Source organism: Salarias fasciatus, chromosome 1 (genome assembly GCF_902148845.1).
Source record: "Salarias fasciatus chromosome 1, fSalaFa1.1, whole genome shotgun sequence".
NCBI lineage: Eukaryota > Metazoa > Chordata > Actinopteri > Blenniiformes > Blenniidae > Salarias > Salarias fasciatus.
In genome coordinates this window covers 41021420-41082910 of record NC_043745.1, presented here as the reverse complement: position 1 = coordinate 41082910, position 61491 = coordinate 41021420, and the positions used below count along the sequence as shown (strand labels likewise).

The 61491-nt window shown below is 50.0% G+C and overlaps 1 protein-coding gene across 1 annotated transcript; it reads right to left on the bottom strand.

Annotated features, from left to right (window-relative positions):
• Nucleotides 1-921: 921 nt before the first annotated feature.
• On the bottom strand, nucleotides 922-18858 carry LOC115389388 (FH1/FH2 domain-containing protein 1-like). Its single transcript, XM_030092852.1, has 5 exons — nucleotides 18603-18858; nucleotides 13038-13144; nucleotides 11926-11990; nucleotides 1289-1355; nucleotides 922-1024 (listed from the first exon to the last, which is right to left on the bottom strand). Exons 1-5 carry the CDS (start codon nucleotides 18765-18767, stop codon nucleotides 979-981), a joined length of 450 nt encoding a protein of 149 aa, XP_029948712.1. The 5' UTR covers nucleotides 18768-18858; the 3' UTR covers nucleotides 922-978.
• Between the last annotated feature and the right edge of the window lie 42633 nt (nucleotides 18859-61491).

Genomic DNA, 61491 nt, shown 5'->3' with positions numbered 1-61491 from the left:
GGGGGGGTCCTGGGGGGTCTGGGGGGGGTCTGGACCTCTCAGGATGTAGTTCTGTAGTCTGGGGTTCTGGGGGTCTCTACGGGGGGTCTGGGGGGTCTCACCTCTCAGGATGTAGTTCTAGTAGTCTGGGGGTTCTGGGGGGTCTCTCGGGGGGGTCCTGGGGGGTCTCACCTCTCAGATGTTCTGGTAGTCTGGGGGTTCTGGGGGGTCTCTCAGGGGGGGTCTGGGGGGTCTCACCTCTCAGGATGTAGTTCTGGTAGTCTGGGGGTTTCTGGGGGGTCTCTCGGGGGGTCTGGGGGGTCTCACCTCTCAGGCTGTAGTTCTGGTAGTCTGGGGGTTCTGGGGGGTCTCTCGGGGGGGTCTGGGGGGGTCTCACCTCTCAGGATGTAGTTCTGGTAGTCTGGGGGGGTCTGGGGGGTCTCTCAGGGGGTCTGGGGGGTCTCACCTCTCAGGATGTAGTTCTGGTAGTCTGGGGGGTCTGGGGGTCTCTCAGGGGGGGTCTGGGGGTCTCACCTCTCAGGATGTAGTTCTGGTAGTTGGGGGGGTCTGGGGGGTCTCTCAGGGGGGGCCTGGGGGTCTCACCTCTCAGGATGTAGTTCTGGTAGTCTGGGGGGGTCTCTCAGGGGGGGTCTGGGGGTCTCACCTCTCAGGATGTAGTTCTGGTAGTCCGGGGGGTCTGGGGGTTCTCTCAGGGGGGTCTGGGGGTCTCACCTCTCAGGATGTAGTTCTGGTAGTCTGGGGGGGTCTGGGGGGTCTCTCAGGGGGGGTCTGGGGGTCTCACCTCTCAGATGTAGTTCTGGTAGTCTGGGGGGGTCTGGGGGTCTCTCAGGGGGGTCTTGGGGTCTCACCTCTCAGGATGTAGTTCTGGTAGTCTGGGGGGGTCTGGGGGGTCTCTCAGGGGGGGTCTGGGGGTCTCACCTCTCAGGATGTAGTTCTGGTAGTTGTGGTCTGCTTCGGCTCCGACTTTAATGAAACACGTCAAACCTTCAGATGCCACGAACTCCGGGACCAGGTCTTTATCATCCTGCAGAGACAAAGAGACTGAGGTCCTGGTCCAGAGACGCCAGCCCGTCCACAGCTGTCCTCTGGTTCCAGGTTTCTGAGGTCCTGGTCCAGGGACGCCAGCTGACTGAATATTCTATTTAATGCAGGTGTGGAGAAAGTATAGGTCTCCTTTGAGTCTCCCTGGACTGGTCCCGGTCTCCCGGACTGGTCCAGGTCTCCCTGGACTGGTCCCGGTCTCCCTGGACTGGTCCGGTCTCCCGGGACTGGTCCTGGTCACACACACCTGGAACAGCTGTTGAGGGAGAACAGGCAGCGTCTCAGCTCCGGACCCTGAGAGGTGTAGAGCCGCTCTGAAAGACAAGGACAAGACAGAGGACACGGTGAGACAGGAGACACAGTGAGACAGCGGACACAGTGAGGACAGAGGGACACAGTGAGACAGAGGACACAGTGAGACAGAGGACACTTCAACCTTCTAAATCAACAGAAGAGACCCAAACTGAGGACATGTGTTCAATGATGGACAAACTCTCCAGAAGTCCCGGATGTCCACGTCCACCAGCAGAGGACAGCAGAGCGTCCAGCTGCACCAGGAAGGACAACCAGCTGGACAGCAGGACCGTGTCCTCCTCGCCGTCCTCCGGGTCCAGTCCACAGGACAGTCAACAGTCAGGGACAAGACGGGACACGAGTCCAGCGGAGGGACAAGACGGGACACAAGGTCCAGCGGAGGGACAAGACAGGACACGAGGTCCAGCGGAGGGACAAGACGGGACACGAGTTCCACCGGAGGGACAATGACCAGCAGTCCACAAGGGTTCTGACCGTCCATGAGGACAATGAGCACTGTGGATGGCCACTGGTATGGCAGTGTCCCCAGGAGGGAACAGAGGTCCATGAGGACCCGGGTCATCTCCGGACCAGAACCAGCACCCTGACGGAGCCCGTCCACAGAGGACTGTCTCAGCTCGGACACGAAGAGAGACACCACTCAGAACATCTGGACACAGGGACGGAGACAGAGGCTGGACAGGAAGTGACACGCCACAGGAAACAGGAAGTGAGGACCAGGACTGGTCCTACCGGGACCCAGAACCCCCCCCCCCCCATCAGATAAAGACTTCCTGGTATTTCCTGTCGGAAGACTGGGAGGCGTTCAGGGACAGTCGGGACGTTCCAGAACCGCATCTGAGTGTGGTTTACATCCCCACACAAACAGGAAGCGCACACACACACACACACACACACACACACACACACACAGTCTCGTATTTCTATCCTTGTGGGGACCTTCCATTGACTCCCATTCATGTCTAGCCCCTAACCCTGACCCTTACCCTAACCCTAACCCACACCACAACAAAGCCTAACCCTAAAGAAATGTTTTTGCACACACACACACACACACACACACACACCACTGAGAGACACACACACACCAGTGAAATACACACACACAAACACACACCACTAAGATACACACACACGCACAAACACACACCACTAAGATGCACACACACACAAACACACACCACTGAGATACACACACACACACACACACACCACTCACACCACTGAGACACACACACACACACACACACACACACACACACCACTGAGAGACACACACACACCAGTGAAATACACACACACAAAACACACACCACTGAGATACACACACACACAACACACGCACACCACTGAGACAGACACACACAACTGAGATACACACACAACTGAGATAGACACACACACACACAACTGAGATACACACACACAGACACCACTGAGATACACACACACACACAACAAACACACACCACTGTGTGTGTATTTCTGTTATATATGCTTCCTTTAGGGAACATAATTAGAAGTCACGATATCAATTTTCATTGCTATGCAGATGACACACAACTGTATTTATCTATGAAACCTGATCAAACTAATCAAATAGACAGACTCAGTGACTGTATCAGAGAAATTAAATCCTGGATGACTACGAACTATCTCCGTCTGAATCCTGGAAAAACAGAGGTCATTATACTAGGCCCCCATAAACTGAGAGAGTGTCTATCTGAACAGATTATCACCTTAGATAACGTCAGTGTATCCTCCTCCTCTACTGTCAGGAACCTCGGGGTCTTATTTGATCAGGATATCTCATTTAAAGCACACATCAACCTGGCTTGTAAAACAGCATATTTCCACTTGCGCAACATAGCTAAAATAAGAAACATTCTACCTAGAAGTGATGCAGAAAAACTCATCCATGCATTTGTTTCTATTAGACTGGACTACTGCAACTCCCTTCTCGCAGCCTGCCCAAAAAGTGTATTAAAAAACTTTCAGTTGGTTCAAAATGCAGCCGCCAGATTATTAACTGGAACTAGAAGACGTGAACACATTACTCCCGTTCTAAAATCTCTTCACTGGCTTCCAGTCGAGTTTAGAGTTAGATTTAAAATCCTTCTCCTCACTTACAAAATCCTAAATGGGATGGCTCCGACCTATCTCCAAGATGCTTTAACGCCTTATCAACCAATCAGAGCACTTCGCTCTCAAAATGCAGGGTTACTGGTGACTCCTAGAGTCTCTAAATGGACACTAGGTGGAAGAGCCTTTAGCTATCAGGCACCGTTTTTATGGAACCAGCTTCCAAGTGGTGTCAAAGAGGCAGACACAGTCTCCACATTTAAGGTGAGGCTCAAGACGTTTCTCTTCGATGCAGCCTATGATCAGGTCAGCTAGGGATTCTAAACTAAACTAAACTAAACTAAAACAAACCAAACTAAAGTAAACCAAACTAAACTAAACTAAACTAAAACAAACCAAACTAAAGTAAACCAAACTACAGTAAACCAAACTAAACCAAACCAAACTAAACCAAACCAAACTAAACTAAACTAAACTAAACTAAATTAAATTAAACTAAACCAAACTAAATTAAACTAAACTAAACTATACTAACTAAATACTAGTTTAAACAGTTAAGTATCCACAAAGCTGCCCCAGGAGCTAGAATGCTGTGGGAAGTACGGTGCACTGAGCCCTGTCCTCTAATGTCTGAATGTTCTTCCCTTTAGTCCCTTCATTGCTTTTCCCCTGCTGTCCCCCCCTTCGAGGGGGAGTCTTCTCCAGTTTCAGTTGCTGACTCCACTATTACGAGGGCCTACGAACAAGCTCCGTCCGGACCGGGAGGACACCCCTGTCGGTCCTGCCCGCGGACTGGCTTCGGTTCTACTGCTGGGATCCGTGGTTCTTGTGCTGGACCGTCCAACGAACTGTCCTCAACATTGTCCTAGGCTTTACTTCTTATTGTCTCATGCTAGCTGTTGCCAAAGCTGTCCGTCCCTGGGAGAGGGATCCCTCCATACTGTGGTTCTCCCCAAGATCTCTTCTTTTCCCACTGGGTTTCTGGAGTTTGTTCTTGCCGGATGTGAGGGTCTAAGGCGGTGGTTGCTTCGTTCTGTCTCGTTACTGTAAATATTGACATATTACCATTATGCTTATTCACTGTTTTTACTTTTACCGACCAATGTAACATCTTGAAGCCCTCTGAGGCAACTGTTGTTGTGATACTGGGCTATACAAAAATAAATTGATTGATTGATTGATTGAGATACACACACATCTGAGATATACACAACACACAACTGAGAGACACACACGACTGAGATACAAAAAACTGAGATACACACACAACACACACAAACATCTTGAGATACACACACAACACACACCCAACACACGACTGAGATACACACACACACACACACACACACGACGGTCAGAACTGAGACCAGAAGAACCCTAGTCCATGAGGAGTGAGAGGGCTGAGAGGACGAGAAGAGTGAGAAGAGTGAGAGGGTATCAATAGAAACCGGCCTACAGAGTTTTGTTCTCCAGTGGCAGAACCGCAGAACCAGGATCCTGGAGAAACAACATCTGAGGTCTCTGTAGAACACCACAGTGCTCGAACCACCAAGACCCTGCAGAACCCTCCAGCTCCCAGGACTCTGGTAGACCCTGCAGAACCCTCCAGCTCCCAGGACTCTGGTAGATCCTGCAGAACCCTCCAGCTCCCAGGACTCTGGTAGATCCTGCAGAACCCTCCAGCTCCAGGACTCTGGTAGGTCCTGCAGAACCCTCCAGCTCCCAGGACTCTGGTAGGTCCTGCAGAACCCTCCAGCTCCCAGGACTCTGGTAGGTCCTGCAGAACCCTCCAGCTCCCAGGACTCTGGTAGGTCCTGCAGAACCCTCCAGCTCCAGGACTCTGGTAGGTCCTGCAGAACCCTCCAGCTCCCAGGACTCTGGTAGGTCCTGCAGAACCCTCCAGCTCCCAGGACTCTGGTAGGTCCTGCAGAACCCTCCAGCTCCCAGGACTCTGGTAGACCCTGCAGAACCCTCCAGCTCCCAGGACTCTGGTAGGTCCTGCAGAACCCTCCAGCTCCCAGGACTCTGGTAGGTCCTGCAGAACCCTCCAGCTCCCAGGACTCTGGTAGGTCCTGCAGAACCCTCCAGCTCCCAGGACTCTGGTAGGTCCTGCAGAACCCTCCAGCTCCCAGGACTCTGGTAGGTCCTGCAGAACCCTCCAGCTCCCAGGACTCTGGTAGGTCCTGCAGAACCCTCCAGCTCCCAGGACTCTGGTAGGTCCTGCAGAACCCTCCAGCTCCCAGGACTCTGGTAGGTCCTGCAGAACCCTCCAGCTCCCAGGACTCTGGTAGGTCCTGCAGAACCCTCCAGCTCCCAGGACTCTGGTAGGTCCTGCAGAACCCTCCAGCTCCCAGGACTCTGGTAGGTCCTGCAGAACCCTCCAGCTCCCAGGACTCTGGTAGGTCCTGCAGAACCCTCCAGCTCCCAGGACTCTGGTAGGTCCTGCAGAACCCTCCAGCTCCCAGGACTCTGGTAGGTCCTGCAGAACCCTCCAGCTCCCAGGACTCTGGTAGGTCCTGCAGAACCCTCCAGCTCCCAGGACTCTGGTAGGTCCTGCAGAACCCTCCAGCTCCCAGGACTCTGGTAGGTCCTGCAGAACCCTCCAGCTCCCAGGACTCTGGTAGGTCCTGCAGAACCCTCCAGCTCCCAGGACTCTGGTAGGTCCTGCAGAACCCTCCAGCTCCCAGGACTCTGGTAGATCCTGCAGAACCCTCCAGCTCCCAGGACTCTGGTAGATCCTGCAGAACCCTCCAGCTCCCAGGACTCTGGTAGATCCTGCAGAACCCTCCAGCTCCCAGGACTCTGGTAGATCCTGCAGAACCCTCCAGCTCCCAGGACTCTGGTAGATCCTGCAGAACCCTCCAGCTCCCAGGACTCTGGTAGATCCTGCAGAACCCTCCAGCTCCCAGGACTCTGGTAGATCCTGCAGAACCTCCAGCTCCCAGGACTCTGGTAGATCCTGCAGAACCCTCCAGCTCCCAGGACTCTGGTAGATCCTGCAGAACCCTCCAGCTCCCAGGACTCTGGTAGATCCTGCAGAACCCTCCAGCTCCCAGGACTCTGGTAGATCCTGCAGAACCCTCCAGCTCCCAGGACTCTGGTAGATCCTGCAGAACCCTCCAGCTCCCAGGACTCTGGTAGATCCTGCAGAACCCTCCAGCTCCCAGGACTCTGGTAGATCCTGCAGAACCCTCCAGCTCCCAGGACTCTGGTAGATCCTGCAGAACCCTCCAGCTCCCAGGACTCTGGTAGATCCTGCAGAACCCTCCAGCTCCCAGGACTCTGGTAGATCCTGCAGAACCCTCCAGCTCCCAGGACTCTGGTAGATCCTGCAGAACCCTCCAGCTCCCAGGACTCTGGTAGATCCTGCAGAACCCTCCAGCTCCCAGGACTCTGGTAGATCCTGCAGAACCCTCCAGCTCCCAGGACTCTGGTAGATCCTGCAGAACCCTCCAGCTCCCAGGACTCTGGTAGATCCTGCAGAACCCTCCAGCTCCCAGGACTCTGGTAGATCCTGCAGAACCCTCCAGCTCCCAGGACTCTGGTAGATCCTGCAGAACCCTCCAGCTCCCAGGACTCTGGTAGATCCTGCAGAACCCTCCAGCTCCCAGGACTCTGGTAGATCCTGCAGAACCCTCCAGCTCCCAGGACTCTGGTAGATCCTGCAGAACCCTCCAGCTCCAGGACTCTGGTAGGTCCTGCAGAACCCTCCAGCTCCCAGGACTCTGGTAGGTCCTGCAGAACCCTCCAGCTCCCAGGACTCTGGTAGGCTCCTGCAGAACCCTCCAGCTCCCAGGACTCTGGTAGATCCTGCAGAACCCTCCAGCTCCCAGGACTCTGGTAGGTCCTGCAGAACCCTCCAGCTCCCAGGACTCTGGTAGGTCCTGCAGAACCCTCCAGCTCCCAGGACTCTGGTAGATCCTGCAGAACCCTCCAGCTCCCAGGACTCTGGTAGGTCCTGCAGAACCCTCCAGCTCCCAGGACTCTGGTAGGTCCTGCAGAACCCTCCAGCTCCCAGGACTCTGGTAGATCCTGCAGAACCCTCCAGCTCCCAGGACTCTGGTAGACCCTGCAGAACCCTCCAGCTCCCAGGACTCTGGTAGATCCTGCAGAACCCTCCAGCTCCCAGGACTCTGGTAGATCCTGCAGAACCCTCCAGCTCCCAGGACTCTGGTAGGTCCTGCAGAACCCTCCAGCTCCACAAATTAGCATTTTGTGTGCACAATTTATTATTTCCCGGCCACGTATGAGCCCGTGGAAGCTTGTTCAGTGGCGTTTACGTCGCTTCTCGTTGTGGAGCTGGCTGGCAGCCAGACCGAGGACGGCCAGCTGTGGCCGCCGAGCGCCGATCGCTCTTGGCGCTTTCTGCTCGGCTTGAATCGGCGGCGCCGTGAACAGCAGTGACTGTGAAACGCAGACTGTAACGCACTGTATCGAAAACGTGTTTGAAACTCAGATCACTACTGAATAAAATATACCGCCGTATGTATTGATATCCAAATTTTGTCCGGCCCTCGGTTCCTCCGTAGAGAACGTTCTTACGCTCAGCTTCCAGAACGTTTGTGTCCAGACTGTCTCCTTTCCTCCAAACTGGTTTGGTTCTGGTTCTAGAGCCTCAGGGGTGCCACCATAACAACGGGTTCCTTTTCCAGAGGAACAGGAGCCAGTCCAGAACCACGTGGGACGTCCCCGGTTACTGCAGCTATCGCCATGGCGACGGCAGCCCGCACCACCACGATGACACAGGAGCTGTTGGTTCCGTCTCTTCTCGGCTGCCGGTTCCGGAGACGAATCCAGTTTGGAAGTCCGGTCAGTGTCGGGTTAGCATTAGCATTAGCATTAGCCTGGCTGTTTACATGTGGGCCAGCTGGTCAGCATGGAAACCACCAATGAGCTGCGGATGGTATTCTCGTCTTTATAGACGCTCCTGGCGTCTTTATAGACGGTGTGGCAGAGGACGGAGGCTGGAGGACGGCTGGAGGCTGCAGGACGGCGTGTGGACGGCTGGAGGACGCTGCTGGAGGACAGCTGGAGGACGCTGCTGGAGGCTGCAGGACGGCGTGTGGATGGCTGGAGGCTGCAGGACGGCGTGTGGACGGCTGGAGGACGCTGCTGGAGGCTGCAGGACGGCGTGTGGACGGCTGGAGGCTGCAGGACGGCGTGTGGATGGCTGGAGGACACTGGTAGTCTCGGGACGATTGGCATGGACACCGTCTCTGCCAGGTCCGTCTCAAATAGTGAAACCCAGCGACTGTCTCTCTGCTGTCAGGTTTAACTCCCCGTGAAGGTCCAGTGAGGGGACAGGGGACGGCTGCTGGACAGGAGGACGGCGTCCAGCAGGACTGTGGCTCAGGTCACAGGCCTGCCGGTCCGTCCTCCAGGACTGAGCTCAGACCCTCTAAACATGGGTTCCGCCGGCTCTGCTGGTCCTGCCGGTCCTGGTCCCGGTTCTGGTCCCGGTTCTGGTCCCAGATCTTTCTGGAGATTTAGTTTGTCTGTTTGTGGCTCCGTCCCCGCCCTGCTGCTGTCCTCTCGCGTTGGACGCCTTCAGAGACGACTGGGTCCACGTCAACCCGGGCCCGAGGCTTCAGTTCCTGGTGGGACCGGTTCCTGGTGGGACTGGTTCCAGTGACGGACGGGTTGTCCTCTCCGGTCAGAGCTACACCCGGACGCCGTGGCGTTCGTCCACCGTTGTCCCTCCGGCTCGTCTGTAGCGGTGTTGTTTGGGCGGAGCTCCGCTCTGGACCGGCGTGGTTCTGCCTCTGGCCAGCAGGGGGCCTCGGCGCTCAGCACATCTGGAGTCTTACTGAGGACTGGATCCCAGACTGGAGACGCCCCCCTTCAGTCTGCAAGGAAAGTGAATCTCCCAGGGTTCAGAGGACAAAGAGCAGAACCGCGTCCCCCTGCAGACTCGTTCCAGACCAGAACCGCGTCCCCCAGCAGACCCGGTCCCACCCTGGCCTTGTGTCCAATCCGGACCGGCAGAGCAGAGACAAAACCCCGGAGCAGAGTCCCTGCAGGACTGAAGAGTTTCTGAGACTCGGGCAGCTCCTCTGCCCTCTGTGGACAAAAGACCCAGAGGACCAGATGGACAGCGTCCCCGGGACGAGTCCCCTCACGCACTCAGAAAGTCCCGCACTCTGCACCGAGCCCAGAACGCAGAACGTTCCTCCAAGGAGAGGTGAGGGTCCAGCCTGCCCGAGACACCCTGGTCCAGAACCCTGGTCCAGAACCCTGGTCCAGCAGCCTGGAGTATCTGACCTGCACCGGAGACCCGGAGCAGGTGAGATCCCGGTCCTGCTGGGAAGACACTGGACAAAGTGAGGGACCAGTACCAGGGAGACCACAGAGACCCTGATGTCCAACGTCTGGATCTGGGGTGGGTCCTCGGACACGTCTGTCTGGACCGAGTTCACTGCCTGATGGACGGACGTCCACGTGGACCCCGTCCTGATGAAATCCACGAGAAAGAGACACTGAGACAAAAAACACCCACCGAACACACACTGTCCAAGACCAGGACCCTGGGACACCTGGACCTACAGTCTCTGACAGAACCGCAGGTGGTGGGACAGTAGCTTCCTGGACACCATGGACAGAGACGTCTGGACAGACGACACAAACAGCTGGGCAGCACCGCCGTCCCGCAGACCCGGACACCATCTCCCAAACAGCCGGGACGACGCCTGTCCCTCCGTCCAACTCTGGACAGCAGCGCAGTCAGGAAAGCGTCTGCTCCCGAGGATTCTGGGACGGATTAAGACATCAGCTGGAGCAGATCCTGTCCCCGTCCAGTGGACACCGGGACGGATAAAACGAGGGGTTCCGTTTCCAAGTGTCCCACGGAGAGAAGATGTCCCCACAAGAGACGTCTCCTCAAGACTTCAGAGCCTCTCAGACCCACTGGGCTTCGAGGGGAAAGCTCTGGTAAGAGGACCGACGGACGGTCCTGTCCCCTCACACCAAGACATGGACAGAATGTCTTCTCACAGGACAAAGCCGACATCACCAGAAGGGACGTGTCTGTCCCTCTGACCTCGTCTCAACGCAGAACTCTGCATCTTCTCTGATGTCTCACCTCCAGCCATGTCCCCCACAACGAAGACCAGTGTCCTCACGGACGCACGGCCGTGTGATTAGCTGCCGTGTCCAATGAGACCGTTACGGGAGGACGCCTCACCGGGGGACGAGAGGCTTCCTGTAATCCTGCCAAGAACCCATCCGTCACGACTCCCACAGCGAGACGTAACGAGGACGTCGTCCACCGAGGCCGTGGCTTCACAGGAGCCGTCCGGTCTGGAGGTGTGGACAGCAGGACACGCACGGCGGGTGTCCAGAGTCCTCTACACCTGTGTTCCCTAAAGATGGCGCCGCCTCCACCTGAAGACTCCCCTCAGTCCACCTGGTACCCCTGTCGGACTGGACGCCTGTGGACCGCGGGACACTGTCCCTCGCTGCACTGGAGGACGGCACGTTGAGCGTTGGACTCCATGTCTTCATGGTCTTCACAGCTGGTGGTCCATCCGACCAGCTGCTCTCTGACCAGGTCCAGGCTTCACTGGACCGAGTCCAGCACCGGGAGTCCAGAGTGGACGGCTACCTGGACGAGCGGGCCCGCCGGGTTGGACTCTGGAGGACAAGGACCGACGACCAGCCCAGCGTCCAGGAGGGACACGTGGTCCTGCCGGGACACCGCCGGGCCCATTGGACTCGTCGTGAAGACATTGTCCAGCGAAGACAACAAAGTCCGCCAGGCTGAACTCAGACCGGTGAGACAGGGACACTGAAGACTGACATCGGGCCCCGCTCTGGACCTCCCATTCTGGTTCCCGCTCTGGGCCCCGCTCTGGGCCCCCCTGCTCTGGGCCCCCCTGCTCTGGACCCCCCATTCTGGTTCCTGCTCTGGGCCTCACTCTGGGCCCCCCTGCTCTGGGCCCCCCCCTGCTCTGGGCCCCCCTGCTCTGGGCCCCCCCCTGCTCTGGGCCCCCCTGCTCTGGAGCTCGGCTCTGGGCCCCCCCCTGCTCTGGGCCCCCCTGCTCTGGGGCTCGGCTCTGGGCCCCCCCCTGCTCTGGGCCCCCCTGCTCTGGGGCTCGGCTCTGGGCCCCCCTGCTCTGGAGCTCGGCTCTGGGCCCCCCCCTGCTCTGGGCCCCCCTGCTCTGGGCCCCCCCCTGCTCTGGGCCCCCCTGCTCTGGAGCTCGGCTCTGGGCCCCCCCCTGCTCTGGGCCCCCCTGCTCTGGGGCTCAGCTCTGGGCCCCCCCCTGCTCTGGGGCCCTTGGCACTGGACTAGAGCTTGAACCACTTTGGCGGAAAAGGGCTGAGAGGAACCTGGAGTCACTTTAGACCAGAACCAGAACGTTAAACCTTCGGTCTTCAGAACCTCCTGTAAAGTCTGTTAGACTCGGAGAGCTGGTCCTCCAGACCGGTTCTGGTCCTCCAAACCGGTTCTGGACTATCTGGGAGAGAGGAGGATCAGGATCAGGAGCTTACCCAGGATGGCCTGGACCCGGACACCCAGCTGGGTCCTCAGGATCAGGATCGGCTTCCGTCCTTTACTGAAGAGACACGAGGACAAGAAGACTGACACACAACCAGATACACTCTGTGTGTGTGTGTGTGTGTGTGTGTGTGTGTGTGTGTGTGTGTGAGTGAGTGTGTGTGTGTCATACACCTTTCCCACTGGCCAAAAAACCCATTTAAACCCGCTAACACCCGGCTCCTCGTGGCAGTGTGAAGGGTTTAATCAGAGCTCAGACCCGGGTCTTTCAACCCTGACCGGGGTCTACCGGGTCGCTGCTCCCGGGACTTACAGGATGACGCCGACGCAGCGCGGCTACGCTAGGGCGGCGGCGCTAGGGCGGCGGCGCTAGGGCGGCTGCGCTAGGGCGGCTGCGCTAGGGCGGCTGCGCTAGGGCGGCTGCGTTAGGGCGGCTGCGTTAGGGCGGCGGCGCTAGGGCGGCGGCGCTAGGGCGGCTGCGCTAGGGCGGCTGCGTTAGGGCGGCTGCGCTAGGGCGGCTGCGCTAGGGCGGCTGCGTTAGGGCGGCTGCGCTAGGGCGGCTGCCCAAGGCGGCTGCGTTAGGGCGGCTGCGTTAGGGCGGCTGCGTTAGGGCGGCTGCGTTAGCGCGGCGGCGTTAGCGCGGCGGCGTTAGCGCGGCTGCGCTAGGGCGGCTGCGCTAGGGCGGCTGCGCTAGGGCGGCTGCGCTAGGGCGGCTGCGTTAGCGTGGCTACGTTAGCGCGCTAGTTGAGATTTCCTTCCAGACGACCAGCACTGGCAGGACAGGAGACCAGAGAGCTTCTCCTGGTCCAGGAAGAGGAGACTCGTCCTCAGCTAACGGGGACGGTGTTCCGCTGCTTTGTTTACTTCCGTTGTGCTCCGTCGTGCTGATGATGTCATCAACGTGGGACACCATCAGCGCGGGAAAACGCAGCGACGCGGCTCACCAGCAGGGGGCGAGACCTGGGTCTGCAGGCGGGGGGGGGGGGGGGGGGCTGAAGTGGACCTGCTAGCTGCAGCGGGAAAGGGGTATCAGTGTTTGGGTGTGTGTGTGCGTGTGCGTGTGCGTGTGTGTGTGCGTGTGCGAGTGTGCGTGTGTGTGTGTTACCTGATGTCCTGGTAAAAAGCCTCCAGCTCGTCTCTCTGTTCTGACAGTGAAGATTCTATGTCCAGGTAGTTTCCCTGAGGAGAGACCTGGAGGGTGCAGTCCTCCAGCTGCAACACAACGACAACACAACATGACACAACATGACACAACATGACACAACATGACACACAACCAGTCCTCCAGCTGCAACACAACGACAACACAACATGACACAACATGACACAACATGACACAACATGACACAACATGACACACAACCAGTCCTCCAGCTGCAACACAATGACTCACAGTGACACACAGTGACACACAGTGACACACAGTGACACACAGCGACACACAACTCAACTCCACTGTATTGCTACAGCACTTTAAAACAGCCGCACAGTCAGAACAGTCAGAACAGTCGGGGGACACAACGGGAAAAGCTCCGTCCCCTCTGAGCCTCTGTCTGGACCCGGGTACCTCCAGGACCAGCTGACCTCTGACCTGAGTGGTGGAGCAGCTCAGAGGGGGCGGGGTCAGAGAGGGGGCGGGGTCAGACCATTCAGGGATTTAAAAACACATAAAAGAGCCTTCGAATGGACTCTAAAGGTCAGAGGTCACCAGTGCAGGAGGCCAGGACGGACTGATGTGTCCCTCTCATGTCCTCCAGTCAGCAGCATGTTGGACCACCTGGAGACAAGCGAGTGAGGACCGGTCCACTGCAGTAATCCAGCCCAGATGTAATAGAGTACTGGAGTACGGTCTCAGAGAACAGGTCTCACTCTGGACCACATCCTGAGGGGACGGACTGACTGTCGGACTAACGTCCTCCAGGCTGTAACGTCCTCCAGGCTGTAACGTCCTCCAGTAGAGGAGTTAATGAGAAGACGTCTTTCTTTTTTAATGGGACGTAGATCTGGCGGTCGTCCACATAACAGTGAAAGGACTTGATGGACATGTCTTCTCAGGGTGGACATGTCTTCTCAGGGTGGACATGTCTTCTCAGGGTGGACCCAGTGGGGATCAGTAGAGAGAAGAGCAGCGGCCCCAAGACTGAGCCCTGAGGAACCCCAGAAGACAGAGGACCAGAGGACGATTCAAACACAGAGCTCTGTCCTCAGGCCGGACCTGAACCACTGCAGACCAAGACCTCCGGACCAGACCAGGACCTCCGGACCAGACCAGGACCTCCGGACCAGACCAAGACCTCCGGACCAGACCAGGACCTCCGGACCAGACCAGGACCTCCGGTCCAGACCAGGACCTCCGGTCCAGACCAGGACCTCCGGACCAGACCAGGACCTCCGGACCAGACCAGGAGCTGCAGTCTGGATATTAACATGTTGTGGTCCACGGTGTCACCTGCAGCACACACACCACACACTGACACACACACACACACACACTGACACACACACACAGACACACACTGCAGGAGTTGTCGTCCCTCCTGTTGTTGAAACACAACCAGTCAAACCTGAAGGTGACGTTCTGCTGCTCTGCAGAGAGAGTTCTACAGAGAACCCTGCAGAACCAGGCCCTGCAGAACCAGGCCCTGCAGAACCAGGCCCTGCAGAACCAGGCCCTGCAGAACCAGGCCCTGCAGAACCAGGCCCTGCAGAACCAGGCCCTGCAGAACCAGGCCCTGCAGAACCAGGCCCCTGCAGAACCAGGCCCCTGCAGAACCAGGCCCTGCAGAACCAGGCCCTGCAGAACCAGGCCCTGCAGAACCAGGCCCCTACAGAACCAGGCCCTGCAGAACCAGGCCCTGCAGAACCAGGCCCTGCAGAACCAGGCCTACCTACCTTTTCCAGTATAAACAGCTTTAACTTTACACTTAAATACAGTTATGTTGTTGTTATAGATTCAAACAAAGCTGCTTCAACCAGGAAGGAAAACCAAAGAGCTCAGAATTACTGCAATGAACAGAAAAGAGAGGGAGAAACTACAAACACAAACATCCCTGGGACAGGCCGAAATCACTGCCAGACACTCACCTTTTCAATAGTAACAGCTTTAACTTTTAAACTACAACACAGTTTTTATTTTAAAAATGAAAGTGCTCAGAATTACTCAGGTTAAGTACAGATTACTTAGGTTGTAGTGATTATGGTGACACTGCAGCGAATCACTGTACTGTTTTTTTTTTTTTCGTTAAATTGCAGACGCTCCCTGAACCCCGCAGCGCCGCCGTCAGTACTGCTTCTGCTGCTTGACAGACACTGTTGATGAAAAGGAGCTTGCAGCCTGTGGTCCAGCTCACAGCGGCGGGACGGAGGCTCCTCTGCGTCTCTGACGTTTTAAAGACTATTGAGACTGAAAGTCCACATCTGTCAACATGCTGCTGACGTCACTGGACTGTTCAGTGGACGATGTATTTGGCGGCCACAGATGAGCCGGTGGAAGCTTGTTCAGTGGCGTTTACATCACCACTTCTCACTTTGGAGCTCAAACTCGCCGCGGTGGAGCTAGCTTGTAGCTTGTAGCCTGAGCTGAGGACGGCCAGCTGCGGCGTGCCGAGCGCTGATCTCTCCCTCGCGGCGCTTCGGCGGCGCCGTGAGCAGCAGTGACTGAAACCGCGCCGTGATGCCCGATACGATGACGAGTTTAAACTCAGATCGCCGTGACTGAATAAAAATATACCGCGTGTATCGATATCGACATTTTGTCCAGCGCGACACAAACATGCTGTGAAACGTAAGCCGTTCAGATTAAAGGTCAAAGGTCAGAGGTCTTCTGGTGTAGAACGCCCTCAGCTGGTTCGGTTCTGCAGACAGGAAGTAAAGGGAACTCCAGAGGTTTGGAACTGCTCCCCTAAGAGGAGCTCCTGACCTCTGACCTCTAATGTCTGATGAGGGGTGGGGTCAGCGGGTCAGCGGGTCAGCAGGTCAGGGTCGTTTCCAGGTCTGTGACCTTGATGACCTTCCTGTGGCCCCTGCAGGAACCCGCCAGAACCAGGATCACCTGGAGCTGGACTGTGGACTCCAGGGTTCTAGGTACAAACGTTCCTCAGACGATAAAACCAGTTCCAGACCAGGACTGAGTTCCCCCTGAGATCCAGCAGAACCAGGACTGAGTTCTCCCTGAGATCCAGCAGAACCAGGACTGAGTTCCCCCTGAGATCCAGCAGAACCAGGACTGAGTTCTCCCTGAGATCCAGCAGAACCAGGACTGAGTTCCCCCTGAGATCCAGCAGAACCAGGACTGAGTTCCCCCTGAGATCCAGCAGAACCAGGACTGAGTTCCCCCTGAGATCCAGCAGAACCAGGACTGAGTTCCCCCTGAGATCCAGCAGAACCAGGACTGAGTTCTCCCTGAGATCCAGCAGAACCAGGACTGAGTTCCCCCTGAGATCCAGCAGAACCAGGACTGAGTTCTCCCTGAGATCCAGCAGAACCAGGACTGAGTTCCCCCTGAGATCCAGCAGAACCAGGACTGAGTTCTCCCTGAGATCCAGCAGAACCAGGACTGAGTTCTCCCTGAGATCCAGCAGAACCAGGACTGAGTTCCCCCTGAGATCCAGCAGAACCAGGACTGAGTTCTCCCTGAGATCCAGCAGAACCAGGACTGAGTTCCCCCTGAGATCCAGCAGAACCAGGACTGAGTTCCCCCTGAGATCCAGCAGAACCAGGACTGAGTTCTCCCTGACAAACCAGCTGATGGTGAAGAGAACCCACCGGACCCCGGTCCTGGTCTCTGGAGCTGGACCCAGGGACGAACCTGGGCTGATCTGTGATCCAGAACATGTTCCATGGTTACCATGGTTACAGAACCAGAGGTCAGAGAAAACCAGGTTCAGGGTCTGACCTACAGTCCATCCAGACCCGGATCCAGTCCTGCACCTCCTGCCGGAGTCTGGACTCAGCAGGAGTCTTTCTCCTCTACGGTCCAACCTGCAGAACCACATTCCTCTGAAGGAGCTCAGAACCTCCCCGAGGAGGAGGAGGAGGAAGAGGAGGAGGAGGAAGAAGAGGAAGAGGAGGAGGAGGAGGAAGAAGAGGAAGAGGAGGAGGAGGAGGAAGAAGAGGAAGAGGAGGAGGAGGAGGAGGAGGAGGAGGAGGAGGAAGAGGAAGAGGAGCAGCTTGTAGCTGCAGCATGACAGAAGGAAACTCTGAAGGAGTGGATATGAACCGACAGCGTTATCTCTTGTAGCAGGCCCCGCCCACTTCCTCCGTCTGCAGGAGGGGGAGGAGCTTGTGTCCTGTGGCATGCTGGGAACAGTCAGAGGGACAGCCAGGACCCAGCAGAACAGCGAGGGTTCGAACCCTGCACCCTGAGGCGGAGCTGCGTTCACTTCCTGTTGGAGAGCAGGACTCCCAGCGTCACGTGACTCAACAGGAAGCAGCCAGTCAGCCCGTCGTCACGGCAACAGCTTAAAAAGTGGAAAAGCAGAGTCAGTGACTCCAGAGGGAAGAGAGGAGAGAAGGGGGCGGAGCCTGTGTGTGTGTGTGTGTGTGTGTATCAGTGTGTGTCAGTGTGTGTGTCAGTGTGTGTGTCAGTGTGTGTGTCAGTGTGTGTGTATCAGTGTGTGTGTCAGTGTGTGTCAGTGTGTATCAGTGTGTGTATGTGTGTATCAGTGTGTGTATGTGTGTATCTGTGTGTGTGTCAGTGTGTGTCAGTGTGTGTGTCAGTGTGTGTCAGTGTGTGTGTCAGTGTGTGTGTGTCAGTGTGTGTCAGTGTGTGTGTGTGTGTGTGTGTGTGTGTCAGTGTGTGTATGTGTGTATCAGTGTGTGTGTCAGTATGTGTGTGTCAGTGTGTATTATTGTGTATCAGTGTGTGTCTAAAGGTCAGCTCCACTTTTAGCTCCAGTATTTTAATGTTGTGAAGAATCTTTCCTCCTTCCAGCTTCTAGACCTCCGAGTCCTGCAGTCAGTCCCCCGGTCGGTCCCCTGTCCCCTCCTGTCCCTCCTGTCCCCTCGGCTCTGGGGACAGGGTGAGACGCTCCCTGCAGATTCCAGCAGCCAGGTGTGACCTGCGGACGCAGCTCCAGCCTCCGTCAGGAAATGTGTCACTTTAACGAGGAGGAGCGCGGTCGGGACGGCCCACTCAGCCGGTTACACGCGACACTGCCCGAGTGACACGCGCATTGCTGCGCGTTTCACAGGTACGATCAGCACAGGTGTGCCCGCTCTCCCTTTTAACCCTTTCATTTCTCATCCACGCGCTCCACACCGCGACGGCGCGTCCAATCAGCTGTTTTCTGAACGGAGTCTGGTGCGTCATGACGCGGGTGAGAACAATGGTCCCCGCCGGACGCGCACGAGCCGAGAACACTCCGAAACCAGCTCAGCCCCACTAGTTACAGCTGGTTACAGCTAGTTACATCTGGTTACAGCTAGTTACAGCTGGTTACAGCTAGTTACAGCTGGTTACAAAGAGTTCTAGAGACGAGGAGACAGTCCTCCGTTTAGTCCCACTCGGTGTAAAGTTTCCGGGAAGAAGGAAGAAGCCAGCCGGGATCGGGAGCTGGTTTGGTTAGCGCCTGGTTAGGAAGCTGGTTAGCTCCTGGTTAGCTCCTGGTTAGGAAGCTGGTTAGCGCCTCGTTGGCGCCTGGATTGGTTAGTAGCCGCCGGGCTGACCCACCTTCAGCGGAGCCCCCAGCAGGGAGCGGATCCGGCCGAGCTGCTCGCTCAGCGGGACGCTCTCCTCCAGGATGACCGTCGGTGGTCTGCGCGGCTCGGGGAAGTTGGTGCAGATGAACGGGTCCGAGTCCTCCAGGAACTGGACCCGGCACGTGACGGAGGCCATGGCCGGCGGGGCGCGCGGAGAGCCGGCGGAGCGCGTGCGTCCTGCGTCTTGGAGGAGCCCTGGAAGACTGAGGCGCGGAGAACCGGAGAAGAACCGGAGGAACGGAAACGCGGACCCGGGGCCCGCCTCCTGCCTTTCACAATAAACTCAGCTGGGAACGGGACCGGGACCGGGACCGGGACCGGGTTCCTGCAGACCCACAGGTCGGCTCTTTATTTATTGATTCATTTATTTATTGAAACACATTGACAGATTACATCACAGCAGATCCAAGAATCCAAAATAAGACGTGGAAGTCCCGGAGAGACAGAAGACAAGAAGAGGAACCCGGAGCCCATCCTGGGTGACCTTTGAACCCTGCAGTCCCTCAGACCGGATTCACTGGGCCAGAGGAACCGGGACGAGAACCGGGACAAGAACCGGATCAAAACAGGTCCACCAGAGGTCTGAGGCTGAAGCAGAGCTGGAGAAAGTACTAAAGAATTGTAATTGAGTAAAAGTATCTTTATTTTGATTTAATCCTACTCAGAGTAAAAGTAAAAGTCTGAAAATTTACTTGAGTAAAAGTACAAAAGATCATAATTTGAAATGTAATTTGAGTAAAATTTACTTTCAATTATTTGATGCAATAAAAGGATGAGTCCTGAATCAACTCCAGTTCAGTAACTTTACTCTGTTCCTTACATGAGCTAAGTAACTTTACTCTGTTCCTTACATGAGCTCAGTAACTTTACTCTGTTACTCAACATGAGCTCAGTAACTTTACTCTGTTACTCAACGTGAGCTCAGTAACTTTACTCTGTTACTCAACGTGAGATCAGTAATTTTACTCTATTACTCAACATGAGCTCAGTAACTTTACTCTGTTACTCAGCTGAGTTCAGTAACTTTACTCTATTACTCAACATGAGATCAGTAACTTTACTCTGTTACTCAACGTGAGATCAGTAATTTTACTCTATTACTCAACGTGAGCTCAGTAACTTTACTCTATTACTCAACGTGAGCTGAGTAACTTTACTCTGTTACTCAACGTGAGCTCTGTAACTTTACTCTATTACTCAACATGAGCTCAGTAACTTTACTCTATTACTCAACATGAGCTCAGTAACTTTACTCTATTACTCAACATGAGCTCAGTAACTTTACTCTGTTACTCAGCTGAGCTCAGTAACTTTACTCTGTTACTCAGTTGAGCTCAGTAACTTTACTCTGTTACTCAGCTGAGCTCAGTAACTTTACTCTGTTACTCAGTTGAGCTCAGTAACTTTACCTCTGTTACTCAACGTGACCTCAGTAACTTTACTCTATTACTCATAATGAGCTCAGTAACTTTACTCTGTTACTCAACATGAGATCAGTAACTTTACTCTGTTACTCAACGTGAGCTCAGTAATTTTACTCTATTACTCACCATGAGCTCAGTAACTTTATTACTCAACATGAGCTCAGTAACTTTACTCTGTTACTCAACGTGAGCTCAGTAACTTTACTCTGTTACTCAACATGAGCTCAGTAACTTTACTCTGTCACTCAACGTGAGCTCAGTAACTTTACTCTGTTACTCAACATGAGCTCAGTAACTTTACTCTGTTACTCAACGTGAGCTCAGTAACTTTACTCTATTACTGAACATGAGCTCAGTAACTTTACTCTGTTACTCAGCTGAGCTCAGTAACTTTACTCTGTTACTCAGTTGAGCTCAGAAACTTTACTCTGTTACTCAGTTGAGCTCAGTAACTTTACTCTGTTACTCAGCTGAGCTCAGTAACTTTACTCTGTTACTCAGCTGAGCTCAGTAACTTTACTCTGTTACTCAGTTGAGCTCAGTAACTTTACTCTGTTACTCAGCTGAGCTCAGTAACTTTACTCTATTACTCAACATGAGTTCAGTAACTTTACTCTGTTACTCAACGTGAGCTCAGTAACTTTACTCTGTTACTCAACATGAGCTCAGTACTTTGCTCTGTTACTCAACGTGAGCTCAATAACTTTACTCTATTACTCAACATGAGCTCAGTAACTTTACTCTGTTACTCAGCTGAGCTCAGTAACTTTACTCTGTTACTCAATGTGAGCTCAGTAACTTTACTCTATTACTCAGTTGAGCTCAGTAACTTTACTCTGTTACTCAATGTGAGCTCAGTAACTTTACTCTATTACTCAGTTGAGCTCAGTAACTTTACTCTGTTACTCAGCTGAGCTCAGTAACTTTACTCTGTTACTCAACGTGAGCTCAGTAACTTTACTCTGTTACTCAACGTGAGATCAGTAATTTTACTCTATTACTCAACATGAGCTCAGTAACTTTACTCTATTACTCAACATGAGCTCAGTAACTTTACTCTGTTACTCAGCTGAGTTCAGTAACTTTACTCTATTACTCAACATGAGATCAGTAACTTTACTCTGTTACTCAACGTGAGATCAGTAATTTTACTCTATTACTCAACGTGAGCTCAGTAACTTTACTCTATTACTCAACGTGAGCTGAGTAACTTTACTCTGTTACTCAACGTGAGCTCTGTAACTTTACTCTATTACTCAACATGAGCTCAGTAACTTTACTCTATTACTCAACATGAGCTCAGTAACTTTACTCTATTACTCAACATGAGCTCAGTAACTTTACTCTGTTACTCAGCTGAGCTCAGTAACTTTACTCTGTTACTCAGTTGAGCTCAGTAACTTTACTCTGTTACTCAGTTGAGCTCAGTAACTTTACTCTGTTACTCAGCTGAGCTCAGTAACTTTACTCTGTTACTCAGTTGAGCTCAGTAACTTTACTCTGTTACTCAACGTGACCTCAGTAACTTTACTCTATTACTCATAATGAGCTCAGTAACTTTACTCTGTTACTCAACATGAGATCAGTAACTTTACTCTGTTACTCAACATGAGCTCAGTAATTTTACTCTGTTACTCAACGTGAGCTCAGTAATTTTACTCTATTACTCACCATGAGCTCAGTAACTTTATTACTCAACATGAGCTCAGTAACTTTACTCTGTTACTCAACGTGAGCTCAGTAACTTTACTCTGTTACTCAACATGAGCTCAGTAACTTTACTCTGTCACTCAACGTGAGCTCAGTAACTTTACTCTGTTACTCAACATGAGCTCAGTAACTTTACTCTGTTACTCAACGTGAGCTCAGTAACTTTACTCTATTACTGAACATGAGCTCAGTAACTTTACTCTGTTACTCAGCTGAGCTCAGTAACTTTACTCTGTTACTCAGTTGAGCTCAGAAACTTTACTCTGTTACTCAGTTGAGCTCAGTAACTTTACTCTGTTACTCAGCTGAGCTCAGTAACTTTACTCTGTTACTCAGCTGAGCTCAGTAACTTTACTCTGTTACTCAGTTGAGCTCAGTAACTTTACTCTGTTACTCAGCTGAGCTCAGTAACTTTACTCTATTACTCAACATGAGTTCAGTAACTTTACTCTGTTACTCAACGTGAGCTCAGTAACTTTACTCTGTTACTCAACATGAGCTCAGTAACTTTGCTCTGTTACTCAACGTGAGCTCAATAACTTTACTCTATTACTCAACATGAGCTCAGTAACTTTACTCTGTTACTCAGCTGAGCTCAGTAACTTTACTCTGTTACTCAATGTGAGCTCAGTAACTTTACTCTATTACTCAGTTGAGCTCAGTAACTTTACTCTGTTACTCAATGTGAGCTCAGTAACTTTACTCTATTACTCAGTTGAGCTCAGTAACTTTACTCTGTTACTCAGCTGAGCTCAGTAACTTTACTCTGTTACTCAGTTGAGCTCAGTAACTTTACTCTGTTACTCAACGTGAGCTCAGTAACTTTACTCTGTTACTCAACGTGAGCTCAGTAATTTTACTCTCTTACTCATAATGAGCTCAGTAACTTTACTCTGTTACTCAACATGAGCTCAGTAACTTTACTCTATTACTCAACATGAGCTCAGTAACTTTACTCTATTACTCAACATGAGCTCAGTAACTTTACTCTATTACTCAACATGAGCTCAGTAACTTTACTCTGTTACTCAGCTGAGCTCAGTAACTTTACTCTGTTACTCAGTTGAGCTCAGTAACTTTACTCTGTTACTCAGCTGAGCTCAGTAACTTTACTCTGTTACTCAGTTGAGCTCAGTAACTTTACTCTGTTACTCAACGTGACCTCAGTAACTTTACTCTATTACTCATAATGAGCTCAGTAACTTTACTCTGTTACTCAACATGAGATCAGTAACTTTACTCTGTTACTCAACGTGAGCTCAGTAATTTTACTCTATTACTCACCATGAGCTCAGTAACTTTATTACTCAACATGAGCTCAGTAACTTTACTCTGTTACTCAACGTGAGCTCAGTAACTTTACTCTGTTACTCAACATGAGCTCAGTAACTTTACTCTGTCACTCAACGTGAGCTCAGTAACTTTACTCTGTTACTCAACATGAGCTCAGTAACTTTACTCTGTTACTCAACGTGAGCTCAGTAACTTTACTCTATTACTGAACATGAGCTCAGTAACTTTACTCTGTTACTCAGCTGAGCTCAGTAACTTTACTCTGTTACTCAGTTGAGCTCAGAAACTTTACTCTGTTACTCAGTTGAGCTCAGTAACTTTACTCTGTTACTCAGCTGAGCTCAGTAACTTTACTCTGTTACTCAGCTGAGCTCAGTAACTTTACTCTGTTACTCAGTTGAGCTCAGTAACTTTACTCTGTTACTCAGCTGAGCTCAGTAACTTTACTCTATTACTCAACATGAGTTCAGTAACTTTACTCTGTTACTCAACGTGAGCTCAGTAACTTTACTCTGTTACTCAACATGAGCTCAGTAACTTTGCTCTGTTACTCAACGTGAGCTCAATAACTTTACTCTATTACTCAACATGAGCTCAGTAACTTTACTCTGTTACTCAGCTGAGCTCAGTAACTTTACTCTGTTACTCAATGTGAGCTCAGTAACTTTACTCTATTACTCAGTTGAGCTCAGTAACTTTACTCTGTTACTCAATGTGAGCTCAGTAACTTTACTCTATTACTCAGTTGAGCTCAGTAACTTTACTCTGTTACTCAGCTGAGCTCAGTAACTTTACTCTGTTACTCAACGTGAGCTCAGTAACTTTACTCTGTTACTCAACGTGAGATCAGTAATTTTACTCTATTACTCAACATGAGCTCAGTAACTTTACTCTATTACTCAACATGAGCTCAGTAACTTTACTCTGTTACTCAGCTGAGTTCAGTAACTTTACTCTATTACTCAACATGAGATCAGTAACTTTACTCTGTTACTCAACGTGAGATCAGTAATTTTACTCTATTACTCAACGTGAGCTCAGTAACTTTACTCTATTACTCAACGTGAGCTGAGTAACTTTACTCTGTTACTCAACGTGAGCTCTGTAACTTTACTCTATTACTCAACATGAGCTCAGTAACTTTACTCTATTACTCAACATGAGCTCAGTAACTTTACTCTATTACTCAACATGAGCTCAGTAACTTTACTCTGTTACTCAGCTGAGCTCAGTAACTTTACTCTGTTACTCAGTTGAGCTCAGTAACTTTACTCTGTTACTCAGTTGAGCTCAGTAACTTTACTCTGTTACTCAGCTGAGCTCAGTAACTTTACTCTGTTACTCAGTTGAGCTCAGTAACTTTACTCTGTTACTCAACGTGACCTCAGTAACTTTACTCTATTACTCATAATGAGCTCAGTAACTTTACTCTGTTACTCAACATGAGATCAGTAACTTTACTCTGTTACTCAACATGAGCTCAGTAATTTTACTCTGTTACTCAACGTGAGCTCAGTAATTTTACTCTATTACTCACCATGAGCTCAGTAACTTTATTACTCAACATGAGCTCAGTAACTTTACTCTGTTACTCAACGTGAGCTCAGTAACTTTACTCTGTTACTCAACATGAGCTCAGTAACTTTACTCTGTCACTCAACGTGAGCTCAGTAACTTTACTCTGTTACTCAACATGAGCTCAGTAACTTTACTCTGTTACTCAACGTGAGCTCAGTAACTTTACTCTATTACTGAACATGAGCTCAGTAACTTTACTCTGTTACTCAGCTGAGCTCAGTAACTTTACTCTGTTACTCAGTTGAGCTCAGAAACTTTACTCTGTTACTCAGTTGAGCTCAGTAACTTTACTCTGTTACTCAGCTGAGCTCAGTAACTTTACTCTGTTACTCAGCTGAGCTCAGTAACTTTACTCTGTTACTCAGTTGAGCTCAGTAACTTTACTCTGTTACTCAGCTGAGCTCAGTAACTTTACTCTATTACTCAACATGAGTTCAGTAACTTTACTCTGTTACTCAACGTGAGCTCAGTAACTTTACTCTGTTACTCAACATGAGCTCAGTAACTTTGCTCTGTTACTCAACGTGAGCTCAATAACTTTACTCTATTACTCAACATGAGCTCAGTAACTTTACTCTGTTACTCAGCTGAGCTCAGTAACTTTACTCTGTTACTCAATGTGAGCTCAGTAACTTTACTCTATTACTCAGTTGAGCTCAGTAACTTACTCTGTTACTCAATGTGAGCTCAGTAACTTTACTCTATTACTCAGTTGAGCTCAGTAACTTTACTCTGTTACTCAGCTGAGCTCAGTAACTTTACTCTGTTACTCAGTTGAGCTCAGTAACTTTACTCTGTTACTCAACGTGAGCTCAGTAACTTTACTCTGTTACTCAACGTGAGCTCAGTAATTTTACTCTCTTACTCATAATGAGCTCAGTAACTTTACTCTGTTACTCAACATGAGCTCAGTAACTTTACTCTGTTACTCAACGTGAGCTCAGTAACTTTACTCTGTTACTCAATGTGAGCTCAGTAACTTTGCTCTATTACTCAACATGAGCTGAGTAACTTTACTCTGTTACTTAACGTGAGCTCAGTAACTTTACTCTGTTACTCAACGTGAGCTCAGTAACTTTACTCTATTACTCAACATGAGCTCAGTAACTTTACTCTGGTACTCAGCTGAGCTCAGTAACTTTACTCTGTTACTCAACGTGAGCTCAGTAACTTTACTCTGTTACTCAACGTGAGCTCAGTAACTTTACTCTGATACTCAACATGAGCTGAGTAACTTTACTCTATTACTCAACATGAGCTCAGTAACTTTACTCTATTACTCAACGTGAGCTCAGTAACTTTACTCTGTTACTCAACATGAGCTCAGTAATTTTACTCTGTTACTCAACATGAGCTGAGTAACTTTACTCTGTTACTCAGCTGAGCTCAGTAACTTTACTCTGTTACTCAGCTGAGCTCAGTAACTTTACTCTGGTACTCAACATGAGCTGAGTAACTTTACTCTATTACTCAACATGAGCTCAGTAACTTTACTCTATTACTCAACGTGAGCTCAGTAACTTTACTCTGTTACTCAACGTGAGCTCAGTAACTTTACTCTATTACTCAACATGAGCTCAGTAATTTTACTCTGTTACTCAACGTGAGCTCAGTAACTTTACTCTGTTACTCAACGTGAGCTCAGTAATTTTACTCTATTACTCAACATGAGCTCAGTAACTTTACTCTATTACTCAACATGAGCTCAGTAACTTTACTCTGTTACTCAGCTGAGCTCAGTAACTTTACTCTGTTACTCAGTTGAGCTCAGAAACTTTACTCTGTTACTCAGCTGAGCTCAGTAACTTTACTCTGTTACTCAGTTGAGCTCAGTAACTTTACTCTGTTACTCAGCTGAGCTCAGTAACTTTACTCTATTACTCAACATGAGTTCAGTAACTTTACTCTGTTACTCAACGTGAGCTCAGTAACTTTACTCTGTTACTCAACATGAGCTCAGTAACTTTGCTCTGTTACTCAATGTGAGCTCAATAACTTTACTCTATTACTCAACATGAGCTCAGTAACTTTACTCTGTTACTCAGCTGAGCTCAGTAACTTTACTCTGTTACTCAATGTGAGCTCAGTAACTTTACTCTATTACTCAACATGAGCTGAGTAACTTTACTCTGTTACTCAGCTGAGCTCAGTAACTTTACTCTGTTACTCAGTTGAGCTCAGTAACTTTACTCTGTTACTCAACGTGAGCTCAGTAACTTTACTCTGTTACTCAACGTGAGCTCAGTAACTTTACTCTGTTACTCAACGTGAGCTCAGTAACTTTACTCTGTTATTCAACGTGAGCTCAGTAACTTTACTCTGATACTCAACATGAGCTGAGTAACTTTCCTCTATTACTCAACATGAGCTCAGTAACTTTACTCTATTACTCAACGTGAGCTCAGTAACTTTACTCTGTTACTCAACGTGAGCTCAGTAACTTTACTCTGATACTCAACATGAGCTGAGTAACTTTCCTCTATTACTCAACATGAGCTCAGTAACTTTACTCTGTTACTCAACGTGAGCTCAGTAACTTTACTCTATTACTCAACATGAGTTCAGTAACTTTACTCTGTTACTCAACGTGAGCTCAGTAACTTTACTCTGTTACTCAACATGAGCTCAGTAACTTTGCTCTGTTACTCAATGTGAGCTCAATAACTTTACTCTATTACTCAACATGAGCTCAGTAACTTTACTCTGTTACTCAGCTGAGCTCAGTAACTTTACTCTGTTACTCAATGTGAGCTCAGTAACTTTACTCTATTACTCAACATGAGCTGAGTAACTTTACTCTGTTACTCAGCTGAGCTCAGTAACTTTACTCTGTTACTCAGTTGAGCTCAGTAACTTTACTCTGTTACTCAACGTGAGCTCAGTAACTTTACTCTGTTACTCAACGTGAGCTCAGTAACTTTACTCTGTTACTCAACGTGAGCTCAGTAACTTTACTCTGATACTCAACGTGAGCTGAGTAACTTTACTCTGTTACTCAACGTGAGCTCAGTAACTTTACTCTGTTACTCAGCTGAGCTCAGTAACTTTACTCTGTTACTCAGCTGAGCTCAGTAACTTTACTCTGGTACTCAGCTGAGCTTAGTAACTTTACTCTGGTACTCAACATGAGCTCAGTAACTTTACTCTGTTCCTCAGCTGAGCTCAGTAACTTTACTCTGTTACTCAACATGAGCTCAGTAACTTTACTCTGTTACTCAGCTGAGCTCAGTAACTTTACTCTGGTACTCAACATGAGCTCAGTAACTTTACTCTGTTCCTCAGCTGAGCTCAGTAACTTTACTCTGTTACTCAACATGAGCTCAGTAACTTTACTCTGTTACTCAGCTGAGCTCAGTAACTTTACTCTGGTACTCAACATGAGCTCAGTAACTTTACTCTGTTACTCAGCTGAGCTCAGTAACTTTACTCTGTTACTCAGCTGAGCTCAGTAACTTTACTCTGTTACTCAGCTGAGCTCAGTAACTTTACTCTGGTGCTCAGCTAAGCTCAGTAACTTTACTCTGTTACTCATAATTAGCTCAGTAAATTTATTCTGGTACTGAGCTGAGCTCAGTAACTTTAGTTACTTCAGTAACTAAGCCCGTCCTCTGGTCTGGGTGCAGCAGACACAGTCCTGTTCAGAGACGGACAGCAGAGGACATGACGGACTGGACAGGGTCTCTGTCTCCTACAGCCTGAACCTGGACCAGGTCCCAGTCCTCTGGAAGACCTGCTGTGTCCCGGGTCCTGAAACAGACCTGGTCCCCGTCCTCTGTCCTCATGAAGACCATGGGGGCTCCTCCTGGTCCTCCTGGTCCTCCTGGACCTCTTCACCATGTCCACCTGGGACAGCTGTCCCTCCAAGTCCTCCGAGGACTCCGCCATCGTGGGCTGAGGGGACCAGCTGGAGACCCGGTCGGTCTTCGGGGACGTTGTGGACCGCTGCGAGGACCAGCAGCTGGAAGACGAAGGAGACGGAGATGGACTTCAAGAGGAGGACACTTCCACACCCACCGGTGGACATCCAGAGGGAGGACATGGAGACAGCGGACAGTTTCACCGGTCCCACAGCACCAAGGACCAGAGTGTCTCCAGCTCCTGGGGACACTCTGGTCCTCGGGACTGTCCACACCTCTGCTCAGGAGGTCAATCAATCAATCAATCAATGTATTTGTGTTCAGCCCAGCATCACAGCAGCAGCTGCTCAGAGGCTTCAACATGTTACACTGGTCGGTAAAAGTAACAACAGAGAATAAGCAGAATGTTAATATGTCAAATTCACAGTAACGAGACAAAACGAAGCAGCCACCGCCTTAGACCCTCACATCCGGCAAGAAAACACTCCAGAACCCAGTGGGAGAAGAAGAAAGCAGAGGTGTCCTCTGCTGTCCACTACGCCGCCGTCTGCTGTCCCCGAGAGGCACAGAGCGAGACAGGAAGAGACTCAACAAGCTGGACAGGAGGGACAGCTCTGTCCTGGACTGTCCTCTGGACAGGAGGGACAGCCCTGTCCTGGGCTGTCCCCTGGACAGGAGGGACAGCTCTGTCCTGGACTGTCCTCTGGACAGGAGGGACAGCTCTGTCCTGGACTGTCCTCTGGACAGGAGGGACAGCCCTGTCCTGGACTGTCCTCTGGACAGGAGGGACAGCCCTGTCCTGGGCTGTCCCCTGGACAGGAGGGACAGCTCTGTCCTGGACTGTCCTCTGGACAGGAGGGACAGCCCTGTCCTGGGCTGTCCCCTGGCCCCTCGGGGGGGGCACGTGGGTCTGAGACGGATGTTGTCCAAACTCACGTCCTTGATGGACATCGGCTCTGAGCCACCGCAGTGGACGGAGGAGGAGCTCAGACTGAGACGTCCTCAGAGGACAGAGCAGGTCCCTCATGTCCACCGCTGTCAGACTGGACAGCTCCACTGTGGACATGTCCCACTCGGGACGCAGGACATGGAAGCTCCAGAGCGGCCGGCTCGGCCGTGACGCCTCCGCGGGACATGTCTCTGTCCATTTTAACCAACTTCAGAATTCCTGAAACATTCTGAGTTAAATGTGAGATCGATGCAGAGCCAGAAGGACGTCACGAGCGCAGAAGCAACAACACTGTTGTTTTACTACTTTCTGTACATAAACTTTGCCCTTCTGTCCCTGAGAGGAGCAAATTTCTCAATGATGATAAACTCTTTATTTTATGATTTAAATGTGTCAATTTTATGTCACCAATGCAAATGAACATAGCACTCCTATAAAAGTAGCCTCTTCCTTTCTGGAGGGCCTGTATTAAGATGTGTGTCTCACAATATAGCAGTATTAAAAACATTGTGTGTTTTTGCGTTTCACACAGTTTACCTCCGCTCTGGCGCTCCTGAGGATCGCCTGGACGCAGTGAGCGGCGTTTCTCTGCCAGCTGGGACGCCGCCTCTGAGGTCTCCACAGAGCATCAGGGAATCTGCGTCTCCAGCTTCCTGCCGTGACCAGTCTGTGGGCGACACGTCAGCGCCTCATGGCGGGAGGGTGGAGCCACGAAAGTAATCCCTGGCCCTGTCCCAATACCCACACTACGCCCTGCGGTCCTCAGTGGAGTGTGCACTTAGTTGAAGTGCGCGTAAGGGTTCGAGTGCGTAGGTTACAAGGGTGCAAAAATTGAAGAATTGGGACGGTGATGGTTACGTCATCGCTTTGCGTCACTGCATCAGATCTGCGACACTAATCATGGCGGGAGTTGGCGTTGTCTTCGGAATTTTGCTTTTGAAAATGATTGCAAAAATGCACCAGCGCTATATAAAACCAATGCATTATTATTATTATTATTATTATTATTATTATCATTATCATTATTACCAGTTGATGATTTTACGGAGAAAGAAGAGCCAGAAACGAATGTGGTTCATTCGCCAGGCACTCGCCGCTGCGCCGGACTTTCGTCAACCGGTAATTTTATCTATTGTGTTTTGTTTCATTTTAGCTGATGTGAAGCATCCCCTTGAAAACGAGATGGTGAATCTCAAGGGGGCTTACCTCCATACACAAAATAAATAAATGGCAAGTATAAATATAAATATACTAAACGTGTGCAAAATTTCACTTTTGCTTTTCCACTTTTATTTCAGTCATTCCACTCCACGTTATGGTTAATTCAGCATCCGTAAATACAAAACGGTGCATTTATCAGTGAATTAATAATTCACATTCGATGTATCTTTCTAAGTAACAGTGCTAACCCACAGGTACATCATTAAAAAAATCACATATCGTAATACTTACACTTGAAAATACATTTTTTGGCGCCGGAGCGTCGCTGACCACCGCCATGTTTTTCTGTCTTGTCGGCCGTTAGGAACTGTGGGTAATCTCCTTCGGCTGAGTCCGCTCCGATGCGGGCTTCGCTGGAGTGTGGATCAAGGGCGCAAAGGGGGCGGGGCCAAAGAGCACTCTGGAGGATTGGGACACCCTACGCACTCACCCCTCAGCGGGAACGTGCAATTGAGGGGCACAAGGGTGGGAGTGCGAGTATTGGGACAGGGCCCCTTTGTGTTCAGCTGTGAGCCGTGAAATGTGGCCCCGAACCGCCCGGAGGAGCGACGGCGCATGTCCCGCTTTCAACCGGAGTCCGCGGCCAAAGGTTTCTGCGCTCCCGAGCGGAAACCGGATCTACGTCACTAATCGGACGACACGGAGGAATGAAACAGCGAATTCATCATCACTCCCTACATAGCTTTTATTATGCTCATAGAAAAATAGATAAACATTCACTCCATAATAATTGTAATTTATTATTTAATTTTTTATGTTTTTTTTGGAGTATGAGTGATAATGAGGTGAGTGGCGGGGCGGCGCCCTGGCGCCCTCTAGTGGCGAGCTGCCCCTGCCGATAACCGATAATTAACTACTTATCATGGCCGATACTGATAAATTCAGATTTTTATATTCAATATAATCTTAAAATAATCTGAAGTTTGTACCCAGGAGAATAAAAACATTGAAGATGCAGTGATGAAAACGTAATACCTCAGCAGCTCTGGCCTGACGAGAACAGCAAACAGCCGTACACACTCTTCACATCTTCATTTCTTTTTTGCAAAAATATCAAACAGTTACAATGACTAAGTCTATTTTTTTAAAACAAAAATAGATCAAAATAAAATCTCCTGTAATCGTTTACAGGCTGTCAAACTTCTCAAAAGTCAGTGTATCAAATATAATCAAATCCCAACTTCAGCACAAACTGCATCCTTTAAGAAAAGGTTTCACAGAACGGAGACTGGCTCGTCTGCCAGAATAACGAAGCAGAGGTTTCATACAGCGCTTTGCTGGACACTCAGTCGCTTCACGCTGCGTCCTTCATTCTGTCCACACCGGCTGGAGCTGAGCTGCTGCTGTAGCCACAGCTGCCCTGCGGGGGGCAGACTGACGCCATCGGCCCCTCCCACCACCAACCGTCACTCTCACTACTTTCATACTTTGGCAAGGGGGGTGAAGTGTCTTGCCCAAGGACACGACAGTTTTACGCCTGCGGGAGCGGGGATCGAACCGCCAACCTTCCGGTTATGAGACGACCCGCTCTACCATCTGAGCTGCTGTCGCCCGACTATGAAATAAATTCACCGCATTGACATGTCAGCCTCAAATCTAAAAACTAGGGGTGTCAAAGGTTACTATTTTTTTCTACATGCAACGTCATAGTTTATCTTTTTCTATTGCAGTTGTGCTAAATGACCACTAGAGGGCTCTGTCTCCCTTGAAACGCGCTGCTTCATAATCCCATTAGATCAGAGACGTTCCACTGGTTCTCAGACCAAAGCGCCGTTTCAGCCGTGAGCTTGATGTGTTCACTGAGTGTCTTGTCACATTTCTTTAATTTGTTGTATATAAAATCCCTCATGCTAGCTTGTGAAACACTAGCGATAGCTCGCCAGCTAGCGTTAGCATGGATGCTAGCTGCAGCGGCTCTCCCTCCAGCTTGTTGGGGTGTTTCCATGGCGGCTGATCTCTCGCTGCTGTAAACCAGCTTGTCTGACACAGCCTCCACCCAGCAGTCGGTTTTATTTTGAAAAGCTGCCACACTGTAACCTGGCAGAAGCCAGATTCACGAGCAGCAAGGAACTGCTTCACACGTCAATCTGGGACTTCACTCTGTGAATCCGTTCGGGGAAGGACGGACTTGCTGCAGAACTCTTTGCGTTCATTGGATGGAAGGACACCGTGCGCCGCCTGACCATGTTTAGTTTCAGCCAATCACTGCAAAGAAAAAGCCTCCTGCTGATCGTTTATCAAAGACGCAACCAGGGCCGGCGATTAGGCCGAGCCACAGGGGGGCGCCCCGACCACGGTGAGCCGCTGTGACGGCCCGTTTGAGCAGCGCACTGCTCAGCTTCGCTCGCTTGCACTGGCCGCTGCCCCCCCCCCCGCTTGACAACTTTCAGTGACACTCGGCGGACATGCCTTTCCCCCCCGGTCAACAACTCCCGGCGCGACTCTCTGCGACACTACAACAGGGCGCTTGTGTCGGGCTTGCCCAGGGCGCCTGAGAAGCCCGCGCCGGCCCTGGACGCAACAGAGGATTCATCCAAAACAGATTTAATCGCTGTCGAACATCCATTGTTTTCGCTAGCCATGCTAATGTTATTAGCGGTCCGTCACTTCCTGCTTCCGACAAAGCTTGATGTCTCGCCCTAAACGACGCGTGATTGGTCTGAAAAAAATCCGAGCGTGATTGGTCCGGCCGGAAAAAGTCTGATCCCGAGCAGTACAAGTCCGAGCGGCACAAGATGGATTCTCGTGGTGTGTGAGAACAAATACCGCAAGGACCCAGGCGCAGGCAGCCAGGCGGGGTAAAAAGTGTTTATTGTCCAAAATGAGGGAATCCAGAACTCAAGGAAAACCGGGAACTCAGGAACAAAACGGCAAACGGAGCGGAGGTGCAGGCAGGGACATGGAGGCACACGGACAGACCACAAGGCGCCGGCAGGACGCACCTGGAGCACGTCGATACAGGGCAGGTGAGGCACATCAGGGAGTAACGAGGCGGGAGAACATGAGGGCAGACAAACAGAACAGGACCCCGGCGCCTCCACCAGGACGCAGGGGCACAGGGCGGGACGGCTGATTCAACTTAAGCAAACAAATTCAAGAAACTTCTGAACTATCAGATAAATGGTATTTTCAAGTTGATTGTACTAATTTTTTTAAGTTTTCATAACTTCAGCACAAATCAGTTCCAATAGAATTCTACAGTTTTGTCAACACGATCATGTAATCCCTTCAACTGAAATTACAAATGTGAAATAATTTATAGTTCTGTTTACCTACAATGTTGAGTTAACCTAACTTCACTTTTTGTCAGCTGAACTATACATTCACATTGGAGTCAGCTTCAACAGGACTCAATTCTAATTAAGTTTTAAAGTTCTGCATATATATAATTCCTTTCACTCTACACATTTGTGGCTGTGCAGAAAAAAACAATCGAATTCCACCTTTTCATCATCTCAACATTTATTAACTGGACGATATTTGAAAATGACATTGCACATTCCCATGAAACATTATCTAAATCTTTAAACTTGGCATCATGGTCACTACTTCAGAAAAAACCTCGTTTTGCCACTGCGGCTCACATGAAAAAGTCACTGGAACTACTTCCTGGTCAATTCTAAGAGTCCACGCTTCTCACATGAAACACTGAATTTATTCTTCTGAACGTTGATGAACATCTTCATTTAACACCCTGAAAACTAAAATGAAGAGATAAAAATCTCAATTCATATTTTCATGACATCAATCAGTCTCTGCAGTCATTCAAACACACTTCATTCACAGCAGTATTCCCATGTGACAACATTTCAATCCTCATGTAAATAACATAAAATCAACTGAAACAATCTTTACAGTGGCGCAGTGAGCAGTTCACAGATGAACTGATCCAGACACGGACATCCGGTGCAAACGGACTTCACCGCAAATCACTTCTAACACCAAACAGAAGTTACAAACGCAGAAACTATTCCCGTGTGCGCCCTGACCAGTCGAAGCCGTTAAAATTCTCTTTTGCTCTCTTCTCTCTATCTGCTGTGTCTCTCCTGTCTCTCCTGGCTCTGCACTTCCTGATTCCTGCTCAGCGCTAGCGCCACCTAGCGGCCAACAGGGGAACTCATGACCAGACAGGTATTCATGGCTTCATTGACAGTCACCAGTCCTCCGTCTGTTTCCTACAGGACATCTCAGTGTATTACAGTTTTTAACAATTGCTAAAACACATTTCTTGAAACCTCCATTTTCTCAAAACCTTAAACACAAATCCAGAAGTCCACGCTGCATTCACAAAACCTCAGACTTTTCTGTCAAAATCAAACTGTCAGCTGAAAACCAGTTCTCCTGTGTTCCAAACCACACTGCGTTCAGATCTCACACACAGCAGGTAAAACCTGTTGACCTCGGATCGTTCATCAGACTCTACATGAAATCACCGAGGACACAGCAGCAGTCCTCACTCTGAAACCTGCTGGGTCTTTTCCCAACCCTGTTCCTGGGCAGCCCCAGATTTTGTGCAGATTGAGTCACTTTTACCCAAAATGAGGTGAATCGTGTCGACCCAGCAGTGAGGTGATGATTCTGTGGCTGAAGGGAAGAGAAGAATCTCTATTCTGTACATTCCTGCAGCTTCTTCTCCTTCTTGCATCTGGAGGCTTCTGGCAACAAACGCAGCAGAAAACCGGAGTCCAGTGTTCTCAGTGAGGACTACTGAAATGGCTCAGAGGGAAAAGACGTATGTCCTCCCTCTCTTTACACTCAGTGCGGCTGTGGCTGAGCTGGTAGAGTGGTGGTTAAGCAGTTGAGAGGTTGCTAGTTCAAATCTTTTCCTCTCCCTGTCAGTGGACTGCCCTGAGCCCCAGCTGGCCTCCAGCCTGGCAGGGCAGAGGGACCTTGTTGTGTCTGAATTCTGAGGGATTACATTTTTACTGTAAAGTAACCTTCCCAGACCGGCTGATCAATCCTGACCCAGCATCAGGGTCAACTCTTCAGCCCAAACGGCTGCTGGGTAGAAATAACCCAGCTTTGGCTCGGTCCCTTCTGGACCCGGCGCTGGGTCAGCAGTGTCACCCAATCTGGGTTATTTTTACAGTAACCAGCAGTTTTAAAGGACCTGTATCCTGCTTCTTTAGCTCGTCCAAACCCTAGAAATGTCACTAACATGGTCATAGTTTATTTTTGGCGCTAAGGAAAAGTAATTTTGTGTGAAATAAAAGATTTTCTGGGGCTAATTCTGAAACCTGGAAGAGAAAACGCTCCGTTTCACTGAAGTCCCGCCTCTCCCCCTGTGGACTTTGACTGACAGCTACTTCAACCAATCAGAGCTTCAAAACAAATACGCTAGCTAGCTTTAGCTCTTTAGCTCTAGCTTCTCTACACACAAAAACGTCTTTTCCTGTGAGAAACTCACCAAGCGCAGACCCTCCAGACCCTCCAGACCCTCCAGACCCTCCAGACCCTCCAGACCCTTCAGACCCTTCAGACCCTTTAGACCCTCCAGACCCTCCAGACCCTCCAGACCCTCCAGACCCTCCAGACCCTCCAGACCCTCCAGACCCTCCAGACCCTCCAGACCCTTCAGACCCTTCAGACCCTCCAGACCCTCCAGACCCTCCAGACCCTTCATACCCTTCATACCCTTCAGACCCTCCAGACCCTCCAGACCCTCCAGACCCTCCAGACCCTTCAGACCCTCCAGACCCTCCAGACCCTCCAGACCCTCCAGACCCTCCAGACCCTTCATACCCTCCAGACCCTCCAGACCCTCCAGACCCTCCAGACCCTTCAGACCCTTCAGACCCTCCAGACCCTCCAGACCCTCCAGACCCTTCAGACCCTCCAGACCCTCCAGACCCTCCAGACCCTCCAGACCCTCCAGACCCTTCAGACCCTCCAGACCCTCCAGACCCTCCAGACCCTCCAGACCCTTCAGACTCTTCAGACCCTCCAGACCCTTCAGACCCTCCAGACCCTTCAGACCCTCCAGACCCTCCAGACCCTTCAGACCCTCCAGACCCTTCAGACTCTGCTCTTGCTTGACTGTTGCTTTCAGACGATGGTTAAGTTTATCCTCGAAATCAGAGTTACAAAAAGCAGCAACGCTGATTGCCGAGGGCCTGCGGGGGGGGGGGGGGGGGGGGGGGGGGGGGGGGGGGGGCTCAGGGGAGCCATCTTCACCGTGTGACGTGAACGAGGGAAACAGAGCGTTTTCACGGTGGGAGGGGCTGCCTCTCTGCCTCTCTGAGCAGCACAACGAGGAGGAAAGCTTGAACACACAGGCAGGAAGGAAAAAACGCTTTGGGGAGTTTTTGGTGAGAACAGAACTATAGAACAAGGTTAAAACACACAAACAGTGAATTTTGCCTGATACAGCCCCTTTAAGGAGTGTGTAGTGCACAGAAAATTTTTGGAAATGCATTTAGAAAAAAAAAGCATCTAAGTCAAAGTGATTTCTAAATTCACTGCCATAACAAAAAATAAATCCAAAACAAACAGAACCAAAGCAGACTCCTGCAGGGTCCCGGTCCTGGAGGTCAGTCTCAGCGTCTTGTCTCTGGGCTCTTGGTCTGATCACGTCATTAGAAACGTGTGTGTTCAGTTTGGAGCTGTTGTGTGTAACAGATGACAGCTGTGTTGGAGTTGTGTTCACATTTTGCTGCCAGTGATTACAATTTTGCAAAAATGTTGTGAAATGTGTTCAGTGACTGAGAATGTGTCTGAGGTTTTGCAAAAGGAGCAGATGGTTTTTGCACATTGAGCATCGGACCTGAACAGTGTTTAAGTTTTTGCCAAAAGAGTGTTTGATTCGAGAAACGAGTTCAGGCCCCTGAGAGTCTGGCTCAGGCGGCGGGGTTTAGTCTTTTAGTAATTGTGAAAAACTGTAACAGGCGTTGATCGCCCTGATACTGAAAAAAAATAATTTTGTTAAAAGAGATTTAAAAGAGACCCTATCATGAAAAATTGACTTTCATCAGCTCCTAACATTATTAGTGTGTAATCCCCCCCCCCCCCCCCCCCCCCCGCCCACCCGAAAAAAGAAAAAATGTAAACTTCACTGAAGTCATCTTTCCTCTTCAGTCATGCATGTTTGAGTAATCCATATCAATATCCAGTCGAAGCCCCTGCTCCCTGAACCTGAGACTGGCTGAGCTGCAAATAAACCCCGAAGAGGAGAAGACTGAGGCCGCCGCCCCCCCACTGAGCTGACAAGAGTCACCGCAACGCTTTTTTCTTGGTCGTGTTCACCAGCGTCTTTGTCACCGTGCAGTTTTGCTGGTTCGAGGGTAAATATCTTAAAATGCCAAGATGAAGAAGTCTGGTTTAAAGCCGGAGTTTTGAAAGAGAGAGGGTTTTTTTAATCCAATGTCTGGAGGCTCCGCCCTCCCTCTGCTTTCATGAGTGACCAAGCCACGCCCCTTTAATTGTGCACGCTATTATCCGTGGGGTGAAAATGAGAGCCTCCAGTCCTGCAGCGTCCTCCAGGTGGAGCTGTTTCCTGGATGTTCAGCAGACGGTGGATATATCTGCTGCAGAGCTAACTCTCCCCTGCTGGGCGAGCGGCGTGCTCTCTGGCTGCTCCAGCTGACTGACAGCAGGACAAGACGGAAGCTCGAAATCTATTGGCTGAAGCTGACCGGCGCTTTTTCGGGTAACATGGGGGTCTATGAGACGAAGGCGGGGCTCATAAATACATGTTTATATTGCTTTATGCTGATATTATATTATGGGAGTGGCTAGTGTGACGTCACAAGTCACTTCCGGGTCCAAAGCTTCCAGCGTGCAATGTAAACACCATGGCTGTTGCCAAAGAAGCGTCACTTTTTTCACGGTAACAGTGAATTTTTCTGACTTTCCAAAGTGAGTGAAGAGGCTCTAAACTCTTACAACTCAAACCAAGTTAGAAATGTTTCTGTGCTGACAGGAGGAAGTCTGAAAGGGAAAGTCCAGGCTTCAATGAAAAACAACATTTACGAGGTTGAGGTGAGTGAGTGGCTAGCTAGCATTAACACTAGGATGTCAGTCGTCGCATCAAGCTGTGTAACTTAACTATTGATTGATTATCTATGTTAGAACTGGGTTCTGTCTGTCTGCGGTTTGTGGACAATTCTAGAAGTGTCATCCAGGGAAATAATTTTAAACCAAACCTCAAACACGCCATAAAGCAGAAGCAGCACACATTCAGTACAGGTTAAAAAGGAAAAGAATAATAATAATAAAAAAGCCCTTAAAGAATATCTAATAATATCCCCCCTTGTGGGATTAATAAAGGATTATTAACTTTCAATAACTCGCTGGTCCATCCTGCCGGAGAGGAGGCAGAGTTAACAGTGTGCAAAGACGCACAGCTGCTGCAGAGCAGCTTCAGATCCAGCGGGGGGCGCTGCTGTTCAGCCCTGAAAAGATGTGGGACTTTGTTTTGTCCTGTGCAGTTTTACACCATATTGTACTGGCCGATAGAGTTACTGTTGATGTGCCGGCGCCACGAGAGGAGCTGATGTGGGAACCAGCAGGACCTGAAGAACCGCGACTGAAATGTAAATAAACTCTAAAGTTTAGCAAATGATTCATTTAATCAGTGATGTGAAGCAGCCTGGAAATAATATCAGCTGAAGGGAGATTAAATACAGACAGAGGACGTTTAGCCAAACATTTTATTTAGACTTCTATAAATTGTCTTTAATTTCAGCAGCACCGGCAGCGGGGGGCACGCGCCGCCCTCGTGGACTGAGTCCCAGGTCCACTCCGTCCGGGGTCCTGCTCGGTCCTGTGTCCTGCTCGGTCCTGTGTCCTGCTCGGTCCGGGGTCCTGCTCGGTCCTGTGTCCTGCTCGGTCCGGGGTCCTGCTCGGTCCGGGGTCCTGCTCGGTCCAGGGTCCTGCTCGGTCCTGTGTCCTGCTCGGTCCGGGGTCCTGCTCGGTCCTGTGTCCTGCTCGGTCCGGGGTCCTGCTCGGTCCAGGGTCCTGCTCGGTCCGGGGTCCTGCTCGGTCCAGGGTCCTGCTCGGTCCTGTGTCCTGCTCGGTCCGGGGTCCTGCTCGGTCCGGGGTCCTGCTCGGTCCGGGGTCCTGCTCGGTCCTGTGTCCTGCTCGGTCCAGGGTCCTGCTCGGTCCTGTGTCCTGCTCGGTCCGGGGTCCTGCTCGGTCCGGGGTCCTGCTCGGTCCAGGGTCCTGCTCGGTCCGGGGTCCTGCTCGGTCCTGTGTCCTGCTCGGTCCAGGGTCCTGCTCGGTCCTGTGTCCTGCTCGGTCCGGGGTCCTGCTCGGTCCGGGGTCCTGCTCGGTCCGGGGTCCTGCTCGGTCCGGGGTCCTGCTCGGTCCTGTGTCCTGCTCGGTCCGGGGTCCTGCTCGGTCCGGGGTCCTGCTCGGTCCTGTGTCCTGCTCGGTCCGGGGTCCTGCTCGCTCCTGTGTCCTGCTCGGTCCAGGGTCCTGCTCGGTCCTGTGTCCTGCTCGGTCCAGGGTCCTGCTCGGTCCTGTGTCCTGCTCGGTCCGGGGTCCTGCTCGGTCCGGGGTCCTGCTCGGTCCAGGGTCCTGCTCGGTCCGGGCTCCTGCTCAGGACCGGGTCCGGTGCTGGGTGTGTGTGTCTCGGTGGGACCGTCCCGCCGTGGGGAGGAGACCGGGCGGCGGTGACGCTGTCTGGCTCTGAGACATCATTAAATGAAACAATAAAAATCTGGTCTGTATAACGTGAGTCCGCCTCATTATTTGTAATATCAGTAAAAATAATATAAAGATGTAACATCAGAGGAAAGCGGTAGCAGGATCTGGTTTTGTTGACATCGTTCCTGCTGTTACAACACGGGACAGCACCGCACCGTACGCTTTGGACACGGAAGTGACGTATTCAGCTTCGATGACGGAGCTACGAGCCGTCCCCATAGTGTCGAACCAGATGAACACATTGAAGCTCTGTTAAAAAGTGATTCACACATTGGAAACGAACGGAAACTCCGAACACGAGCTTTAAGCGAGTTGTTTGGACTTTCATGCTGAAAATGAAAAAAGGTTTTGAAATAGAAAAGTCCTCCATGGTGCCACGGCTGAAGAGCCTGATCCAGCTCCTTCAATCTCTCCAAATGTTCACAAAATCCTGTTATGTAAGATGCTACCAGGGATGTCCCGATCTGATCACGTGATCGGAAATCGGCCCCGATCTCTTTAATGTCCTTTTTAATGCATTGAAGCCAGGACGCGTTTACGGCCGTGGCGTTGTTGCGCAATTCTATCATTAAGCCCGGAAGCGCTGTAGCGCAGTTCCACCATTGACGCCGGGTCTTTTTTTCTTCTTCTTTGCGCTAATCTTTGCGGCTTTTGGCCACTATGGCCCCCGCCTGTGGAACAGCCTGCCAGAGAACCTCAGGACCGCAGAGACCGTTGATATTTTTAAAGGGAGGTTGAAAACACACCTTTTTAATCAGGCTTTTAACTGACCTTCTATAGTCCTCTTATTCCATTCTTATTTATGTAATTTTATTCTATTTTATTATGCACATTCAACTTGTTTTACTTTTTTACTTTATAATCCTATCTTATTATCTTATTCTAATTTCGTGTCATATTTTATTATGTTTTAGCTGTTTAATTCCAGTGTTTCCTCAAGGGGGTCCTTCACTCTGAGGGGGGTCCTTCACTCTGAGGGGGGTCCTTCACACCGGGAGTTGGTCCTGGTCCAACGCTGGGGTCACTGTGCCCGGGTCCTCTGGTCCCGGCTGGCCTGGGGGCTCCACACTTTGGTGTGCGAGTTCCCTTGGTCTGTCGGGGTCGGGGGTCGGGCGCTGGAGCCCCAGTTTTAATTGACCCTCGACTTCCCTTGGTGTGGGGGGCCCACTGGTGGCGTCTTCCCTAAGATGCTCAGTGCCATGCCATGTCTCCTCTGTTCTGTGCAAATTAATGGTAGAGTGTGAGAGTGTGAGTGTGTGTGTGTGTGTGTGTGTGTGTGTGTGTGTGTGTGTGGTGTGGTGCATACTGTTTGATGGCGCGGTTTTTATTCTTTTTGTTTTTATGACTGTTTTTAATGTTCAGCACTTTGCGTTGTTTTTATTAATATGAAAAGTGCTATATAAATAAAATCTGATTTGATTTGATTTGATTTAATCAGCTGTTTCTTGGGCAATGAAATGCATCAAACTCGTGCATATGCATGGCTGATCCTGGTTCCGGGTCCAGATGGTGTTGCTGCTCTGCCTCCTCACTCTGTATTGAGCGTTTCTGGCCGCTGCTGCTCACTGAAGCAGGCTTCAGCGGTGAGCTGCCGGCTTTACTGGGTTAAATGAGACGTATTTAGGTTTCTGTGCTACAGAAAGATGTCATTACAGAGAAAATCTATTTATTTTCTGATTGTTATTTTTAGTCACAGAAATGCACTGTTCTAGGTGTTGTTTTGAATTGACGGTAAGAAAATAAAAAAGAAGAACTTTTCGCAAGTTTTTTTAGGTTTTTTTTTTATAGATAATGTACATATTTTACTATATTAGAAAAGAATCGGATCAGGACTCGGAATCGGCAGATACTCAAAATGATAGGACTCGGACTCGGTGGCAAAAAACCGGATCGGGACATCCCTAGATGGTATAGCCTACTGAGTAATATCAGCTGTGGAATTGGCTGATGCAACATTAACCAGTATTATAGCGCAGCCTAGCTGAAATACTTACATCATTCTCAGCAGGTTCAGGACTTTCCTCAGCCCTGGTGGGCCAACTGTGGCCCGGTACAGCTGGAGCAGCCCAGGCCAATGTTGTTCCCGTCCAGAAAAAAAGGAACTTCTTCACTCAGCTGCAGTCATCCTTGTAAATTCGGCCTCAATCTGTGCAAAAACAAAACAAACAGAAACTTTATTCAGCTTGGTCTGTGCTCAAACAAAAAGTAAAACAACATAATCAAAAACACATTGGCCTCAATATTCACCTTGTAAAGAACTTTTTAGACTTGGGAGAACACCAAAGACTGTTGCTTGGATCATATATTGCCAAATACTGTGCCACTGCCGTCATATGAAGGCTGTGCAGGAAAAGTTTGTGTGAGAGAACGCAAACATCGCATTTCTGGTCCCAAAGGTGAAAAAAGGCCGTCAGTGCTTCTGGAGGGGATAATGCAACGATTCACACATTTCCCTTGTGGAGAGCGCTGATAATTCCACCGTTAACATCCGCACCAGCCTCTCAGAACCAGAGGCACAGCTTATCTTTTCAGGACCCTGACCTGCTGCTCCGTGAACAGAGCTGGCCCATCCTTCCTGGCCTCAGCGGCTCTTCTTCCACAGTCTGCTGGCGTCGGAGGGGGAAGGTGTTTCCCTTCTTCATGTCAGCCTTCTTCTTCTTCATCTCACCAACAAGAGCTAGTCTGTCCTCCTCCAGAGCAGCCTGGCTTCTTCCTTCAGGAAAATCAGGGAGAAAATTGGCTTGGACCTTTTTAGCCCTCCGGAGCTTCTGCGTTGGTCCGGGGCTTGGAGTCCAGAGCGTCCGGCCAGGCGGAGCCCTCTGCCGAGCCCGGCTCGCTCAGGAAGGGATGTTAACTGATCAGACTTCTGCAACAGTCTGGTATTGTTCCCTTGATGGGCGTGCAGCGTATCAACAGTTTTTCTGCTATTTTTTCCAGTGTTTCAGATTTTGTGTCTTTTCTAATGTTAAAGGATGAATTCGGTTTAAACAGTTTTCATGTTATTTATGGAACGAAGTAGAACAATCTCCTCTCCCAGAAGGCTTTTCTGATCCCAACAGCGTTTTGTCGACTGCCGATGCTAACGCCTGCCTCTGATTCCTGCTCTCGGATTAAACATCCTCACGCTGCCAGACGCCTCTGGACTTCTTTCCAGCAGATTCCAGAGATCAATGTTTTGGTTCTGTTGGCGTCTGACCTGAAAGCTTTGTTCACGGCGCCGCGCCGTGCGCAGTGCGGCTCGTTGTTTCCGGGGCAACCGGAGGCTACACGCTGCTTTTGTTCCAGTGTCGTGTAAAGTGGACGAATATCTGTCGGATGAAGATGTTGTGGACGAGAACTTTGAATGACTTTCTCTTTAGCAAAAGCAGCATTAGCATTTAGCATCGGCACTCTAACAAACACACAACACTGCGGCTTCCGTAGCTCTCGTCACACGACCGCCGAGACATGTAGACATAGATATCTAGATGTAGGTGTCTAGATACGCGTGGACGCCAAGTGGTACATTCTAATGGAACATACATCTGCATATATGACATATCTGGACCCCGGGCGATGCTGGAGGAGAGGCTGAGCGGACCAGGAGGAAATGTTGGTGAAACTAATGAGCTTTTGCATAATTAAAGCCATTTTAGGAGCGGCTCTATACATGCCCCATCTGCTAACAGTATAGCGATGTGCGCCGCTCGATTTTGGATCTAAATTTCTCCCGCAGCACTGTTGGGATCAGAAAAGCCTTCTGGGTGAGGAGACTGTTCTACTTCGTTCTATAAACAACATGAAAACTGTTTAAACCGAACGTCTCCTTTAAGCGACGTCCCGTTCTCCTCGTAGGCTTCATTTCCCCTTTTCAACTGCAACTCCACATAATAAGAGAGTCGAGGTTTGTCCAACGGGTCAGGCCAAGGATGGCGGCAGACGGCGCCGTCTTCACGAGTCGATGAGGAGGAGGAGGAAGAGCTCGCTGCATCCAGTGTTGAATCAGTGTGATATGAACAGGCTCCTGGGTGACAGTGCTCTTCACGGAGTCACCTTCCAACTCCAGTTTAAGTTTCAATAGTGCAACAAACTCTTCAAGAGTCTCTGGCAAACTGTCCATCTAGATGTTCCTTCTTCAGGGTGATTCGCAGCAGCATGTTGACCCCTGGAAAACAGAGTAAACAGTTACTTCAGTAGCAGCCAGTCATTTAACACTAGAACTTCGGCAGTGGGGCCATTTTGCCTTTTGGTGCATCTCTTCTACAGCGGGGCCAAATAACCCCAAGGAAGGTGTGAAGAGATGCTTTTGTCATGAAAACAAGGCTCTTCAGCAGAGGACAGTGGGGACATGCAGAGCCACTGCAAGGACACTTCTTTTGTTAGATTGACTGACCAGAGTGTGTGGGGGAGGGAGGCAAACTTCACTCCCTGCTGTACTGTGCATGTTGTCTACAGAAAGTTTGTAGGAAGAGCAGCAATCCATCTATAACCTATAATCTATACACACATATGCATAAAGTCAAGTTACCGGTTGAGGGGTCTTCCACGGTACAAAACAGTCTTTCATGTATGAGCGACATAACTCTAAACCACAGATTTGCAAAATCACAAAGACACAGAAATGAGCCTCCTGTCCTCTGTCTGTGGGCCGCGGCAACAAAGTATGCCGTTCACAGCAAAATGTAGGAAAAAGGAGTTCATCACATCTGCATAGTAAACATTGTATTACAACAGTATTTTGACCAGATTTTGTCCTGAAATGCATCTTTTGGAAATGGATCCATCTGATATGGACGCACTAACATTTTAATACTAGTATTTTTAGGGCTTCCTGGTAATGGGCCTAAAAATTCAACAATTCTGCTGAATAAATATATGATACAACAGTATTTTGACCAGAATGGACTGGTCAATCTGGGATCGTATTTCACTGTAATGTCTGTAAATTCAAGTAGAACTTAGAGTTTTCTTGAGAATGCACTGAAAGAAACAGACATGTTGAGCCACCGGCCACTGAAATGTGAGCCATTTCTTCCCCTTCTTTATCCGTATGGCTAATTAAAACATATCCCAGTCACAAATGTTAATTTAGCAGCATAACTTATTTTATCACAACATCGCCAGCTGACCGTGCAAGATCAGGGCAAACACAACAACTGGTCAGTGAGGCTCTTTCTGCAGTCAGGTTCACACATCCACTGTGATGGTAAATTAATTATTCCTCTATAGGTAGAGGAGAAAAACCTCAGACTTGCAGTTTACCAAAACTAGTTTTGGTCATGCTGTTCTGTCTCAACAAAAGTAAAAAGGAAGGTGATTATCTCTCATTGCAAAGCAGGATATCTGTACAATATTTCAATGGCTCTGCAAACTCTCACCACTCAAACCACACATGTTCAAAGCCGAATCACACGTATGGAAAAAATGTTACACACAGTCAATAGTTTTTTAGACTATATCTGATGACTAAAAAAGTTCACTGTGTTTGGAAAGAATCTTCTCTGCCATCCTCAAGAGGAAAGCTCTCAGTCGTTCCTGGCTCTTTTCATTTCAAGCCTCCCCCTCCCCCTTAGAGGCCTGCATGAACCAACAAGCTGGAAGGTATCGGCTGCATTTACAAATGAAAAGATGGGCCAACAGTGGCCGCTGAGCTGCGCATTTAAAATCAGGGGCCATTTGGCCCCTCTCGAGAATGTCATGGTAGGCAAGAAAAACCTGGAAGTTCTAGTGTTTATTAAAGCCGCAAGCGGCATTGGTCAGGACCGAGCCTCCCCGCCGGCCCACGACTGAGACGTCCACCCACTAACATGTAGCTGTTGGCATCTGTCATCCACTAACATGTAGCTGTTAGCATCTCTCATCCTCTAACATGTAGCTGTTAGCATCTCCCATCAACTAACACGTAGCTGTTAGCATCTGTCATCCACTTACATGTAGCTGTTAGCATCTCTCATCCACTAACATGGAGTTGTTAGCATGTCCCATCCACTTCCATGTAGCTATTAGCATCTCTCATCCACTAACATGGAGTCGTTAGCATCTCCCATCCACTAACATCAATCAATCAATCAATCAATCAATGTATTTTTGTATAGCCCAGTATCACAACAACAGCTGCCTCAGAGGCTTCAAGATGTTACATTGATTGGTAAAAATAAAAACAGTGAATAAGCATAATATTGATATGTCAAATTCACAGTAACGAGACAAAACGAAGCAACCACCGCCTTAGACCCTCACATCCGGCAAGAATAAACTCCAGAAACCCAGTGGGAGAAGAAGAGACCTTGGGGAGAACCACAGTATGGAGGGATCCCTCTCCCAGGGACGGACAGCTTTGGCAACAGCTAGCATGAGACAATAAGAAGTAAAGCCTAGGACTATGTTGAGGACAGTCCGTTGGACGGTCCAGCACAAGAACCACGGATCCCAGAGGTAGAACCGAAGCCAGTCCACGGGCAGGACCGACAGGAGTGTCCTCCCGGTCCGGACGGAGCTTGTTCGTAGGCCCTCGTAATACTGGAGTCAGCAACTGAAACTGGAGAAGACTCCCCCTCGAAGGGGGGGACAGCAGGGGAAAAGCAATGAACGGACTAAAGGGAAGAACATTCAGACATTAGAGGACAGGGCTCATGTAGCTGTTAGCATCTCCCATCCACTAACATGGAGTTGTTAGCATGTCCCATCCACTAACATGTAGCTGTTAGTTTGGACCGTAGAGGCCTCAGTTTGTGAGAAGCGCGAGATTTTTCCCCATCCGGCTCCATTATAACTGAGAGCAAAAAAAATGCAGAGTGCACACCTTTTCATACCCGTGAAAACGTACATATATCATGAAATTTTGAACACTTATGTTACATCATCTTGTTCAGGAGAACCTGGTGAGGCTTTACGTGTGCTCGGTTTGTTGATAGGAGTCACGGTTTAGCCACATTCGACACTTGTTCGTGGTGCTGAAAAAAGGCAACTTTTTTCGTTTTTTCCCCATTATAACAGACAGATTTTTTTTTTTTCACACCGCTAGACTTTTGACAAAGTTGTTCACAACTTTTGTAGAGAAATTTCTTCCCTATCATGATGTGTGACTCTTATGACTGTACGACAAACGGTCTCGGAGGAGATAATTTTTTCGTGAGAAGTGATTTTGGGCAAAATTTTACTTTACTGTGGCGCTAGAGAGCTGATGGTGTTCGTTTTTGGATTTTATAAAATTTTTCGCCGGTCATGATGTGCGTGCCAAATTTGGTGAGTTTTCCTGCATGTTTAGGGGGTCAAATTTGCGTTTGTTTGGGCGTTAGTATAATAAGAAGAAATGGACGAAAAACAATAGAGAGCTTGGTGGTGGCCCTCCGGGCCCTCCGGGCATGGTGGTGGCCCTCCGAGCCCTCCGGGCATGGTGGCCCTCCGGGCCCTCCGGGCATGGTGGTGGCCCTCCGGGCCCTCCGGGCATGGTGGTGGCCCTCCGGGCATGGTGGTGGCCCTCCGGGCATGGTGGTGGCCCTCCGGGCATGGTGGCCCTCCGGGCCCTCCGGGCATGGTGGTGGCCCTCCGGGCATGGTGGTGGCCCTCCGGGCATGGTGGTGGCCCTCCGGGCATGGTCCCTAACAAGTCACATTGTTCATGTGGCATAACAACACAGAACTTTATGTGTGGGCTTTGCATGATTTCACAGGGTGGGGGGCGGGGTCACTTTTTTTATATTCATTAAACCGCAGTTAGTGCAAATTCCTGCAATTCCATTGCATAAAATTAAATTAATATCCTGCCTATTCCATCGCATTTTTAAAGGAAAGGTGCCACATTATCAGGGATTGTTGCCCACGACAATCACAAAAACCCTCTGTGTTTTTCCAGCAAGACTGACATGTCGAGCATCCACAATTAAGAGATTCCTGTATTGGCCTGAATATAGGACGATGTTTTTTCCAGAAACTGTTTTCTCCAGAATGGGGTCGTGCTGTAATCCAGGACCAGACTGTCGTTACACATCTGCGCCGCTGGAGCCAGAGTACCGGTGAGCAGGAAGCGAATGGAGCGTGTGATCAGTGACCTGATGATAAATGGAGGAGCGTGAGCATCTGGAACAAAGGAGCTGGAACGCTGGACCAGTGAGCAAACAGCAGAGGAGGAAGTTAAACTGACGGTTCAACGCCGCAGAGTCAACAAACTACTGCCAGGATTTATTAGACTGAATTATTAAAGCTCATGAAGTTGGATAGAACTTGAATTTGATGTTTCAAAGTTATTTACATCATTAATGCAGTTATTGAACCTTTGAGGTTCTTATTCAACCTGATCTCACAGAAATGTGAGAACCAGAGGGTCCCAGATTGCTGCTCCTGTCACGCAAAGTGCTGAAATTGCCTGCTGTCACCACGCAAACAGTCTCCACTCAAAGTCCATTAGAATCCGTGGCGTGATGGAGACACGCATTCTCAGCTTCAACATGTCGCTCCGTGGGTGTCGTTTCAGAGATCCCGGAAGTGCAAATGTAGACTGATCGATATTCTGAAGAAAGATGTGATTATTATCCAAAGCAGAGCAGCCATCCGAGGCAGACTGTGTAGCAGTGGTCTGAGCTTCTGCTGAGTCAAAAAGCCCCGTGAAATATCAACTCTATTTTAAGAAAACACGTTTTATTGTCAATGTAACAACATCACGGAGAAGGACTACAATACCCATAATCCTCATGTTTAACAGCAGCGTGTCTGATTGGTCCAGCCCGCTGTTACCAGCAAACAAAAAAAAAAAAAAAAAAAGAGCTTTTATCTTATTCCTTGGTCCTTTTTGTTTTCAACATTGAATTTTCATTTTCTAATTCAATGAGTGAAATGTTCTTTTTTTTAATCTGAAAAACACTGGCATTTCCTGTTGCCTAGGTAACGCTGTCGGCGTATCCGCTTAGGGTGGTGACAGAAAGAGAGTGAAACATTTATTTCCCGGTCGGTCCCAGTCATTATATGTTCTGAATTACACATGTGATGTTTGTGGAATGAAATGATAATTTGTCGTGTTGAGAGTCTGATGGTTTGTTGCTCTGATTGTTCCCTCCACTCGCTCGCGCTCGGTGCAGGACGGCCGGAGCATGACGTCATGCCACTTGGATTTAGTTTGTCTTTTCCCTCAGCCTTTACAAAGCGATCGGTGAAGCAAACTTCAAACTCTCAACGCGAAAACGGATCATTTAATCCCACAAACATCCAGGATATATAATGACCGGGAGCAGGAAATAAATATTTTTTATTTGAGAGGACCCATGGGGGATGTTCGGGGGTCAGAGTCCTTAGCAACAGCCTAACAACCAACCTGGTGGCAGTTGAGGTACAATAGACAGATTGTGCGTTGAAACAAAAAACTACAGATCACATCCATAAACCGAGTGGAAAATATGAAGATAAAATGTACATTTATTGGTAGTAAAGCATTGTGTAAATTACGATTTAGAGACGTCTCCGTTTTCAGGTGTTTCTGTGGTTCATATGGCTTCTGATCTGTTTCAGGAACTATTGTTAATGATTTTGTTGTGTTTTGAAAGTCTACTAGAAGTTATTATTCAAGGCAGAGAATTATATTTGTGTGAAAACATAACTAATTCTCAGAGCAACGCCCTCTGTAAAAAACAAACAAAAAAGAGCGAAAAAAAACCACTCCTTCAGTCCGTGATAATATTCACATGACCAATAGGAGACACTTGATTTTAAAATGTAGCTCTTGGTCGTAATTTGGATCCTGAATTAATATTTGTATCATGAATTAATGAGCTATGTGGTCCTTTTTGAAGGACTTTTCGTGAGGTGGAAGTAATGAGGAGCATGCAGCCCACTGCCAGGGTAAATACACATTTATTTTATCAGAAATAAACAACAGCTAAGAACCATAATGTTGTGATCACTTCCAGTCGTCCTCGTGCTGATGGGAGACCACTGGTCGTTCGTTCTGCTCCATGCTGGACTGAGACGACCGGATCCTTGTCAGAGAACCAATCAGTGCTGGTAAATTAAAAACTAGGTTTTTTATTTCATTGTAGCTGCATTGTGCCTGAGGAAAACCTTTTAAAGTCGAAATGTCGCGCGACTGTGCACGCTCGGGTTTTTTTTTTCGGGGGTTTTAAGTTTCGTTTTCCCTCTTTTGTTTTTCCTTTTTTCTCTTATTTTTCATATTAATCTGGGCTTGTGCTCCAGCGGGAGGCTGGGATCTGTGGGACAGAGATGATAACTGGACCCAGGTCCACTACGATCGGCGCTGCAGCCGGACAGGACCAGGAAGCTCAGCAGGGGGGATCACAGGCTTCCCGGGACACCGGGGAGGTTCCGGTGGGGACCGTGGGGGGAGGCAGTCCCAACCCAGGAAGGCCTGCTCCTTTCCTTGGACTCCAGCTGGAGTCCGGACAACAATTTTAGAGAAGCTGTATGTAAATTCATTCATATTATGTTCTGTCTCAATAAAAATACTTGTTCTGTAAATAGTTCTTTTACTATTGTGACAAAAATAATATTCAAGTCTTTATTCTGAGGCTGTTGTGTGAATGAATAATCATTTATATAACTTTAAAATGTTCCGGTTCTGACTAAAATAAAATATAAACTTGTACATTGTGTCATTGAAAAGGTTCTGTAAATAGTTTTCAAATAAACAACAAATATAGCAACTTCTGAGCAATCCATATCAGTTTCAGACTTAAAAGAATGTGCCAATTTCTTTCCCACCCCATTTCCGGTTAAACCACGCCCACTTCCGTCTTAGGACACGCCACCTACAGATACGGATACAGATCATTTGGATGGGTAAACAGATACAGATAGTGGTGTACTCGCTCATCCCTAGCAGTTTCCTTTCTTCTCAGATGCTGCAGAAGACGACGAAAGTACGGTTTCTCATCTGCAGGTTCCTCAAAGTTGCAGAACAGACATTTAACGTTGAAGCTCACTGGTGTGCTCCTCCTGAACCATGTTGTCTAACATGGGTTTGTAGAGACGTCTGTGGCTTGAAAAAGCACAGCCACTGTAGATGCAGGGAAGAGCTCCATGTCTTCCACAGTGACCATGGCTGGTCCTGCAGTGTTCTGGGATTGTTCGGCGGTTTCCTGTGACATACAGTAAGTGCAGAACTTACTTGTCCATCTCATTCATGAAGCGTCCAAATGCAACGATGACCTACAACATAAAATCGCATGTTAGCATCGTGACGATAGTTACAATACGTTCAACAATGATTATTTTAATTTTCTAGAGGCGTGCACATGCACTTGCCTATTCATGCACTGATGATACAGTTTTTGTGTCCAATTCAAGAGTTTAAAGGATTAAACAGCAAAAAGTATTTTGGGTGGACTGAGGGAAGCAGCACTGTAACAGGAGCACACGCTGAACATTCCTCAACTAAACTGAAGACTTTGACTTTCAATTAAAAACAACAACAAAACAACTAGTCAACGCCGTGAAATAAAAACAATTGTTTTCACTCAAAACTGAAAAAAAAAACCACCTTACTTTTTTATGTGCCTTTCTAGATTTCTGCAATGATCGCATGTATGGAATCTGTTACAGATTTAAACTCCCCCAAGATCCCTGCCTCCGCCCCGAACTCCCAGCCGTACTTGAACCCAGAGCATTCTTGCTGTGAGCGCGAGCACTAACCACTGCACCACCATGTGGCCATAGTTGTGCATTAACATAGTTAAACAGGTGAAGTTTGCAGGGCCCCGTAGGCCTGAGGCTCTCCGCCAGTCCCACACAGCTGACGCCTCACGCTGAGCCGCAGTCTAATGACTTGACGAGTCAAAAGTAAATAAAGCTGGCTGGTATTCATAAAACATCTAACAGGGACCGTTAGAGCCCCAAAGAAAATGGTCCATAAAGTCCACAAAACGTTCCCATTTTCCTTCATACTGCTCGTCCGCTGTAATCCAAGTGTCCTGAGCGGTAACGTCCAGAATTAATTCTTAACGAGGTCATTTAGTACATTTTTGGAGCCTAAACAGTGCGCTCTCTACTTCCCCACTGCACGTCTGCGTGCACACCCTGAACTACGGAAGCCGCGGCAGACCAAGCCAGACGCTTTCAGCAGGACACCGACGTCAAAGCTTTAAAACAGTCGCCAATCACTTTTGTGCTTGTCCATAGCTCGGTCACTCACAGCAGAATATAAACTTCTTCTTCTACGCTTGCTATTTAGAAAAGTAGTCGCTGAAGGCGTCAAGCGTCTGTCTTGGTCTGCCGCGGCTTCCGTAGTTTGGGGAGCGCGTGTTGACGTGCATTGAGGAAGTACGATATAGCACTGTTTAGGCTCTTAAAATGTACTAAATGACCTCGTTAAGAATTAATTCTGGACGTTACCACTCAGGACTCTTGGATTACAGCGGACGAGCAGTATGAAGGAAAATGGGAACGTTTTGTGGACTTTATGGACCTTTTTCTTTGGGGCTCTAACGGTCCCTGTTAGATGGAAAACGAAAATCCCCCCGGAGATCCGGCTGCATTTGAGACATCTTTAAAGTGCTCCAAATTGTCTCTCAGCATGAGGGTGAGTAGGAAATGAGGCCAAATCATTCTTTGGGTGGAGTATTCCTTTAACATCTTGAGTTTTCACTACAGTTTCAATAGTTTGTCGTCCTGCTGACTAAAATTCTTCATTTGTCTCGACTAACGCCGTGTTTCCACCAGACGCATCGCCAATTTTTCAAGCGATGAGATGACATTCAAAGTCAATGTAATGACGCGATTGTCACTCGATCTTGAGCGGCGAGTGGCCGGCGGCGAGCATTTCCAGCAAAAAAGCCGCGCGCTCGTCGACTTGCACTGCCACTCGCCGTCGCTCCATCGCTCGGCGCTCCATCGCTCCATCGTTCGGCGCTCCATCGCTCCATCGCTCGGCGCTCCATCGCTCGGCGCTCCGTCGCTCCATCGCTTGGCGCTCCGTCGCTCCATCGCTCCGTCGCTCCATCGCTTGGCGCTCCGTCGCTCCATCGCTCCGTCGCTCCGTCGCTCGGCGCTCCGTCGCTCCATCGCTCGGCGCTCCGTCGCTCGGCGCTCCGTCGCTCCATCGCTCGGCGCTCCATCGCTTGGCGCTCCATCGCTCCGTCGCTCGGCGCTCCATCGCTTGGCGCTCCATCGCTCCATCGCTCGGCGCTCCATCGCTTGGCGCTCCATCGCTCCGTCGCTCGGCGCTCCATCGCTTGGCGCTCCATCGCTCCATCGCTCGGCGCTCCATCGCTCGACGCTTGTTGCTGGAGTTGAAATAATTGAACTTTTCGAGCGAAGTGGCGCCAGGACAGCCTATCAGCGCGGAGGTCTTCACGGACGTGCTGACTGAGGGCAGCAGGGCTCCGCCCACCAGAACAGCTGTTGTTTTGATTGACAGAGCAGATGGAAGACAGGCTGATCGTAGCTGTGAGGCTCAGCCAGCGCTCCGTGACGCCTCCTGTCCGGAAGACGAAGCGCAGCCTGGTGAGCGTCGGCCACGGCGCTGGGATGCCAGGTAAGTTTGTTTCTGTCTTGCTTGTTTGGCGTTGTTTTGTATTTCTGCTGCACAGTTGAAGTTTCTGCTCCAACACGGCTGGCTTTACTGGCATCACCGGTCTGGTTGTTCAGCAATTAATTAAAGGTGTAATGGACGATGTTTCAGCCAATGAGTGGCGTGATGCGAGCGTCAACTATTGGTCCTCCGACATGTCCGTCACGCTGGAGGAATGCTTGCGTCGCCGTCAAACGGCTGGTAGGAGCAGCAGAGCAGGGAGGACGGTCTGCCGCAAGCGTTTTCAAAAAGCGAGTAACAGACTTTTGGCTTCGACTTTCTTGAGAAAATCGGCCTTTATACCTTTAAGGCAGCGATTTGATCTAACTTGTTCCGTGTGCTTCTGTTTTTGCAGTGGAATGGTGTAAAGAACAATGCAGAACCTCAGGGACACCAAGAAAAAAGTGCCCAGCAGTGGGGCAGCAGCACAACCACAGAGGTGGGAGTACCTGGGGCTCCTTTCTTTCCTTGACCCCCTTATTGCTCCCCGTGACCCCAGCGGGAGCATGGAGCCGGGGCCGAGGAGGCTGGACCCCCAGAGGGAGTCGCAGGAGGGCGAGACGGCAGGCCCGTCACAGGTTTGTCCTAAACTACACAGGTTATTTGGAGGACGGCTGTCGGCGGAGCTCTTCAGCTGGCTGAGCTGTGGCCTGCAGCGTTCACTGCTGTCTGAGACATTCAGGAAGAACAGGAGCGTTTTTCTGAAGGTGGGGATGAAGGTGGGGATGAAGGGGCCTGCTGCCTCCGCCCTGCCCCCCCGGCTGCCCCCCCCGGCCCTTCTGCCCCTGCTGCTGCCCCTGCTTCAGAGGCCAGAGCTGGGAGTGGTGTGTACATGTCAGATGGTTAGGGTCAGGGTGGAGGTCTTCCTCGTCCTCCCGTATGACAGCCGGAAAGCCGGGTTCACACTGGCTCCGGCCCGGCTCCGGTCCGGCTCCGGTCCGGCTCCGGTCCGGCTCCGGTCCAGAATCACCCCAGCTCTGTGACTCACACCGTCTCTGGTCTGCATTCTGCTGGAGGAGGTTGCCAGATCTGTCGCTGTCCCCCGTAAACAATATGAAACCCGTTTTCCACCCAGCCAGCTATCGTTAGCCAGCTAGCGTTAGCCAGCTAGCGTTAGGCAGCTAGTGTTAGCCAGCTAGTGTTAGCCAGCTAATGTTAGGCAGCTAGCGTTAGCCAGCTAGCGTTAGGCAGCTAGTGTTAGCCAGCTAGTGTTAGCCAGCTAATGTTAGGCAGCTAGCGTTAGGCAGCTAGCGTTAGGCAGCTAGCGGCTGCGTCCGGCTGTATCACGCCATATCGGAACACGTTCCTCTGCTCTGACAGCAGCTGGGTTCCCTCTCCGGAACGTCAGCAGAACCACGACGACCCATGATGCTCCACTGCACAGGTCAGGTGAGGACGAGGTGATGAGGGGCACCGGAGTTCAGGAGGTCAGGAGGTCATCATCAGAGTATATGTAAATATCTGTTCATGTCACCTGATTGGTTAAACTCCGCCCCTGCAGCAGGGGGCGCCTCAGATCGGCCAGAGCTCAGGGTGAGGTTCTGTTAGTGCAGCATGTTGTTCTGAAAGAACCCAGGTTCTGAATGTTAAGGCTCTTCCTCAGATCGCAGAGATCCTGCTGGTTCTCCTCAGAACCGGCAGGGTCAGGCTAAGGCTGACGTGACCTGGTCTAGAACCGCCCCCGTTACAGGTTCTCCTCTCAGTCTGGTTCTGCAGGTCCCCCCAGTCTGGTTCTGCAGGTTCTTGATGCTCATGCTGGACTCTGGTGTTTCTGGCTGCAGTTCGCTGTTTGTCCAGCAGGGGGAGTGCTGCTCCTACAGGAACACAGCAGGCAGCTTGCAGGGCTGTTGCGTCAGAAAGGTGACGACAGAGCCTGCAACACACACACACACACACACACACACACACACACACACACACACACAGGCTGTCCAGCAGAAACATGTCTGGACCTCTCCCAACTTCATTTGATTGAGAATTCAGTTATTTCTGTTACCATGACGATGATCAAATACACACATCTGATGGAGGAGGAGGAGGAGGAGAAGGAAGAAGAAGAGGAGGAGGAGGAGGAAGAGGAAGAGGGGGAGGAGGAGGAGGAGGAGATGAACCCTGACCCAGTTGGCCCTCTGATTGGCTGATTGTGGACTGAAGGAGAGTTGAGGGTTGAAATCCCTGGAGAATTGACTCAACATGTGGAAACAAGAGGAGACACACACACACACGCACACTCACACACACTTGCACGCGCACACTCACACACACGCACGCACACACACGCACACACACACACACACGCACACACACACGCACACACACACGCACACACACACGCACACACACACACACACGCACACACACACGCACACACACACGCACACACACACGCACACAAACACACACACATGCACACGCACACGCACACTCACACACATACACACACACTCACACACACGCACACACGTACACACACACACACTCACACAGGTTTCAGGATATCCACTTGGTGTGACCTTTGACCTGGCATCCACATCTTCGATGGTCTGAGAGTCCGATGGTTGATGGTCTGGATGGTCGATGGTCTGATGGTTGATGGTCTGATGGTTGATTGTCTGATGGTTGATGGTCGATGGTCTGATGGTTGATGGTCTGATGGTTGATTGTCTGATGGTTGATGGTCGATGGTCTGATGGTTGATGGTCTAATGGACTGATGGTCCGATGGTTGATGGTCGATGGTCTGATGGTTGATGGTCTAATGGACTGATGGTCCGATGGTCGATGGTTGATGGTCTGATGGTTGATGGTCTGATGGTTGATGGTCCGATGGTCGATGGTCTGATGGTTGATGGTCTAATGGACTGATGGTCCGATGGTTGATGGTCGATGGTCTGATGGTTGATGGTCTAATGGACTGATGGTCCGATGGTTGATGGTCGATGGTCTGATGGTTGATGGTCTAATGGACTGATGGTCCGATGGTCGATGGTTGATGGTCTGATGGTTGATGGTCTGATGGTTGATGGTCCGATGGTTGATGGTCGATGGTTGATGGTCGATGGTTGATGGTCTGATGGTTGATGGTCTGATGGTCGATGGTCCGATGGTTGATGGTCGATGGTCTGATGGTTGATGGTCTAATGGACTGATGGTCCGATGGTTGATGGTCGATGGTTGATGGTCTGATGGTTGATGGTCTGATGGTCGATGGTCCGATGGTTGATTGTCGATGGTCTGATGGTTGATGGTCTGATGGTTGATGGTCCGATGGTTGATGGTCGATGGTCTGATGGTTGATGGTCTGATGGTCCGATGGTTGATGGTCTGATGGTCTGATGGTTGATGGTCGATGGTCTGATGGTTGATGGTCTGATGGTCGATGGTCCGATGGTTGATTGTCGATGGTCTGATGGTTGATGGTCTGATGGTCGATGGTCTGATGGTCCGATGGTTGATGGTCGATGGTCTGATGGTTGATGGTCTAATGGACTGATGGTCCGATGGTTGATGGTCTGATGGTTGATGGTCCGATGGTTGATTGTCGATGGTCTGATGGTTGATGGTCTGATGGTCGATGCTCTGATGGTCGATAGTCCGATGGTTGATGGTCTGATGGTCCTATGGTTGATGGTCGATGGTCTGATGGTCGATGGTCTGATGGTTGATGGTCTGATGGTCGATGGTCTGATGGTTGATGGTCCGATGGTTGATGGTCTGATGGTTGATGGTCTGATGGTCGATGGTCTGATGGTCCTATGGTTGATGGTCGATGGTCTGATGGTCGATGGTCTGATGGTCGATGGTCTGATGGTTGATGGTCTGATGGTCGATGGTCCGATGGTTGATGGTCGATGGTCTGATGGTTGATGGTCTAATGGACTGATGGTCCGATGGTTGATGGTCGATGGTCTGATGGTTGATGGTCTAATGGACTGATGGTCCGATGGTCGATGGTTGATGGTCTGATGGTTGATGGTCTGATGGTTGATGGTCCGATGGTTGATGGTCGATGGTTGATGGTCGATGGTTGATGGTCTGATGGTTGATGGTCTGATGGTCGATGGTCCGATGGTTGATGGTCGATGGTCTGATGGTTGATGGTCTAATGGACTGATGGTCCGATGGTTGATGGTCGATGGTTGATGGTCTGATGGTTGATGGTCTGATGGTCGATGGTCCGATGGTTGATTGTCGATGGTCTGATGGTTGATGGTCTGATGGTTGATGGTCCGATGGTTGATGGTCGATGGTCTGATGGTTGATGGTCTGATGGTCCGATGGTTGATGGTCTGATGGTCTGATGGTTGATGGTCAATGGTTGATGGTCTGATGGTCGATGGTCCGATGGTTGATTGTCGATGGTCTGATGGTTGATGGTCTGATGGTCGATGGTCTGATGGTCCGATGGTTGATGGTCGATGGTCTGATGGTTGATGGTCTAATGGACTGATGGTCCGATGGTTGATGGTCTGATGGTTGATGGTCCGATGGTTGATTGTCGATGGTCTGATGGTTGATGGTCTGATGGTCGATGCTCTGATGGTCGATAGTCCGATGGTTGATGGTCTGATGGTCCTATGGTTGATGGTCGATGGTCTGATGGTCGATGGTCTGATGGTTGATGGTCTGATGGTCGATGGTCTGATGGTTGATGGTCCGATGGTTGATGGTCTGATGGTTGATGGTCTGATGGTCGATGGTCTGATGGTCCTATGGTTGATGGTTGATGGTCGATGGTCTGATGGTCGATGGTCTGATGGTCGATGGTCTGATGGTTGATGGTCTGATGGTCGATGGTCTGATGGTTGATGGTCCGATGGTTGATGGTCTGATGGTCTGATGGTTGATGGTCCGATGGTTGATGGTCTGATGGTTGATGGTCTGATGGTTGATGGTCTGATGGTCCTATGGTTGATGGTCGATGGTCTGATGGTCGATGGTCTGATGGTTGATGGTCTGATGGTTGATGGTCTGATGGTCCTATGGTTGATGGTCGATGGTCTGATGGTCGATGGTCTGATGGTCCTATGGTTGATGTGTGATCTGTGGCGTGCGTGCATGTACGTGCACGGAGGAGGGACTCCCTCCTGGCTCCGTCAGCAGCTGCAGGAACCTGGGGGGGTGTGGAGCTGCGGTGCTGGAACCGTCTGTAGATCCGTCCTCATCCTGCTCAGCTGCTGCTGCTCGGCTTCTGGAGGAGTGATGGAGGCAAACCGAAGCTAAAAGTCCGGCCAGCAGGGGGCGCTTTACGCCATCCTCTCAGATTCTCCCCAGAAACTCTGCAGCCGGACCGGACTGAGACTTTCTGGAGACAGTTAGCCTGTTAGCGCTGCTAGCAGTGGACATGTCAGGGACATTCTGCACATCACGGAACATCTGGAACATGTTTATGGTGGAAAATCAGTATTTTTAAATATGAAAAACTCCTTAATGCACCTTTAAATAAAGGCTTTAAACTGAAACTGTTTAGTGTGCGTGTGTGCGTGCGTGTGTGCATGTGTGTGTGTACATGTTTTTCCATCCTTGTGGGGACAGGAAAACCTGGCACGTTGTGCCTTGTGGGGACATTGTTTGGGTCCCCATGAGGGGAAACAGTGTTTTCTTGGCCATGTTGTCGTTACTGAAAAAAAATAAAAGGTCAAAAACATTTCTGTAGGGTTCGGCTGTGTTTTGGTCCGGGTTAGGGTTAGGGTTAGGGTCAGGGTTAGGGGCTAGACATGAATGGGAGTCAATGGAAGGTCCCCACAAGGATAGAAATACGAGACTGTGTGTTTGTGTGTGTGTGTGTGTGTATGTGTGTGTGTGTGTGTGTGTGTGTGTGTGTGTGTGTGTGTGTGTGTGTGTGTGTGTGTGTGTGTGACCTCTGCACAGCATAGCTGGAGGTCTGTCTGAGGGGGTGAATTACTGCCCAGGGACCTTTGAGCAACATTTGTCCTGAGACATCAGACAAAGCAGGAGGAGGAGGAGGAGGAGGAGGAGGAGGAGGGCAGAAACTGGTTCTGGGTCTGCTGGTTCTGGTGGTCCCGTCCCGTCCTGTCCTGAAAGTACAGAATCTTTCCTGGAGGCTGTTCTTGGTTCTGCGGCCCGGTGGAGCCGTGGAGCTGCAGCTCCCGGAGCAGCCAGCAGGGGGAGCTCCGCCACATCAGCAGCCTGGACTGAATGATTGATTTCTGGTGTTTTTACGTTTCTGTTTCTCACGGTGACCAATCAGAGCAGTGACCAGCTGTTAGCCCCGCCCACCTCGTCTCCCCAGAGACGCATTCTGTCGCTCCATAGTGAAGGTGTTAGCGTTAGCCTAGCTGGTAATGCTAGCATCAATCAGTGTCCTGCTGCCGGCCGACACGCTCCAGCAGCAGCAGCCTGTGGAGTATTTGTAGACAGATCAAGTAATCAGATTATTCTGCAGCTGTAGGTGAGAATTACCTGCATGGTGGAGCTGCAGCTTCAAAGACTCCAGCTTGACTCCTCACAGTCCTCACCACAGACTCAGAGACCAGAGCTGCTGGGGGACAGAGACACAGGCGTCTCTCAGGACAGTGGAGCAGTGGTCCAGGGTCCCTGGTGGTCCAGGGTCTCAGTGTCTCTGGTGGTCCAGGGTCCCTGGTGGTCCAGGGTCTCAGTGTCTCTGGTGGTCCAGGGTCCCTGGTGGTGCAGGGTCTCAGTGTCTCTGGTGGTCCAGGGTCCCTGGTGGTGCAGGGTCTCAGTGTCTCTGGTGGTCCAGGGTCCCTGGTGGTCCAGGGTCTCATTGTCTCTGGTGGTCCAGGGTCCCTGGTGGTCCAGGGTCTCAGTGTCTCTGGTGGTCCAGATGTTGGACCTCCTCTGGTCCACAGCCTGGAGTCTCCAGATGAGCCTTGTGGTCCTCAGAGCTCCGGGATTCCGTCAGACCAGACTCCAGCGACGACGCCATGCTGGACAGCCGGAAGCAGACTCCGCCCCCTGGGAGGGGCTGGAAGGAGACTCCGCCCCCTGGCTGTCCTCTGGGAGGCGCTGTTGTCGGTGCAGTGGGGGCGACGGTGATCACCGGCTGTAGTCAGATTACTTTTTCAAGGTACCTGTAGGGCTGCCACAAACGATTATTTTGGTAGTCGACTAATCACCGATTATTTTTTCGATTAGTTGACTAATCGCATCATATATAAATTAAATATAGAACATAGTTTATCGCACCACCGTGAAGCTGCTCTTATCTAGCCACCATCAAATTTCAGCTTTAAGTGTTTCAGGTATATTCTAACTAAAAATAAAGACAATTCAGACGAGAGTTCATTAAACCTTTATTGAAATATGCAACAAACACTTGTTTAACTGTGTACCACAAAGTGCAAATACTTGAGTAAAATGAGGAGAAGGCTCTTGCCTAAACAACACAGAAATTAATCCTTAATGTTAATATTTTTTCTTAATTTGTGTTTGGCATCAAGTAACTCCGGAATTATTGAAGTTTTCGTCTCAATGACTCAAAACAAAAGTGCATTTTGTGTTCAGTGCTCAACTGTATCCAACTTTATTCCACTCTGACTCTACATAATCCCAGACTCCACAGGGCTCTGGCTCACCGCCAGGACAGTCAGCATTTCTACATGTTGGAGACAGGCTGCTCTCTCTGGGAGCAGATGTTCTGCTGCAGAGAGAATCCGCTCCGACGGGGTGAAGCTCTGAAACATAACGGTGGAAAACATCAGCGCGACGTCAC

Excerpts from the sequence above, each read along its gene's own strand:
- LOC115389388 (XM_030092852.1), bottom strand. The coding sequence starts at position 18,767 with ATGGCCTCCGTCACGTGCCGGGTCCAGTTCCTGGAGGACTCGGACCCG. Across the intron at positions 11,991-13,037 it reads GCTTTTTACCAGGACATCAG|TAAAGGACGGAAGCCGATCC; the intron begins GTAACACACACA and ends GTGTCTCTTCAG. Across the intron at positions 1,025-1,288 it reads TCCCTCAACAGCTGTTCCAG|GATGATAAAGACCTGGTCCC; the intron begins GTGTGTGTGACC and ends TTGTCTCTGCAG.